Raw genomic sequence first — 70419 nt, forward strand, 5'->3', positions numbered from 1 at the left:
AAAATTCGTCATCATTAATTTTGTTTCGTTGTTACTAGTCGTCAGCTACTGCCGACTTGTTTTGCTTTTTATTCCTCGGAAACCATTAGTGATCCAACTAAACCAATCTAAATTTGGCAGCCCTAAAATATAAAGTCACGGCCGGACATCGTACGAAATTATAGACTGTTTGGTCTGCTGGATTTTCCAAACAAAGTGTTTTAAAATAATACAGCTATAAACTTGATAGAGGAATATATGTCAAATAATGAGATAACATTAGGGTAACTTTTCAATTTCAAAGAAAGCTGTGAGTCCAGGTTCCTCTTCAAGCTACGCCTCGTCACATCTTGTACTTCAGTCACTTTTACCTCATAAGTAAATCGAAGAAACGCCAACGCGATGAAATCAAACGCTCTTTGGACAAATTTACATCAAGCCGGGAAAAAGAAGGAGAGTATTTGAATATGAAAAGACCTTAAAACAGACAAGCCACAGTGACATCGACGACGACTCCTCGGAACATTTTTAATCTAGAGAGTCTCTAGAATCTTGCTCAGCTGCGAGAAGAAATTAAACCGAATTTGATTACATAACATGCTGCGACTTATAGTACATTTTGATGGGACGGTGTAAAAATATTATATTCATTTCATGGTCTAGCTAGCACTTTTTTTTAGCATCTTTTCTGTGTATAAACTAATCGTGTCGCGACTATGTAAAGTTATAGTGTTAACAAATGAAAAAAAAAAAACAATGATAAAGCAATGGGTAGTAGATACTAGCCAGAAGCGAAATCTTTGAATGAACAGGATTTCTTTCTGTCGCAAAGAAAAGAGCAACAAGACAAAGAACAATATGAACATCGCGTAGTTTAGAGACCAAAATAAAAGGAAAATATCTGTGAGGAAGAGAATGAGAGGCTTTTTTTCCCCACCCGCCAAAGGGCATTTAAATTCACCTAAAATGTATCATGTGATTTGTATCATTTTCCTGCTATCAAAATTTAGTTTCTACACCGAAAAATCCACTTTCCCCCTGTAATCTTTCTAATTAAAATATGACAACTTTTCTTGCCTTTTTGTTGGTTTTCCTAACCTCTCAGCCAATCACAGAGCCCCCAACAACGGCACGTGCATTTGACGTGCCTCTTTCGTCTGACAAGGGTAACCACGTTCGTCTGTGATTGGTTTAGCATTGAGAAAGCCAACAAAGAGATGCAAAGACAAAGCTACTTTGCGTTAAAACAAATTCAACAGCAAATACTCTAAAATTTCATCGTTGCACGAAATATATAATAGCCTACTTATGATTCTACAACAGGTACTGTCGTATTGTTAATCGCTGTTGTTATACCAAGCAAGAAATATTAAATCTCCTAACTATTTCCGTACATTTCTTTTAATTTTAGATTTGAAAATTTAGCGTTACATGAAGATGGGCTCCCTTAGATGATGATTTTGTGTATTTCTATCACCTATCTGCTTGATAATGTATTAAGATCGGGAGAAACTAGACGTTAAAAACACGCTCTTCGTTAAAAATTGTTCAATTATCTCAGTTTTATTTATTTAGTTCTCGAAGTGTGTTGACAACCTAACAATACATACAAGCATTTTCAATGGACAAACAGAGTGCGTTCACAACAATTGTAAATGAAAAACACCACATACGTCCATTTTAGAGATTTTTAATTTGTTTCTGCGACGCCTATTGTAAAGTAGAGAATGCCTCCGCACGCAACATTAAACGCCCACTTTTCAAGCTACAAACAATAAGTGTTGTGTCCGACGTTGGATAATCAGCAAAGTTTAGCAACAAAAACATATTGAAATATTGAGCTGCTTTCGTTTACTAAGTGCATGAAATTGAGTGAAACGTAACATCTAACTTGTACGTTCAATGCTTTCGGAACAAAGTCGATCAACGAGTCATGTCAGTCGAGTTGATTTCGTGTATATGTGATCGGGTTTGGAGTTTCTTCCGAAATCCAGTATTGCTAGCTATAGCGAACAAGACTAAAATTAATTAAGACGCCAACGATCTACTAAGGAGTGATGGTGAAAAGCATTTATCAAACAATGAAAAAAACGCAGATTTTCACTTAATACATTTCTTTGGTGTTATAAGCTGTAACTCGCGGATTAAGACAACGTTTGACCGCTTTATCCCCTTTATGGAAAGTTACAGATCTTTACCTGTTTTTACTGACTGAAGAAAACCGTTTCACATATGCAAATGAGCTGATTAGTTGAAGTTTTGTTTCCTGGGCAGCTTTTTGTGAGAATTTTCAATTAATTAGCCAGTCACGTGACACATCAACGAGATCGTGCGAAGAGCACGGAAGTTAAAACTAGAGCCAGGCTCTGCGCTGAGGGATTTTTTTCTTGAAAAAAGGTTTTTTTCACTTAGTTATTTCTGTATTAATCAGATTGAAATTCAAATCAGCTTACGTCTGTTTTGTAACAGAATCTCCCTTGCAAGGTACTTTATTAAAATGATAAAAAGGCATACAGCATAACAAAAGTATCAATTCAGTTAAATGGACCTAAGAAATACATTTTGAAAATGAGGTCTGGTTAGATTCAAATATCGTTTTGATGTTTTCGCTTCAGCTTGAGTAACAAATAAACCAATGATGTCTTTTGTTTGTTTCCTTAAGAGTGCTCTAAACGCATGTTAAAAGGTCCAATTTGTGTCATAATAAAAATGTGGCACATTTTACCAAGTTAAAGGACTCAAAATAATAGAAAACCATGATTGCTTCAAAGTAGGCTTTCTGTTATTTTGACTGTTAAAATTGTTGTAATATTTGTGGTAAGTTTCCCGCACTTTTCAGAGTTTTCCCCACATTTTTAGCTTCCAAAACAAACAGTGTTTCCCTGTTTCGTTTTTCGGTCTTCGGATTTGGAAGTTTTTTTTTCTCGAGTTTAACCTGCAGTTTAAATAAAACTGTAAACCCCTTGGAGCTGTTTATTAATCAAATGAGAATTAACTCAAAACGGACTCACAAAAAGAACAATGAAATCTATTTATTTAGCCTTGTATCTCATTATCCATGCAGATATATGCTTTTTTTTGAGAACACAACTCCTTTTTTTGAGAAAGCACATATTTTTAAAAAAACCTAGCTACCATTAAAAGGCAGTTTGGGTTTTTAACTTTATCAGATGTTTTCAATGGACGCCCCTTGTGTGAGACATGATTGCATGTTTTGCATGAATAATCTGTGAATCTTCCAGCTCCCATCACCTGAAAAGGTGTCACATTCATACTCCTTACTTTGGACCTTATCTTTCGCTTTCCATGTGGCCCATTGTTTTCGTGTAGTTTTCACATAATCGCCAGATGGCAGCTAATAAAATTAGCTTCTCGCAAACCACAACAATATTCTGTATTCACGCCAACAGGATCGAAACCTACTCGAACTTCAACCCTGTTAGGTTGAAGGCAGGGCCGGCGGAGCCTCTGTAGGCCTTCCTCGACCTGTTCCAGTTGATTTCATTCTTTTTTTTAGAGTAAATCGTTAATTTCCAAGCCTTTAAAGCACACAATACTTCGCCAGCCAAGAATCATTGATATGGTAAAACACACACGTAGGTGACATGTTCAGCGTTTGTGTGATCCTTGAACACATCAGGTACGAATAAAGACCTGACAACTCGCACAACTCTTGAATAAGGCCAACGTGTATGGCGCAGGAAATCATTAGTCTCTCGCCAATGAGCCGCTAATTAGAGACTAAAGTCTGTAATCACTCACACAGCCTAGATGTGCCGTCACAGCATTGTATGAAGTTTCTATAATCAATTAAGCCAGGTGGAGGCTGACAAATGTTACTGGGGAAGCCTCCTGGACTTGCAGTTACCTTTGTCCCACCTTAAAAGCATCCTATACACAAGCATTGTGAACTAACTGCTGGACAAGGTCACGGGAAAGCCCTTTTTGGCCAAGTTTTAAACCGCAAAAAAATACGAAAAAAACACTCGCCTCCTACTGCTATATAAATGGAACCCAAGGCTTTCGCGCATGCGCATAATACACCATTTCTCGTCGATGTGTTTACACTTTTATAGAAAGAAGATTTGCCAGCTCTGTCAAAATTGAGATAAAACATCCCGAACGTGTCTCTGTCTCTATCTTCTCTTCACGCATCAGACATGGAGTCTCCGGCCTGTCTTAAGTTTTAAAACATGCAAATTTAACAATCAAGGGTTATTTTACAAAACTAGACGAAATAGCCAGTCCTCTCGCGAGTATAGGATTTCCAATAATCGCTGCAAATCGCGTCATTTTTGAGAGAGTACATGTCAAAAAAACATGTTGTAAATGTGACACTCGATGATTTCGTCTTGGGGAGGCGCTATGGAGAGTCAAATGTAGCTAATTTTCGCTTTGTGGCTCGGCTTGTTAGCAAAACTCCATTTTCTAAAGACCCTTTGCATCTTTGTTATCTAACGTGGAGACTTAATCACTGGCAGTACACGTGGTTTTTTACAAGAATTTTTATTGTGAATGCCATTATGTTCCCTGATTTACTTGTCTTCAAAGTCGCAAAATGAAGGGTTTGAATTTTTTTTTTTTTTTTACCTGAGGCGTGCCTAACGCCAACCATTGTTTACCGATGATCCCATTCTTTACCACGTGCGATCAGCTAATCGCACAAAACTAGCTCAGCATTTACAAGTAAACACCACAACCCAGCAAGTCCCCCGAGCTCAAGAACACCCTAACATCACAAACGCACAATTATTTGCGCCTCGCTTAACCACCAACAGGTAAGAGGGCGGTTAAGTTGTTAAATTTTTAAACTTTAAAACAAAAATGCTAACAGGTAGTAAAGCGGTGAAGGTTTATTATGACAAGTACCTTTTTGCCCACTTAACGCTCGCTAGAAACTGTTTTATGTGTTTTCGCTGAAATTCACTTTCGTGTCAGAAGTTCATGAGACCGTCAATGCATTTTCGTTAAGCTATCTCCTTCGCAGCCCGTCCAAGTGTTTTTGTTTATTTATCACAAGTATCTGTCATGTTGTCTTCTTGTAGGTCTTTGAGAGTTTTTTTCGGCTATGAGCACCCAGGAATCAAGAAGGGGTCATTTTCAAACGCAGTCGCAAGCAAAAAAATTCGGCTCCACGACTTCAAAGGGTTTTATCAAGCCGGCAGGACCAAAGGTTACAAACACGAAATCGTTCAATGTGGATATGGAGGAGACGAGCTCGGAACTGTTGAGCAACAGCACAGAGAATGACACAAGAGGGCAAAAATGGACGAAAAATACCAGTGGCTGGCAAACACAGGGTAGAACTCGACCGACCGGTGTTAGAACAACGCGACAAATCAGGCGGAACGAGAGGGAACGAGGAAGGAAGGCTAGACTGAATGCAGCTTTTCAAGTTTTACGTTCGGTCGTTCCAAGCAATGTGAACTCTTCCGGAGGGGTCAGTGAGAGAAAGATGACTCAAGTTGAAATCCTACGGCTAGCGAAAAACTATATTTCAAATCTTACCGAGCTACTCAAGGAGGATCATGATAATAAGTACGCTCTTGGAACTTTCAATGCTTAAATGCTTTCATTGTCATCGAATGGGACTCTCTCGTGACATGGTAATTTCGGGGTTTTTACATTGACATGGATACACCAATGATAGCCAGTGTTTGAAGGTCTCGAAAACACAACAAACGGGCAAAGATCTTCATGATTTGTTTTAGAATTTATCACATGAAGCTTGGAATAGCGCGCTTAGGACATTTTGATGTTTATTCCCTCGAGATCTAATTTGCATGTCGCTTCGCTCAGTTGTATCTTTTTGTAAAAAGTGACAATAGGTTAACATCGTTAAGAGTGATTTCGCAAAAGAGGTGTGTGAGATGTTTCACGGACCAGTGAGATTTCACGGTATTAGAGCCGCTAACCATCATTTAGCAAACTGAGTTCGCACTGGAGTGTTAAACATGGGCTGTTTGCAAAACGCTCTATGTTGATGTGAAATGGCAACGAGCCGCTACAAAAGATTGTGTTGGCTGTATAATCAATAAAATGTAAACATACACCAACAAAGATGAAGTCGTCCACAATAGTGGTAAAGGACTTAATGCAATGGACTTTTGTTTCATTCAGCTCAAGTAAAATTACCTTTTAAAACGGGAGAAACAAAATGCCATAACCTGTAGCTACGAGAAGAGGTTTTCGTGTCGGCCAGCCGTTTGTTACGCCTTCGCTGCTTTTATGCATGCTTAAAAAATGATTTATAATACCCAACATTTAGACAAAGGATCATAAAAATAGGGTATGACCCAATGGCAACATGTTCTCAATTTTGTTTTTTGAAAGTTATGGCTTTGCATGTTAAGTATTCTTTGATGATCGATGGCTGTTTAAAATGACAAATGCGATCTAAAATTCCTCCCATTGACGTCACTGAAGAAGACGTTTTAACACCGCAGCGGGGCAAACTCGTTGAGAAGTTTTCACTGTTTGAAGATTTCGCCACACAAGCTTTTAACAGAAAAAACAGCGGGATGTATGGAATAAACACAAAATGGGATAATGGTTAAACGTTGAATGCAATTGACAGATCAATCTATGAATCGTATAAAACTGCGTTGTTTTTTTTTTTAAAAATCAATTGTCTAGAACCAAATGTCTTTCAGTCATTCAGTTCATCTTATAATTAATTAACACTTTCATTAGTTCTACGCTCGAAATATCAAGTAGGGTAACAATGTATTTCTTTAACGTTTCTTCTAAGGATTTAATAGTGCACTGGGGGAACAATATCTTCTAGTTTCTAATTTTATTATTTTGTCACCTGTGTTCTTGACAAGGTCAGACAGTGTTAGATCGAGACTACTCTAACTACGCTGAAAAACAAGTTAATGAAACTCAGGTAACGGAGAAACCATTTGACTTTTATTTCTCAACAACATTCGAGGGAAATTTTGTCATTTTTCTTATCATTTACTAAACGCAATCCTCGGTGCAAAAATTCAGCCAATGAGATGATGAAAATACTGGCCAATCAGATGCGAGCCAAAGCAAATATTTTGACCGCCATGCGACTTTTTCCCGCGCTTATTTGGCGCCGGTTACAGAATTGGCTTGTGTTAGCGCCGTGTGGTTATCAAGTGTTGAACACAATACGATAACGTTATTTATAAAATTTAAAGTGATGCTTTAAAGTGATTAAGTGATACCTGGAGTTTAAAAACGCAATGATAAGAGGTATTAAAACTTTCTAAAGTGGAAAGTTGGATGAGCGCGTGAAAGAATCGTTATTCTAGTTTCCTGGTTTTTATTTTAGTAGTCGGTAGAAATCCCTTGTACACCACGAGGAATGTCGAAAAAAGCAGAGACTTTTTGTTACAAATTCAATAGCAAGTCGAAGCTTTGTGAAATTAAAGTTCTTCTACTTGTACCATCTCCAGTAATTTATTTCCCGAATAACGTAGATTTCCAAAAGTAACGCCGGCCCACGCGAAATTAGTACCGGCCTTTTGTAGATTACCACTCGACTACAATAAAAAACCGCACTACACTTGAAATAACGTTTCAAGCAGTACTATAGGTTAATGTAAAACGCGATCATTACTTTCGCACTTCAGTACCAACATTTAGGGCTTTTGTTTGTTTGTTTGTACAGTCTGCTTTGCTTATGCGAGGTAGTTAGTAACATATATAAATGGAACTGCTAGCTTCGTGTTAGCCATGTTACGCGTCCCCTTAGCTTGAAACGACCATGAATTACCGTGCAAACGTTTTTTAACCATCCGAAAGTAACGGCTACCCGAAAGCAGCGGCCCCTTTTGCCTGCTTAATCCGAAAGTAACAGCCCTCGTTACTACGGTGCAGCATTGACTGCGTTTACGCGAAAATTTTTCACCGCGGCGAAGGGTCTCTGGTAGTACCAGTCTAAAGCAAGCGAGAATAGTGCTTCCCGATTCTATGGAATTCATACTAAAATAAAGTTACCGAAGAAAAATAAAAATATCAAACTAATGCGAGCTTTTGGAGCCGTCACGGCGCCTTTCTCAAGCGATAACGACTTCAAATGTCATTGACTTGGTCTCTGATGACCGAAGTCAGGTGACAAAATGTCTCGTTATTGGGGCCGGTTTCTCGAAAGCTTCGTCGGAAACATTTCGGGCCGGCAAAGCCATTTTTCAGAATTTTAATCTGTATCTAAAACAAAAAGGAGGTGTATAAGCCTGAAATTTCTTGTATGAATGGAACCTCTGTTTAGAGTAGGAATATGTGAATAAAACAGCTCTGTAGTCATAAGGTTTGAGATTTTGCTGTGGCTTTCCAGGGGCGACTAAAAACATTTTGGGACCTTCGAGAAACGGGCCACAAGACCGGAAGTTTAATTGAAGGTTAGGGCCTGGCACTGGATTTCAATCGCCTCCCTTCTTCTTCTCCTAAATTTTACCTTGAACTGTTAAATGGTAGAGTAATCATTCGTGAAAGTGTGGTACTTTAAGAATCTGTTTTTAAGAAGCATTAAAACATGGCTCGAACTGATTTAAGTCCAAAATAAGTTAATGCAAAAGGAACGTTTCGTTGTGATTAACATAATTTAATAATTACTCTTCAATTAACACAAACTAAAATCGAATGGAAATAAAGAAAAACTAGGCAAATCAGTCTAATATAGTCCCGGGGGGGGGGGGAGACACTCCCTTATGTGGGCTATGTGGGTATGTGCGGCCCCAAAGGCAGTATGGTTTTTCAGCCGTTTTGGTCATAAATAGGGTATCGAAGTTTTGGTCAAGTCATAAATAGGGTAGGGAAAATCGCAGATTTTAGTCATAAATAGGGTAAGGGTTTTGGGAAGGGGGCCGCACACCACCCAGTTTTTCTCTTAGTATGCTCCCAGGAATAGAACTGTAAGTTACACTCGCAATGAATTCATGCAGTTAGTTTTGTTTTCCCGAGAATCCCGAGAAACATGAGATTCGAGGGAAAGCTAACTGTTGTCCAATGCAAGGGACCAGTAACTAAGTGTTTTGCATAGCTTGAATGCTTGAGTTAAGTATAAAGTAACAAGGCAAGAAGAAATCAAAGTCACCTCTGGTTAGTGACAGAGCGGGAGACACTTCGATATAGCCATTGCCACCTGATCATAAATCTACCAATAAGAGCGCGCATTAGAATCAACTTAACTTCAGCTATTTAGCAAAAACCTTTATACCATGCCATAGAAAATACAGCCAATCAGAATACAGGAAAGCCGCTGTATAATCGACAGTATTACATCCGACCTTCGAATCTAGAACCATACGTATGTCTCATTGATTGCTGTATTTTCTATGGCATGGAATAAAATAGCTGAAAGGTTCGTGTGTACATCCGAGAAAACACAAATGACTCGTGGAATATTCCATGACATACCATGAGAGAGTGTTGCATAATTCGTATTTATTGACTTTATTGTGTGCCAAATTTGTTTCCCTGAGTGTTACGGATTTTACAATATGCACCGCTAAAAAGGACAAGTTTCGTTCGACGAATTGCTTTGCAAAACTCTGCAAAAAGGAAGGCAGCTTGTTGTTTTGTGGAATTTTTTCCTTCGTGTTTGGCGGACAATTTCCAATCAAGTTAATTTCTACGAAGCAACCTTAAAAAAGAAAATGAAACCTTAACTTTGGCCAGTAGATTTACCGAGAATGGCTCGCATCAATTTTTCAGGAGAGTTTTAACGTTTTAGGACTCACAAAGTGACCAGCTCCCGGTTGGCTTGATAGGTCAGTTGGTGGAGCACTGCACCGGTATCGCACAGGTCATGGGTTTGAATGTCGTTGAATCCTGAATAATTTTTTCAGGCTTATTTTTGCAACTGCCTAAGTTGTGTACACCGATAACTGCTATATATATATATATATATATATATATATATATATATATATATATATATATATATATATATATATATATTTTTTTTTTTTTTTTTTTTTTTTTTTTTTTTTTTAAGTTTCCACATCGAGTTTTCAATTTATTTTGCCCGCGAGTAAATGAAAGGATCAAATCAGGTATTGCACGTTTTCTAACAAGGATATCCCTAGTATGTAGAAAGCTTTGACTTATCACAATGCCAAAGAGAATAGCTGCTCATAAAATTACTTCGTGCCAAGCGAGGATCAACCCTTGAGCGACTCTTGTCCATTGCCTAGTTCCTAGGTCTCGATACTTCTCCGCGGTCAATCCAGTTTGGGTCACGTGGTCCAGCCGTTCGTCTCAGGTAAGGCCCCGTTTACACTAAGCTGGAGAAATTTGAAAATGCAGCTTTATTTCTACGGTTAGGCCTACCGTCCACACTAATCTGTCACGAAAACGGAGCGTTTCGACTAAAACGGCTTTAAACGGGAGGAATTTGAAAACGCGGGCTTTGCGTTTAATGTGGACGGACAACATTTTGAAAACGGAGCTTTACGAAAATGATGACGTCTCAATAATCACGTGATTTCCCTGTTTGAGTTTTCCTCAAACACAAATCCAAAATGACCGGTGATTGTTGCGTTTTCAAAATTCTCCGGCGTATTGTGTACGGAAAACATTTGATGCGTTTTCAGAGTGAAAACGCCGTTTTCAAATTTACGTAGTGCGTAACGGGCCTATAAGTCACCGAAATAAATTGACCGCGAAGGCCCTCCAGAAACTAACCCGAAATCCGTAGGCGTTTGTCTCCGTTCCCTAAACCAATCAGATTGCTTACTTCTAGTTCGTTTTTCGTTAATTTGTATTTTTCGTTCATGTTATCATTTCAACGTCGAATAGTGTTAAAAGCTGCTCTCTTCATCCGCAGTCCAACACGCAAAATCATGATTGTACACAGCAGTGGGTACAAAGTTTATTTACAATAGTTTACAGAAGGCTTGAATAGACTATGTTTGATGAAAATTCAAATTATTATAAAAACAGACCAGCTTTGCTTTTGCTGCAGTCATTCGTTCAAATGAACCGACAATGTCATAATGCACACAGCTTTGAACCAATCACAACACGTGTGCAGCACTATCTTGGTATATGACTTTCGTGCTCAAATTCTCGATGAGAGGAGGAACTTCAGTTTCACAAGATATGAAAGGTTTCGATGTCTATTCTTGAATTTTTCTTTCAGTTTTAAAATAATGGATATGTAAAATATTCATATACGTGGGATTTTCTCTGTGTAAGAAAAAACAAAAGTATCACAGATTTAATCATATGTTCAAAAACTTTCCCTTCCGCAAGCTTAACCAGGTTTCTCTTTCGACGTACACTGTACAGAATCTCCAACCCAACAGTTTCTTCTATTGTCATCCAAGTTCTATGTCTCATGCTCCTCAAGTAATCTCAATTCAACACGAGAGGGGTAAGGCAGTTTTTTTCTCCGTTGGCTTCTCCACTAAGGTTATCATTCGTCCACTTTTACAAACACTTTGGGTCGGGAGAAAATTTTGATAGCACTTTCTATTTCGGAAAGTTTCCTTTCAAGTTCGGCTTTTGTTGTCTTTACACGCAGTGTGTCAACTCTTACAGGAAGTGCGTTTAATTGGGCAAGAAGCTCTGTCTGATCTGGAAGAAAAAGAAACAAAAACAATAAAATTGGAAAGGAATTATAATTGTCAATTAAAAGCTTGGCGCCTGGGATTGAGGTTGGGTGTGAGGCAGACATTACTCGATTCTTGACACAAGCTAGTGGAAAACATTTTTTGAGTTCTCCTACATGTCACAGGAGCTTAACCCAAGACCTTCAACAGATCAATCAAACGTTCTAACACTTTATTAAATTACAGGAATCTATTGGGAACCAAATTGTAGGTCATACATGTATAACTACTTTAAATCATTTTTACGGTGTTCCAAAATGTGTTAAAAGTAGAAGAAAATCTCAGATAACAGGGGTAGTTTAGTGCAGAAGTTAAGACTAGAAAAGATTTGGAAGAATTTCCAAATGTTTGCACCATGGGTGGAAAACGGACCAAGGGTTTCATTAAGGGCGTGGTACTGGGCAAATTGCCTGGCTGTGAGGTTGATTTTGCCTACCTGGTTTGACAATGCAGAGGAACGTTTTCCTTATAAAGAAGTTCATTTCAAAACGTTTTGACACCCTGTAAAAATAGGCACCCAAAGGGTACACGTGTGGGATACGTGGATCCAGAATGCAATGCAATCTTTGCAACTCATTTGCATTAACGGACACGAGCCGATGACAATAGTGTGGGATATCTGATACCACACCAAAAGCTGTTACTTTTCTACTAAAAATGTTGAAAAATGATAGATTCAAAGGCTAGAAAAGTCTACATTTTACAATTTTGTTGTTGTCAGAACCAAACACTCGATATAGCACTCATACTTGTCAGCAAAAACTTATGCGACTTACTCTTTTGAAGGCTAGCCAACGTCTGTAGTCGTTCTTCCCTTGGCATTAGCGTGTGTCCAGGGGGGACACTGGGATCTGGCATGTTAGCAATTCTTATCGCTTCTTCTTCCTTCCATTGTTGTTGACGAGCTTTAAGGCTGAAAGTAATCATATTCAAGGCATTGAGCATGGCTGTCTTCTTTGAAACTCAAATTCCTAATTCTTCTGAACGAATCACATACACAAGTTTCTATTTGAGTTTTGAGAAGTAAGTAGTACAACAGGATAGTTCTTCAATCATTACTAACAAGTTCCAAACTAGTGAGAAGCACGCTGACCTGATGGTTATTGCACTGGATTGAGCCATTCAGGTTTTAGTGCTGGCTTACGTCGAGGTATTTTATTCTTGGGAAGACAATTTACTCTAGCAATGTCTCTTAGGACAATGTGTCAGAATGGTGGGGAGACCTGTGATGACCTAGCATCCCATCCAGGCATCCTAGCTAGTCTTTTACCAACTGCTACATTTAGCACTTTTCCTTTCACCTCCAAGAATTGGGTGGAACAACAAGAATCACCACGCAGTAACACATGTGACTGAAGAGGCTGCAAGAGTGAGCCAAGCCAAACTCGCAGGTTATCTATTGCTAGAATGCACCATGACATACAGGATGCCATCTTGAATTTATATAAGAACAAATTCTCAAACCTAATTTTAACAAAGTGTTGTAACCATGTAAAGATAATTTAGATTTTGAGCCTGTATACTCACTACTTGGGTACTTTTCCTCTTTGATAACGTTTCTCCTCTTCCTGCTTCTTGGCTGCTAACTTCTCGGCTGCAACCACTGAGGGTGGGCGTGGTCTGAGAGGTGAGGGAGCACGGCGAACATTTTGACCAATATGATTGACATTTTTCACTTGCGGTTTGTGCTGCAATAATAAAGGACAATAATCAGTGAGAACCTGTTATAACAGACATACAAGTCTACATCAAAACTCTAGCAGCTCACAGAACCATATACCCACATAACAGTCATACCTGTTATCAGTTACAATGTAAAACACTTAACTGAATCTCTACTTTCTTTAGGCAGGGCATTTGTCCACAATTTTTTATGAAAACAGTGGTGAACAACAACTTAAGATCTGCCATTTTCTAAGTATTCCATGAACCGTACAAACCCTGCTGTATAAGCTGTAACAACAATCACAACATCAGCAAGCTTTATTTCCCCTTGTTCTCACATACCGGTATATAGTTTTACAAAATTAATACTTTATATTAATAGAATTAGGGGCAATGGCTTCCTGAAATAACTAGTGAGTTAAAAAGACCAGGCAGCCTAGGTTTTAATACAAATTTAGGTCAAAACACACACATACAACACAGAAAAAATATTGAGCACTAAATAAATACTGTTCCCCTGTGAATCTCTCACTGCAGAGTACACTGGATGGAATTTTGCATCCTCAGCAACTGATGCTCACCTCTTTAGCAATAGTTGCCTTAGGAACAGTCAACTTCATCTCACGTGGAATAACAGGCTCACATGATGTGGGTCGGTCCTTGACTGGAGGACCATTTCTTGAACCAGCTCGAAGAAATGTTGCAGAGTTCGATCTCTGTAGAGGGGGAGGAGGAGCCTATATATACAATAGTGACAAAGGAAAAAAAACTGACTTAAAATATGAAGGCATACATAATGTACATGTATACCATAGAATTCCAATAACCTCCACTCCCCTTCCTCCTGTAGCCTTTCGATCGGAAAAATATAATAATCAAAGCATAAAATGAGACTTCTATCAGGTGTAAAAATCCACAGAATCATCTCCTTCCTTCTGAAAAGAAAATCAAAAAATCCTTCTGTTGAACTCACATCCTTACATCCTGAGTAGAAAACATTCCAAGTAGAACTTGATTTGCTGGGGTGTAAATTAAGGAGGCAAAGAAAAATGTCAGTGCCCCATATTTACATAATTAGTTTTTGTTGTTGTTGTATGTGGCAAAATTGTTTTCTAATCCTCATTTTGCAAAACACAAGTTACAATTTTTCTTTTCTTAACTTGGGCAATCTTAGAAACAAAAGGATTAACCAGACAACAAAATTTTACAAACCTTGATTTCGTGTGCCACTTTCGAGTCAACATGATCAAATTTTCCTGGCTTATAAACCGCTTTCACTGGTTCATTAGTGCCAGATTCTCGTTGCTTTTCTCGATTTGCCTTCTGGATTTCCTTAATCCGATGCACATTTTCCTTTGCAAAATTCTTGGATTGTGCCGAGGCTACAAAGAGACATTGTAATGAATCAGCTCAGGAAAGACAGACTTTATGTTATCCTTTCACAAAGCCTCTCCCAACATAGGTGTGCTTTATTTGGATTGTTCAGTACAGTGATCATGCGATCAGGAAATTATGTGAAACAAGTATTACTCTCACAATACTGAAACATTAAAACTAACCTTACCCCCTACAGCTTTGCCTGATCAGGTCTTACATATAACTACAAATCTCCCATTCGCACTCTGTCACGTTAATTCTAGTATGAGCATGAGTTCGTCTACGGTACCAAGTAATTTGATAGCATGACCAATTTAATATTAGCTCAGTAATTGACCAGTCTCTTGCTTATTAATCATTTAGTTAATCTGAGATACAAACACACAAATGAGTGTGAAGTCCAAGATAAAATTTAACTTAAATCAAGTAACAGTCCATATAAGAAGGAAAACACCACGTGGCAAGGAATGCAAATAGGTGCTAACTTTTGTGCAACTTTGCTATTGTTGTATTGTACTTCTGACTGGTTCAATCAGCAAAATCTAACAAAACTTCAGAAAGCTGTACATATGCTTATCCACAACTGATCAACTATCTTCCTTTCAACAAAAGTTCTTCTGAGTCTAAATACCACAGCAATCCTATGTAGGGAACATTGGAAAATTGGAAACTTTTATTGTTTTTGTTTATGACTGTTGTGATTGGTTGAAATGTTTCAACACAAAGGAAACTACCTTTCAAAATAGAGTTTAAATACATTTTATTTCATAAACCTGCTTTCCATCAGTTGATACATTCTCCGTATGAAAGCACAACCGTTTCAATGTGGGGAAAGCATATTGCCGCAGAACAATAGAAAATGTGACAGTTCTAATCTGGATCATTACTTAAGGTCATTCCCCAGTATTACATTGCGCATCCCTACTGCGCATAATTTCAAGCGTGATTAGCATGTGCGCATTAAAAAATGGTGGCTTTTTCTTTACGGCTGGATCTCGTATAGAGGTAAATCGTCATTTTCTCGCAAAAGAGTATGGTGACCTATCATTTTTTTCTGTTGTTTTGAATTGAGTAATAGATTTCTCTGTGTAAAATAAATATGGACAATTCTCAGTGTAGAACAAAACCATTCGTCGGAAACGTAAATTTAGCAAGCAATCGTGACTACAATCATGGTGCTATTATAAGGATTTATTGGGTATAAACAAGGTGCTGTTGCTCCTAAACGAACATGGGGATCCCTCATTTTTATTTCAAAATTTAAGTTCCTATACTATAACCAATCAATAGGCAAAGTTTCACAAAAATCTCAGTGCAGATTCTGTTTCAGTGGAATGACCTTAATAGCGTCAAAAACCTTTTTGACATCTCACGAGATGTGAGCATATTCATGGCTTCAAATGTAAACACTCCATTGAGAATGATCAGCAAGTGTCGTTTACAAACACACCGATCTTCACTTTACTGTCAGAAGACGAGATATTCTTCTGGGATTTACATGGGCAAGGGTCTGAAAGTGTTTTTACGCTGAAACTGTACGTTCTAAGTGCATTGTAAGCTAATATGAGCTTAACTATGACTTACAGGGTCTTGATCCGATAGAGTATGGTCTTCCTTGAGGATTAAACAACTGCGCCAGAGTTCCCTGGTTCTTGATTGCATTAGAAAGCGCTTCGGGCTTCACTCGTGCTTTCGGTAGCCTTTCTGCATAGACTGGACTGTATCTATCAGCGCTAGAAGGCCTTCGTGTATCAAATCCAGGGTCTGTAGGTATCGTCCAAGTCGAAAGCATTTTCTAGTTCACGACTTGAGATTTCCTTTAGTATCAATCGATTGACGACAGATCGCGAAATTTTATCCCTGGATTTTCATGGGTCATAGTTCCGTTTGGTTCTGAACGTTTTACGATGCAAGTCCACGAAGAATTTCACCAAGATTTTCTCGGGTTTTCAACAACAAAAGCTTACTTCCTACATGTATTTTCCGTTGGTATGCTAAACAACTAAAGCATGTCCCACAAGGCAACGGAGGCATGTTGCCATGTAACCGCTGTACACAGAAATCGCTCGCTTGAATTACCCAGTTCGTACCCAGGAAACGGATCACCCAGGATCTGCTCGTGCATTTAAATCCAAGATGGCGGCTTGACTAGCCCGCGTAACAGACGTTTCCTTTCCTTTCCAGGCGGAGAGATCGAACAAGCGAGCGAGCAAACGGGCGAGCTAAGGAACACGCCTGGGGTGAGAAAAGAAATGGGGAGAAGTGGGGAGGGGTTTCACCCCCTCCCCCTGCTCCTTAGTTTTTGCACTCGCTCTCGCGTGCTTTTTTGGAAACGGCTTGACCGGCTTTCATTTTTTTACGATTTTGTGGTTTTTTGCACGATATGTAATAAAAAGTTGCCGAAAAAAATAAATTTCCCACAACAGGGTAGGGCTACAAAATCTGAGAGAATACAAACAAACGTTAACATGGTTAAGGTCAGTGTTTCGCCATTTATCTTGCATTTGCGCGCCGTCTGGAGCCCTAGAAAATAAATCCCTGCGATAAAAAGGTAGGGCTATATACCCTCCCCCTCCGCAGTCCCTGCCCAAAAATTTTCTCCGCTAAAAATTTACTACACTGGCAAAAACATATAATGGTAATTGAATTGAGTGCAGTGCAATTTGTACAGGTAATCATACGGTTTCGAGTTCAATTTGGAATTAACTCACAAGTGAAAATTAATTCTAAATTGAACGAGGAAATCCGTATGATTACTTATTACGTCTGAAAATCATACGCGTGATTTGAAAATCGAACGAGCGTGCAGCGCGAGATTCGATTTGAAATCACAAGTATAATTTTAGGTCAAAATTGTACTCCACTTTATTACATTCGCTTTGAAATCGCACAATTTCATAGCCGAAATACAAGAATTTCGTTAGTACCAAAATTTGCCAAACAATAGCTTTTTTGTCTTTCAGTCTCCTGGAATGTGATTCTTTAGTTTGAAAAAGCCTTGAAATCTGATTGGTTGTTTCGTTTTCGTATTCCATTCTCATTGGTCAGGAAAAAGATTCAATTTAGAGCAAAAAATAGTGCAATTCGTGAATAAATCACCCTGCTGAGAGCCATTTAAAGGCTAGAGGGGATTATTTCAGGCTCAGAGTTAGTTATAGCTAGCCCGGGCTAGCTAGTTATTGTCGCTGAGAGTTAGTATAGTCTGCAGTTTACACTTATCGACAGAAAGAAATACAGATGCCGCTAGCTTAGAAAAAAGTTTTTGGTTAACTAACTTTTCTATCCAAAGATTTATTCTGCCTATGACGAAAAGGGTCCAAAACACAGAGCAAATGCGGTTGTTGATTTAGTTTTTATAAAGAGTTTATTTCTTAAGTTATCAATTTTACAATTTGCGAATAACTGTCCTCCAAGCTGCAATTTTATTACTAGCTAATATTTCCACTAGACTTATTTTTCGTCCCAGCCTCATATTAGACCTACGTTTATATCAAAAGACCTGACAAACTAAAACGAACTCGCAAAAGGCGGAACAAATGTGGAAATCACGTCTGAAATTATTTATCATCATTCGTTGGGGTCAAGGCTGCATTTGCGGCGGAATTCTTGTCCACGAATATGTAACCACTTATTGGCAACTGAAAAAGAACATCAAAGAAAAACATTGTGCTGTTAAATATGCTGTAAAGTGTTTTAAAAACAATCAGTGAAAGTTCTAGCACAGCGTGTCCCTTACTTCTGTTTTCCCGCGCTTTACACTGGTCATGTGTCTAGCTTCGAGCGGTGATTGGCTTACTGCATTACTTACGTGCTGCAGTGGGTCACCTAGTCTCCGTGACAGCCTCCTTTTGGGGTCCACCAACTAGGAAATGGGGAGGGAGGTGGAGGGAACATTGTGTGACCACCCAGAAAGACAGCTTTGAAGGAGACTATGGGTCACCGAGATATCATAACTTGGCAGAGAGGTCTTGTATTAATAATTACGCAATGAGTCCGAGTTCTCTGACAGCAAATAGTCAAGGAGGGCCAGAAGAGTTGACTACGAAGGGCAACCAAACAATTTACCATTTAAATGTGGGAAGGATGGGGTGGGACGGGACGGGACGGGAAAAGGGCCCTAGGGACGAGGTTGAACGAGGGGAAGTAGACAGATTTTTTTAATGAACGCTATAAAGGTCAACAGATAATAATCATAAACCTACAAAATTTAGTTATTTTCTAAGCCATAAATCAAGAAAAATTGTCTCTTTCAATGGATATACATGCGAAATAATTCGAGGATGAAAAATTCGCAGATTTCAAATAGAACACGTCGATTGACTTTCCAGTAGCCAGAAAATAATTGCATTTAACGCGGAATTAACCTTTGTCAGTTTTAGATCTGGCTTGCCTTAGCTTAGCTTGACCTCTTAAAATATTTTAATTTCGTTTTGTTTCCTATTGGCTGATCAAACTTTGGAGGAAGTAGGCACCAATCCCATTTACAGACTCACCCCATTTATTTCCGCAGAGGACTGGGCATGCCGCATGCTCTGTTTCGTAATCTCCTTTCCCTGATCTCTTGAGGTTATACCAGAACGCTGCATCACCCTGTAAACACGTCAGGAAATGATGTTAAAAGCTAGTATAATGGAATCAAGAAAGTGGAACAAAACAGGTCTGACAAAACCGGTCTGACAGGCTTTCAAAGTTTCTTACCATCGACGGACTCACAAAAGTTTTCGCTTTCGTAAATACTGTGTAACCTCCCCTGTTGACGTCATTAAGCTATAGAACCAAGCAGAAAAGTAGATTTTTATGTCAGTTAGCATCTTTCGAGATCCAACAACTTTTTCTCATTCTTAGAAAAAGAAAGTAAATTACTTTACTTTTTATTTAATTTGCTATTTTTTTTTTAATGTGAACCGACGGCTAGGTCTGTGATGGGGTTGTTCTAAAGCCAACTGAAACTTAAAAATTCAGCAAGCGAAACAGACGTACGAGTCTAACAGCTCTTAATAGAAACGAAACAAAAAAAATTGAAATATTTTGACAAATTATGAGTCTTGCCCTATGAATAATGGTTCTAAGATTCAGGTTTGTTTCTGGGTAGAATATAGAATTACTTTCAGAATGTAAAGTTTTTTTTTCCTTACATAAATAAGAACTGTGGCGACTCGGTTTCCATTCGGAGAGACATCTAAGGGTGAGCCTGGGTCCTAACAGACGAAACAAACAATTAGTCGGTACACAATAATATACTCTTGACTGGCGATCTAGTGATCTCAGAAGGTAATGTTTTGCTAAAGAACACTATACATTGACTCTAGCACTGCCCAGACCTGGGCAATTTAATCTTGAGTGTAGCGCTTTAGCTATGACATAAGACTACCGTGACTCTCGCGAAAGGAACTGGATACTAAAATAAAGCAGTTTTCAATAGGCCATATTCGTATTCCCGGTATTGGACTGGAACTAGCTTGCAACTCAGGCTAATGTGGGGAGTCTTTTCAAATGCAAATGCATGAATCTCTTTGTAAGATATTCCCCCCCCCCCTCCTGAGCCTCCATTCCAAGCTAGTTCCAGTACGATACCGAGGATACGAATATATTCAATTGAGTGTCGTTAAGCTAAGACCCAAGCTCTGATCATTCTGGCTAATTACAAAGGACGCAGACAATCCAGTGAACCAATGAAAACTTGAAGCAAATACATGTAGGTGACGCGAAGCGCGGGAAAATGTGGGCTAGCGAGTCACGATTAGTTTTAGTTTTACTTCTAATCGAAAGTTATCAACTTAATCTTGCGAAGTCGGGATTCACCGCTCAATATTTGGACGAGAGTCAATTAAAATTTTCTCTTTTCAGTGTGTTGTTAAAGAGTATATTATTATACAAAGGCTACTTACTCCAAAATCGAGGTGAAATTCATACTGACCAGCCATTCCATAGTTTGCGATCTGGTTGGTAGAAAAAACTTTTGTTTAGAGCATTGAGCATGGAAACCGAAGAAGTACATACATGTTAAAGGTGAATCAGTCCTCTCTATGTACCTTGTAAAATTAGCAAAATTAGTCAAATTTTATCGTCGTCTTTTCTAATTGGTTAAATTCTAGGTTATTACTGTTTTCATGAGTAAATCTCAGCGCCTGTAAAATAAATGACATATCTTGTATGTTAAGTTCTGAATAAAAGATATCTGTATTGATTCTTTACCTGCAATGGTTCTGCAGTACTCATTTCCAGTCCTGTCACGGCCCCAATCCGACGGTTCACCCTTGCAACGACCTCGTCATCCTCGTTTTCAAGCCAAGCGCTGTATTTTGGAACCATTTTTTCAGTAAATCACATAGTCATATGGCTCAAATTTTATAATAAAACAGCACGCAATTTGTACGAGCAGTCAATCACCGTTTGCTTCATACCAGCGGTCAAACGCATCGTATGCGCATTTCCTGCTGTCATTCCCACCTAAACCATTCTCGTCCCTAGAGTCTCTGTTTCTTTAACGACATTTTAGAACGAGTAACACTGGGAACGAGAATGCCCCAAAACGGTCACTGTTAGAGATATCTCGAATTTGTAAAATACTCCATTTACAGGTCAAAACTCAAGAAATTTACTGAAAACTTACGCTTTGTGCACCAAATCTGCGCAGCAGATTTATTTCAATTGTTATCCATAGCGTCGTATTTTCATTTTCCTTTGTATTTCCGGTACGTTTTCTGACAGACATTCTTGCCGTTTTGTTTCAATCAATTTCAAGATGGCAAAGACAGACGTATCAAATGTTTTCACTCCACACTACCCCGGAGGAATTTAAAAACGCAACAATCACCGGTCATTTTGGATTTGTGTTTGAGGAAACCTCGGTCAGGAAAATCACATGATTACCGTCATTATATCGTGACGTCATCGTTTTCGAAAAGCTCCGTTTTCTAAATGTTTTCCGTTCACACTAAAAAGCAAAGCCGCTGTTTCCAAATTCCTTCAGTTTGAAGAAAAGTCTCGTTTTCGTGACAGATTAGTGTGGACGTGTGAACGGTAGGCCTAACCGTAGAATTAAGGCGCGTTTTCGAATTCCTGCGGTGTAGGGACAGGGCCTAAATTGTTGCGTTTGAACGTTGCGCGCCTGTTTATATTATAAAGGATTAAATGGACATAATTGCGTTGTAACATATCAATGTCAAAGAAATAAGTAATGAATGTAGTGGTTATCAGAAAACTTATTCACTCACTCTCTCATAGCCTGCGCAGCAAGCGTCCCCGTATACAAGACGAACCGGAAATCGAGCCTCGCGAAAAATGGGGCGAGAATTGCTCTTGCCCCATTTTTGGCGCGGCTTGAATGCGAAAAAGGTCTTTCGCGCGGCGCAATGAAAAAGAACGCCTAATTAATCGCAGATTAGACCCGATTTCGCTCGGCTGGCTATACGCAGGACAACTCTCTCACCTCCTCACTCTCTTATTTCTTAAAGTGCACTGATACAGATTAAAACAGTCACCTTTTGCTTACTCTATAATGTGCGTTTTCCAGCACTCCGGTTTTTTTGTTAAACACAGTTGCTCTTCTTAGCTGTCAAATCAAGCCAAAACAAAGCGTCAGCTACTGGAAATCAAATGATAAATTAAGCAGCATTATAAAGGGTAAACCTTTAAGTAGAGTTTTCCAGATAGGAAGCCAATTTCCATGAGATCTGTGAGAGAGGTGGGTATCTTAAGTAGAACACAGGACTATCCTTGAAGAGATCCCGGGCTGACAAAGGGATTTTGCACGTAGGGCGTGAGATTTACCCCAGGGACGGAAGAAACGCCCCTTCCTCCATCGTTTTAACCGTAGTATTACCACGGTTGAAGTAGCTGAAGTTCCCATTTTGTTCTGCCCTATACTCATGATTGATAACCACAGTTATTTTGCCCTTATGCTAGTTACGCAGCATATATTTCAAGAAAATTTTAGATTGTTGTTCCAAACCATGCGTAGTTCATGTGTTATGTTTGTTGCCGCTGTTTGCATTTTATTTCTTGTTAAATTGAAATGGTCAAAGAACAAGAGTGTTTATGATAGATTTCATGGCTTGTAGAATAATAGGTCTACTCCTTGTCTCGTGTGAACCCCCTAACAAAACGCCATAATCTACCAAGCAATAGAACAGTTTCACTCACGTGGCCAGCAGCCATACAAATTTATTGAAACAAAGAATGTGCCTACCTAAGAAAAGAGTTCAACTCCCATAGTATTGGTTTGGAACATCAATATGGCCGCCGTTTTATTGTTCTTGTACACAAATATGGCTGCCGTGACGTCATGTATGTGAAAACGCTCTTTACTTTCCCAATCTTGTTCCCAGGCTCTGTCTTCTTTGCCTCTCTTAGGAGGCAAACGAGAGAGAGCCTGGGAACGAGGTTGATACTTTCCCTACAGTTCGTATTTCAGCATACCCTGGGCGTGGCGACTTCCTTGATTCTGTTAGCCTCCGCTGTGCTCAGAAGGTTTCTAAAGATGATAAGACGGGGTCGACGCCAAACCATTTCTACTTTAACAGGTCTGATCATAAGCAAAGGGTTCTTCTTCCCGTGATACCAACAAATCAGATTTCCTTGCGGAGTACTCTAAGTCAGAAATGGAAAGGAAAAAACAGTTACGAGCTCAGTTAGTGAAATGTTCTGAAATTCACTGCTTCGCCATACTCGGCGAACATTACAAAGGATGGAAATTTTCTTTTGAGCAACTTCCAGTCGTCACCGAACAAAATTTCTTGCCACATGTTATGGAATTCGCTGCTTTTGTATTTTCAAAACATTTTTGCTCGGCAATATCTACCTAAGGGAGGTCCACTTTTTACAGATATCGACCTACGGGAGGTATTTCGCCAGCTCGTAAAATGTCGGTCCGACGTTTTTCCATGCAAATTTTCCCGAAAGTAATCCGTTTTTATCTTCTCCAATTTTGCCGATTCATGTCCCTTTTTGGCTGTCAGGTCTCTGTTTCGTTTGGGTTTTTCTACCGTTTTAAGCCCTATTGTGATATTTCAGTTAATTCTGAAGCAAATTCATCCACTCAAAAACTGCTTAAAATTGCTTGACCTAATCTCTTTAAGCATTTCCCATTCTCCTATCACAGACTGCGATAATAAGAAGCAGTTGGGTTTGCTGTGGCTATTCGAAGTTGGTTTACAGATGTCATTCCAATTATAGAAGCCATTACTGCAGAACAAATGGAAAGAAGAGAGAGGACTGGTACCTTGCTCGTATCGCCCCTGCACAGGCTCGCGTATTCTCCACTTGTAAAAGTTGTCGTGGTAATTTCTTCTTCTTTCGCCTTTATTTGCTCATGGGTGTCACGTGTGTTTTGTTCAGCAGCTCTTCTGTAGTGCATAACATTCTCTTTTGCCTGGGTGCTGTTGGGAGCTGTTTAAAAACATGTGAACAGTTTTTATTTCTGAAAAAACGAAGACTATAGGCCGCAAGCGCACTTTAAAGTGGAATAAAGAAATAAATAAAATATCTTACCCAGTTGCACTATTTCCAAGGTAAGATTAAGAGCTCGCTCGGGGTTTCCTTTCTATATATAAAAAGATAGAAGACAAAATCAGTCAAGTCAATATTATTTTTCAAACCCTCGATTTTTCGAACCTCTCGAAAACTCGAATCAAAAGACGTTCCCCTGCCCTAGGTCGAACACTTTAATTTTATCCCCAATTTCTCGAACCACCCTAATTTCACACCAATTTTCGTTTCAGTATTAATGATACCTAGGATGGCGCAGTAGTGAGAGCACTCGCCTCCCACCAATGTGGCCCGCGTTCGATTCCGGCCCCTGGTGCCATACGTGGGTTGAGTTTGTTGTTGGTTCTCGCCTTACTCCGAGGGTTTTTCTCCGGGTTCTCCGGTTCTTCGCCCTCCGAAAAAACTAACATCTGCAAATTCCAATTCGACCAAGAAAGAGGCCCTGCATGAAAACCAGCTTAGGCTGATGTGTCTTCCTCTCTAAATATTGTAATTTATTTATTTATGAGTGCGTCACTTTCTCATTGCCAACGAAAAACACTCAAAATTTTTAATTTCTAAATAATAATTCGTTAATGAGTTCTCTGCTGTCTGTTACACATTTAAGTCCAATTTATTCGCAGCTGTTTCTTGAATTGTTTTACAAGCTCCTGGAAATAATTGCTATAAATCCTCGAACAAAACAAATCTCTACAGCCGTTCTGAAATGCACATAACCAAATTACACGTTTTAAGTTGCGCAGTGTCCACACTACGCCGGAGGAATTTAAAAAAGCAGCTTTATTCCTACGGTTGGGCCTACCGTCCACACTAATCCGTCACCAAAACGGAGCTTTTCGAAAACGCTCTTCAAACCGAGGGAATATATGATAGTGCCAGCTTTTCATTTTCGTGTGGACGGAACTGGACATTTCGAAAACGGAGCTTTTCGCAAACGATGACGTCATAATAACCGTGTGATTTCCCTGCCCTCGTTTTTTGCGGTGTGGACGGAAACATTTGATGCGTTCTCAGAGTGAAGCCTCCGTTTTCAAATTCTCACTCGGGTATAATGTGGACGGGGCCCTTAATTTTTTGTTTGCGTAACGTTTAATTGAGAGTCAAAGCAGCAAAGTCTGATTTTCTTACTATATATTCGATCCAAGCCAAGTACTCTAACACTTCTGTGCGATTAGCTACTCCGTCGTGTCTTCCTTGTCGTATCAGATCATCCGCCATGTTCAGCCAGGCCCTGGCCAGTCCATATCTCCCAGACTGATATGCTACTGTCCCCATATCAAAACAGTCTTCAGCCAATAGCTTTGGAGCCGGTCCACATCCTAAGCAGGCATTATATTATTATTTTTTTAACCTACATGTATACTCAAAACACATCTTGATCACAAACGTTCAACAGTGTAAAGATTTGAATTTGTACAATACGACCCAGTAAATGACAGGGACACATATAAACGAAGTTAGGATGAATAATAATGGACAGCAATGAATGGTATTATAATATACGGACGAATTATGAAGACAGCTACGAAATTATATGCTTTTCGTAACAAAATAATAATAATAATAATAATAATAATAATAATAATAATAACAATATTTAACTGTTGGCAACGTTTTTTAAATGACTTTTCCGTTCATCGGTCAAAAATTAAGAGACAAGTCTGGAGTATTCAGCAATTTATAATTAACAGACCAATAACATATCCAAGTATTTTCGCTTTTGAGAATAGACAGTCTCTCTTCAATCTTTGTACCATTTTACCTTCAACTAAAATACATTGTTTTCTTTAAGGGTTCGATGCTCCTTTCTCTTGCTACATGCACAAACTATTTAATATAACTATTGATACCATGCCATAGAAAATACAGCCAATCAGAATACAAGAAAGCCGATGTATATTCAACGGTATTATTAGTTCGTGTGAGTATATGATCTATCTATAGAACGCGACTTTCCCACTCCAGCCCTGTCGAGCTCATTTCCTCTCAGTTAGAGGACGTTCTGCCTAAACTCGTTCCCAGATCTCTCGTCGGCGCCCACAACAGACCTGGGTACGTTCTGCCATTTCTTTCCACATCAGAACCATTTTTATGGGCAAAAAAGAGTGTTTTCAATTACTCATGATCACTGACAAATGTCGTTTTGTTTTTGGTTTCCTTTGCTCACCTGGAATATCATTATTCACCATGTCAGGAGTAGATATGTCGTATGTGTCTTGGAGCCGAAAGAGTGCGGCCATGGCTCCTATCAAGTCCTCATTGGAGGTTGGAAACTGCCATTTGTTTGACTTCAATAGATCTTTTAAATCTACGGAAACAGAAGACAAGATTCAAACAAAAACATTTGGTTCGCTCAAACTTACTTCCGAAGACTCTTACGTTTATTCAAGACTTCCGTCGATATCCAATGACGACCGAAGCCTTCCGAAGATTACTGACGATTACCCGAAGACTTGTAAAGATTTGCAGGACGTTTGAAGATATTTAGACAGAAAGTGGTTGGAAAGAGACCGGAAAGTTAACACATTTTTTTGATGGCCTCTCGAAAATTGCGGAATCAGTCATCCAATATCTTTATCAGCAGACTAAGTAATCGCATATTTTCTTACAATATATATTTTCTTAACAATATATTATGCTGTAATTTAAGTTTATAAACTTTTAATCTGGTAATGAATCTTTTGTATAAACGTAGGACTAACAGACCGAATTATGAGCATAAATGTGTCAACTGTCGTTCCCAATAGGCCAAGTTCGATAATTCTAACATGGCTTCGAGGTTAGGACAAACCTCTATATTTGGTGTTGTTTTCTTTGTATCCAAGTCTCTTTTAGAAATTGAGAGACAAAAGAAATTTTAAAAATTTACAATTTTGACCCGAAAGCCTCGGAGCCACGTTAGAATATTGATATATTCGCTCCGATCCGTTTCTCCAGACCAGGGACAGGGAAGTGCAAGGGATCTGGGAACGAGTTTTGTCGTAGACATCTTAAAACATCCTGAGCTTGTCGAATCCTCCATTAAAAAAAAATGTGCAACTTGAAATCACTCTTGCTACTCAAATTTCTAGACGGCACAACTATAATCATAGTCACATTAGCCTGAGAAAGATGACGTATTTCCGGCTTTCGATTGTCTCCGCAGAAAATATTTTCGGCGGAGACTTGAGGCTGGACAGCCGGAAATAAGTCTGAGGTCGCAGCCATAGTCACATGGGCCAATGCCTATTTTTCCCGCGCTTTCCGGCGGCGTGTTGCGTGTTTTCGCTGTGATTTCTGATTGGTCCAATGCATGATTGACGTTTGCTGTAAACAACTAAACTTCCAAGGTGACTTTGATATCGGTTTTGCAGCAGTCATTAGGCCCGATCAATCGGTTTTAAAAGTGCATTGTTGACCTCGAGTGGAGATTATATTGACGAGGTTGATGCATTTAGTGTAATTCGTAGAAAATACGACATGAAATATTATCTAAACTTCAAAGGAAAAACCCTAGAATATAACTGGATTATTTTTTTTTTATATTGATACTCAATTGTCCATACTTTTGTTTTCAGCGTTGCAATGTTATTAGAATTTACAGGACTGATAAGTGTTGCAAACGTTCAACTCGTGAAAAGCCATTTTACAATCTTTATGAAATATAAGATTGAAAATCGAGAAATGAATACAAATCTTGAAAAACCTAGCAGCGTGTAATAAAACAAGTATAGAAATCTAGCGATCATTAACGATGTTAATGAACGAAATAACGAAACTTACCGTTCGAATAATCCTTGTCCAAAAATTTGCCAAGCTCGCTCCATCCGTTCGCAAATCTTTTGATAAGAGCATAAGTTGTGGTCGGATTTTCTAGAGATTTCAATCCCTCTATCTTCACCCGATTCGTCGCTTCTTTGACGCTATCAGCAAACTGCTTGATCTGTTGCAATCTTTTCTTTTCTAACTCGACAAATTTCTCGAGGCTTTCTCCAAGTTTCATTTCCAAGTTTACAACTTGTGTCATCTCTGCGATAGACGTGTAACTATCTCCTTTAGCGAAGAATTTTCGACGAAAACTTCGACAGAAAGCCAGGAAGAGAATTACACACAGCCATCGAGTGCCCATTTTGTCACCAGCAAGGTCTTACTGATTCAGGCTCGATACATGTGACCGATGAGTTTGCGCTAGCGAATTCTGAGAGGGGAAGTTTTCAAACTATTAATAATTAATCGTGAACATTTCTATACTATACTTGAAAGCAGATGGGATCTGCGCTATGTTTAGAATATAATTCTTCGATGGTTTTTAAATGGAAAGTAGTCAATACCAAGATGTAAAGTAAGAATTGGTCGCTGAAATATATTTTCCAGAATATATCACTGATTCTTTTAAACAGTGTTTGGTCGAGCCATGTGAGTGTAGTTGCGGTGAAGTTCTCAAATAGATTTTTTTTTCTGTGGCGCAAGTTGTTTACGGGTGTTACACTGGTTTTTCTATTGTTTCAAAGACAGGCCGTGGTACTGATTCTCTTGTTAGACCCCTAGTAAACTTTAAGCGAAACGTTCAGGCAGTTGTGTAAAGACAACATCGGAAGAATTGATTTAACTAATGGATTTATCCAGCTAAGCTAATTTTGTGTGGCAAACTTTATTTTCAATACCAGCTGGACCGGAACTGATCGAAAAGGCTCTTCAAAGGCCAGCTGATACCAGCTGAAGGCCAAGTGCTTCAAAATCGTAGCTAGGGTGAAGAGGGATGTTGCGATATGATGTCTGCCAATCTTAATGAAACTGTCTTACGTGTCTTCCCTTTTTCTCAAACTATCATCCTTCAGAAAGGCAAATATTACCATCAGATCAAAACACTTACAGGTTAGACATACAGATATATATTATAATGACATTGCTTTGGCCTTTTCTTAAATACAGGCTGTCTCTTTTAGAATGTAAGTGGCTATTTTGGCCTTTTTTTGGAATATAGGCTATTTCGCCTTCAGTTTTAGAATATAGGCTAGCCGTATTTGTTTTTAGAATATGGGCTATTTTGGCCATTGTTTAGAATATTGATTGTTTTGCTTTTTGGGATATAGGCCTAGCTTTTTTTAAAAAACAAAAGTTGTTTGGCTTTTTTTAGAATAAAAGGCTGGAACTCGAGTATAAAGCCTGGTTCACACTTGTGAGATAAGCTCAGGCATAAGCACGAGGATGTTCACACCAGTATTTTCCTGTGCTTAGGCTTGTGCTTATGCCTTCGTTTATCCGACAAGTGTGAATCAGGCTCAAGGCTTCTCGCAGGAAGGTGGGGAAGGGGAAGGCTTGATGCTTAGTTCAGTGCAGTCTGTATTTATTTATTAAAACCAAACTGGATACTGATAGCAGCTTCGAGGTTATAGCAGTTTTACTGAGAATATCTACCCCGGGCGGGGGGAGGTCTGCAAATGTTTGTTGAGGCTGTGAAGCTGGGGCTGTGAAGCGACTTACCCTACATCAGACCATGTTCAAATAAAAACACACACAAAAAAACATAAAAACACGCACCAATGTAAAATCTTCCATTGTACCTGAAGAAGGCTGGTTTGGCCAGCCGAAATATAGTACACCTGCAAAAAATCATTCTACGTTGTATCGGTTTTTGCTTTTGTATTCTTCATGTTCAAATGCATTTTGTGTGAATTATTCCTTCCTAGTCTAGAGTAAATTTTTTTGTGCCACTGAATCAGTTTCCCGGTATCGAGCTTATAACTTATTGTAGACCAAATCTCTCCCATGGCAGACCTCACAGCAACACATCCCAGCGGTACCCACTCCGAGGGTTCGAGGGAAAACTAGGTAGAGTGTTATATGACGTAGTAAGTGCAACGAGCTCCGCTCTCCACGAGTAATACGTGTCACTGCTTTGCTGAGACGCTTTCCAAAAAATATTTGAAGTATTTTATTTCCACTACTTCAACGTGCAGTTTGCCATGTTTCCTTCCAGCTTCAATGAAATGAATAATTGATTGTTTTCATGAATGAATCGATTCATCCACTTTTTGGCAGGTTTTCCATTCCTGTGTCACGCTAGTTGTAAGAATTACTTCTGTGCCTTAGGACCAAGCGACATTTCCACGAGGGCTTTCGCTCTTCAAAACACCATTATTCTAGCTTAAGCACTAATTTGCAATTGTAATGAGGAGGAGACAACAAAATGGCGTTGGTTTAGACGTCATTATGAAAATTAGCAATGTTTGTTTGTTTTTTTATGAGATGAATATTCAAATTCTCAATAGTACATGTCTTCCTTGTCTAGGACCTCACAGAACTTCGTTCATTTTACTTGCGTGTGGCGCGGGTCTGCAAAATGGCAGAGATGTTCTGCGCTAGATTTTCCCTATTAACACTGACTTTTTACCTGATTTTGAGTAGAACTCAAGGTGAAGTGTTCACGGCCTTAATCGATCTAGAGAACCTAGTGTACAGAGAACGTGAATTGAGGTTCACTTTAGAAGAGTATGTCAATTTAGAGGAACAGAGGCTGACCAAACTCAAGAAGTTTCTCGCTAAAGTGAACGCCGCGCATAAGGTTGTGGGAGAGGATGTATCAAGATATTTAGGACATCCCGTAAACTCTTATCTCGAAATTAGGAGGATGTACAAGGAATGGCCCGAAGCAGAAAGACTAGTTCAGCTAGACAATTCTGAGGGTAAGTTTAGTTTTTCAGGGAGATTTTCATATAAGTTTGCTTGCATTTTATCGAGGTGATGAATTCAATAACAACTCGTTTTAATTTGTCTCGCCGATTAATTTCTCTCAGTTATAAAATTGGAGAGCAGCTACCCACGTAAGCTTGTTTGCCTTAAATTATATCGATATTGTTATGGAGATCTGATTTAATTTTATTTTAATTCACGTTTGTGATGAAGACTTCAATTTAAGCTATTATATGCAATCAATTTTACACTCTCGAGAGTGCGTAATCTTACGACTAAAGACTAATACGAGAAAATTTTTGAACACCATGCTTATTTATTCCCTTAGTATTAATTTTGGCTGACGTGTCAGTCACTGATTTAATCCAATTCTAATTGACATAGCTTGATGAGTTGTCAGTTATTGTCTTAATTTATGCATGAACATTTTTTAATGACGGTTTTCCCGTTAGAACTGCATCTTGGTAATATTCTTGAGATTAGGCTATTTTACTCAATTTGAAACTGGAATATTATAGAATCTGTAGAATCTGGTACTTAAACAGAAAATTATTCAATCCCCTACGATGATACTCAGATACACAGGGGCCGGGCTCCAGGCAAATTGACCGGCTGTGAGAATGATTTTGCCTGCCTGATTTGACTATCTAAAGGAAACTTTTCTTACACAGACGTTCAGTTCAAAACGGTTTGCCTGCCTGTGAAAGGCAGTTGCCCTCTTGCTGAAAATGTTTATGAAACCCCTGATACACAGATCAAAACTAGCTAGAACTGACCAATCACTGTTGACAGACCATCGACAGTCAGCCAACACATCAAAACTGACCAATCAGTTCCAACAGACAAGACTTATCATTGACTGACAAACTAAAGTCTTTGTACACTTTATCTAGATATGGGGTCTGCTCAGATTGGAGCAAATTTTGTGATCATCCAAAGTCATTTTCAGGATTACCTTTGTATGGATGATTGTAATAAAACTTACATAAATTTGAACTGCAACCTTCCCTAGCTTATGATTTACATTTTATTTTTTCTCATAAGTAATGCAATAATACTTCACAATTTTATTGCGAGGAGAATTAAGTTCGCAGATCATCATATCACATGCTTTTGTCTGGCAGCTGTGAGTGATGCTATTACCAAGCATAAAGAAGCATTTCCAGGAAAAGAAGACTTTGACGGAGCAATCACGGCACTTCTGCGACTTCAGGACACATACCAACTTCAACCTTCGTCATTTGCTCTTGGAAAATTACCTGGGTCAGTGCAGTCACCTAAAATGACAGTGGGTGAAGTTTATGATGTGGGACGACATGCATATCTCAACAGTGACATGTTTTACACGAAGACCTGGATGGAGGAAGCTTTGAAACAGTACAACAAACAGAATGAGACTGAAGATGTCCGTCTGTTTGATGTGTATGATCACTTGGCATTTTCTGAGTACAAAGTGAGGAACATTGAACTATACTTATTTACTTTGTAGCTGTAAAATGTTTCCTTGTTTACCATAAACTTGTAAAAACAAACGTAAAGAGTTAGTGGAACTAGTATCTATGGTTGCTATCTATTCCTTATAATGTTTATATCTGGTTTTATGTCGACATCCCTCATGATCAAGAATCAAGCATTTAAATCTTAAACCTTAACCATCCTAAGAACTTTTTCATAGGATTTCTGCTGTGGCAATTAAGGGCAGCTATTTTCCTACATGTAAATGTCAGGTTTCAAAATTCTCCACATTTGTCTTTATATTAACATAATAGGTGTTAGACAGTGGCATGAAGATATGAATTATATTTTCCAGTTGTAAAACACAATACTTTACGAACAGGTGCAGCAAGTGAGTAAAATATTGCTTTTAACATGAGAAAATATGTCTAATTCATATCTTCAAGCCACTGTAATTTTCTTTTTATTACATAGACAAAGTGACTGTTTGCACAAGCAAATTCATGAAAAAGTGGGAAGTGACATCATCAATATCCTTACTAGTGGGGACATATATAATATTCGGCACTTGGTTCCTGGATACATGTAGTTTAGTATGAATTTTATGAGTGTATTTTCTAGTAGACATGTCTCTATAATACTAAGATTATGGTACTTAAAAATGATCTCCAGTCCGTACTGTGCAGTCTCAGCACCCTAATGTTTATAAACATGAAAATTCTCACTCGATGGAATGCAAATCGAAGTTATTCGTTATGAACCACATACCTTATCTTTGAGGCCTTTCAAATTCTTTTTCCAACTGTTTCATTGATTTTTACAGCTGTTAAGTTGTTTCGTCAAGTGATATCATGTAAGTAGTTGCAAAAAGTTCACATTTTGTGATGTCATACATGAAACAAAACAAAAAATGTAAACATACTCTTGCGAGTGTGCAGTACCAACTGGAAATCATCTTTAATAGTAGATAAAAATGAATAAATTAAGTAAGTAATAAATAAAGGTAGTTAATACCTCAAGTCAGTTAATCAGCTTCAGTTGATTATCAAGTAACAACCTAAACAGAGATATACATCTGTGTTTTGCATGAGGCTAAGTGCATACATGTACTATCTTAGCTGTGGCATGATCAAAAAATATATCATTTCCTGACTGGTTCTTTTGTTTACATTGCAGCGGGGCAACTTTAGAAAAGCATTGGAGTACTCTAACAAGATGGTAGAAATTGGTAAGTAAAAAAATTAAGGTTGTTTGTATATGTTCTGTTGGTCATTGACACATTATTTAAAACAATTTCAATGTAAAATGGACAATTCACGAATGGCATAAATTTTTCTCATCTGATACTTTTTTAGTAGTTTCTTGCATGACCTTGCACATCAGTGATACAAAATGAAACCGGCAAAGCCTGTTGAAAGCAAAGAACAGGAAAGAATAGAGTGCAGAACCCTTTTCTTGAATCCTATTCCAAGGCTTTTTGAGAAGTCTTTCATCAGCTGAAGAATTTTTTTTTTCCCTTTACTGATAATGCTTCATGTTTTACTATACAGTTGAGCCCTGCAATCTTGATTAAGGGAAACAAAAAATAGTTCGAGATGTTGGGGGTTTGAGATAGTAAGTGACTAAAAGTACATATAACCAAGGGAAAATGATTTGAGTTTGAGTAAGCGGGAGGTTCAACCAACTTAGTTAGAGATTGCAAGTTTCTTTTAAGGTTTGTTCTGCAATAGAGTCATGGCAGATTCTGTTACAAATACCCATTACCAAATTCCCTGAACATTGCAATTTGCTCACTCCCTCCAAAAAAACACTCAACAACTTCATCTTAGAGTACTAGGAGCATTTAATTTTTGTGCAGGAGTGGAGATAAAGACTGCATACAAGCCAAGTGGCCCATCACGCCAGCTGTTATCCTAGTTTCTGTAGAATGAAGTGACTAGGATTATTTCTATTCCTTCCTGGATGGGATGCTGGTCCATCGCAGTGTTACCCCTGGCAGCATTAAATTTGCTGGTACCCATTTATACACCTGGGTGGAAAGAGGCACTGTGAGAGTTAAGCGTCTTTCCCAAGAACACAACGCAATGTCGTCGGCCAGGGCTCAAACCCAGACCGCTTGCTCAGGAGTTGAGCACACTAACCATGAGGCCAACGCGTCTCCTTCGAGAGTAGAGATACTCGGTCATAATTTAAATAAACAAAAATGCAGCCAAATCCCTTCTAAGGGGGCGAGTAGGGAGTCATGGTCAAATACAAGACTCAAAAGTGGCAGATTTACATTTCCCGTGCTGATTTCTAACTTAGATTTTCTATTTTGTAGATCCCACACATGAAAGAGCTCAAGGAAATGTTGAATACTTTGGGGAAGAAGTTAAGATGTACAAGCAGACTGGTCGCAGAGGTGATACTGGAATTATCACTGATATGAAAGTGAAACCAAGGAGTGAGCGAGCTGACTGGCATCAAACATCTTCGTTCCAAAACTACGAAAGGCTGTGCAGAGGGGAAGTCAGAAATTTGGTGAGTAGATTGCACAATTGGTACCCAAGTTTGAGTGTGAGCTGAGCTTAATTTCAATTCAGGTTGGTCCAAATCCTAGTTTCTTTTAATTTACGTTTCACAATATTAATTACCCCTTCAACTTAAATGACAGTTTCATAACTACAGTCGAACCTCTATTAGTGGCCACCGATGAAGCAGCCACCCTTTACTAAGCAGCCAGTTATCAAAGTCCCAAAATTATTGTCAGTAAAATACTGTAAATAAAACCCCTATTAACTGGCCACCTCTATTAAGTGGCCACGGCCACCTTTTGTTCATCCCAAAGAAGGTTTTTCCATTGTCTTTACCCCTATTTAACGGCCACCCAAAATTTGCTACAGGTAAATTAACTTTGTTTTGGAAAAGGCAATGGTAGAAAAGAGTCTGAAAGAGAAGGTGATGAGTGATAAAAACATTCAAACACATGTTTATCATAATTGTCTTGAAGTGACTCCATGTTCACTAAGAAATTAACCGAAAATAGGCAAACCCCTATTAAGCAGCCAACCCCTATTAAGTGGCCACCTCCCATTTCCCCTAGGGTGGCCGCTTAGTAGGGATTCGACTGTATTTCCTCTTGTCCATGTGTCTGTTCAATCACATGTCATATCATTTTGTTGTAAATTTTTTTACAGACTGCATGGGAGCAGAGTAAAATGACGTGTTGGTACCACAGTGCTACACCAAGATTAAAAATCAGGCCTGCAAAATTTGAACGAGTGTTTGTCAAACCCGAGATACTTATTATGCGGAACATTTTATCAGAGTCAGAGATGAACAAAATAAAGGAACTAGCTGCACCAAGGGTAATGTAACTCTTTCTTGTTCTTGTCTATAAAACTCCCATAACATAAGGCCCTATCCACACTACACGAGAGGAATTTGAAAACGGAGGTTTCACTCTGGAAACCCATCAGATGTTTTCGTCCACACTACACAAATGCAACAATAACCAGTCATTCTGGATTCGTGGTTCAGGAAAACTTGGGCAGGGAAATCACATTTATTATCACGATGACATCATTTTTGAAAAGCTCTGTTTTCAAAATGTTTTCTGTCATTACGAAAATGAAAAATCAGCGTTTTTAAATTTCTCCGGTTTGAAGAGTGTTGTCAAAAAGGTCCGTTTTTGTGATGGATTAGTGTGGATGGTATAGGCCTAACTGTAGAAAGAAAGCTCCATTTTCAAATTTCTCTAGCATAGTGTGGACAGGGTCAAGCTCTGAAAATTATGTGTTTACTGTCCCCCTTTCATCATTTATACCTGAAAGTGGGTGTAGTTTCACCTGGATACATGCATATGTCTTTTTCCATTTTTAAGTTTTTGTGAGATTTATTTTCATAAATTATGGAAAAGTAAAATGTCATCGGCAAGTTGACATTTTTTCCTATCTGCTGTTGCTGCTGCTGCGTTATGAACCACAAGAATTGCTTCATTGTTTTGTCTGGTTTTCGACACTTTAGCTTGTTAAACCAGGGTTGCTGACAGCCTTAATTTCTTAATTAAGCTTTGCATGCCATACCCTCTGATTAAAAAATGAATTGGAAAAAATGCACTTCAATGAAAAAAGTCATGTACTCTACACACTATTGTTTTGAATCCAGCAAAAAGTCTGCATACGAGCAAAGTGGCCCATCAGGCCAGAGCTTATCCCAATTTCTGTAGCATGAAGTGAGTCACTAGGAGTATTTCTACTCCCCCCTGGATGGGATGCTAGTCCATCACAGGGTTACCCCCAGCATTAAGTTCGCCAGTACCCATTTATACACCTGGGTGGAGAGAGGCTCTGTGAGAGTAAAGTGTCTTGCCCAAGAACACAATAAAATGTCCCCGACAAATTGTGTATTTAAGCAAACCTCAAAACTGTAGTTTCCAATACATCAAACGTACAATGTTAGCCAGGTACAACATACATCTCAAGTCAAAAACGTTCCAAAACACAGCACATTTGGAGCTTTATAGCATCTCTGAGACTAGACAACCGGAAAATCTGCAGGAGTTGATGAATATGTTGTCGTCTTATTAATGTTTTGGCATATTATTTGGTAAATAAGTTGTTAAAAATTGAAGGCTCTCGTGCAAAAAGGGTGTATATAACTTTTTGGGCCGATTTTGCTAAATTATGCATCATTGGGCTAATTTGCTTCACTATAGTTGGCAAAATCATGTTTTCTATGACCTGAAAAAAAGCTTAACTTTTTAGGAGATTGTTTGCCTCAGGAAATAGGAGGGAACAGCAACAGTACCATATAAATTATCAATGAAAAGCCACTCAATTTGCCTAGTGCCTGGCCCTTAATGAAACTGCTGGTGGTTGTTCGAACTTGTATAGGCCATTTACCAAGACATATTTAACAATTCATTGCTAAAAGATTTGAATTGAGCTTTGCACATGACAAAGTTTTAATTAGCTTGCAAAAATAATTTTGGTGACTTCTGTCATGAACAAGAAGAATAATACAACCATGTTCACATGTCAACATTTGGAGATTGAACCAACCAAATTCGTGTGTCTCCCACTAAGCATGCTGATTGGGTACTAATATGCGTTATTGACCTTCTTATAATCAGCTTCGTCGAGCCACAGTAAGAAGTCCAACAACAGGACTGTTAGAACATGCAAATTATAGAGTTAGTAAAAGGTAATGAGCCATTGCTTGTATCAGTCACTGCAGTTAATCTTATGTTTCATGACTACACACAACGAGTCAACATTTGTTACTTTGTGATCATCAAGAAAATTAATAATATTAAGATATTAATTGAAAATTAATGATTTATTAACATTCCTATTAGAAATTGTGAAAATATATGAAACATTATCCAAGGCAGATGTGGCTCAAAATTCTGCTTCATATGTGGCTGACTTTGCTTTTCACATAATTTGTGTTATTATGTAATATTGAGTAATATTTATGCAACATTGCATAATTATGCAACTTTGTGTAATTATTCAACATTGTGAAATTATGCAACAAAGCCCAATGGCTATTTAAGCTATCACACCAAGCTGATCTTTTGTGACTTCAGGACTGTCATTTAACTGTCAATCAAATGGTTTTATGTATTCAGCAAGCCTGATGTGAGACTATTTGATTTTGTAGAAATCAACTCTTTACATGTGCAACTCTCTGACAGAGTCAAATAAATATGATTCTAACTTTTATGTCTGTGAATGAAACTTCAACCCAGGGTACAAGTGTTCAAATGAAACCTCATGAGGAATGCTTTTTGTGCTACTAATTGTGATGCTGTACAAGGTGGTTCTAGCTTCTAAGTCTGTGGATGAAACCCTAATGTGTGACCATTCAAATGAAAGCTATTGAGCAGAAACATGTTTTACAGGTTTAACAGACATCAAATTATGTAAATATTATAGCATTTTGTAAAGCTTAGCTCTAGTTTTTGTCACAATAAATACTCCTCTTTTTCTATATTGAGCAGTACTTTCATGTGGTACTGTTTATTATGCTGCACAAGGTGGTTCTAACTTTTAAAGCGTGTGGATGAAACCCTAATTTGTGACCATTCAAATGAATGCTATTGAGCAGTACTTTCATGTAGTAATAACTGAGTGTTTATTATGCTGTACAAGGTGGCTCTAACTTTGAGGTCTGTTGATGAAACCCTAGTGTGTGACCATTCAAATGCAAGCTACTGAGTAGTACTTTCATGTTGTGCTATTTATTATGCTGTGAATGGTGGTTTCTTTTATTGTTTTCATTAATGCAAAGGCTAACTAAAGCTCTTAACTTGGTAACCTTTTCCTTCAGGTTCATGTGACAATTAACGCATAATAGTAACAGCTTGGTTTTCTTTGCATGTTGTTGTCTAATTATATAGCTTGCACGTGCTACAGTAACTCTTGATGATGGAACTTTAGAGACAAGTGAACATAGAGTTAGCAAAAGGTTTGTGAACACAGAGTCTTGTCAAAATTAGGTTTAAACATAAAAAGCCAGCCCACCGTGACATAGTCTATGCAGCCGTTATTTGAGTTGTCACGCAACACTCCACCACTGACACAGCTGTTAGTGGGAAAGGAACGTTGTGTGACAACCATGACAAGCACCATTACAAGTAAAAAAAAAAAATTTTTTTCCATAAAAGACCAAAAATAGTTCGCTTTCCTGGAGATATCGCTTAAGGCTCGTGTGGATTTAACTGTCTTTCTTTAAAAATTGTCCACTATTTTCATATAAAAGAAGTCAGGCCATCTTAAGAAGAATGGCATTAGGGAAGATAAAAGACCAAAGATAGTTCACTTTCTTTGAAATATCCTGTGAGGCTTATGTGGATTTAACTGGCTTTCTTGCAGGCAGAAATGGCCGTATGTTATGTTCATTCACCAAACGAAAACAAAAAATAATATACATATTTGAAAACATTAACAACCTCAAATAGAATTGCTCATACCATGATGCTAGAACCAATGAAATCTCTTGAATAATGTTTATCATACATTTTGCCTATTATTTTTGTTCTCACTGGCTCACAGTGTATAGCTTGTTCATGATGACATCGAATTGTGATGCAATATCTGTGGACATTAACATTTAAAACATGATGGCACAGGCGTCACCCCGACTTAAACCTTAATTAGATGCTGTGCGACTATTTCTCGAGAGCTAGTCCTGTTGAATAATGGCAAACATAACAGAGAAAAAACGTGATGACATGAAAATTGCGATACAAAAACGACTAATAATTTTCCAGGTCACCATGAAGAAAGCATGATTTTCAAAAATGAGCCGCAACATATTCATGCAGTTTTAGTATAATTAAGACGCACAGGGTGTTGGGAGGAAGCTTACAATCTAGACTCTGTGTACCAGAAATTTTGAGCGTGAGATACGGAATGGCATGGGTACAGTGGGAGGTGCAGTATGTTGGAAGGTACTGGGATGTGAGATTAACAACAGCATATCATTTGCTTCCAGTCATTGCACACAGTCCTTAAGACGGATTTTATTATTTTTTTTTTTATAACCACTATGTTATTTTACTTGATCATTGCCGTAATTCAAGCCAAACAACCAATAACCTTTACGTCGAAAAGGTAATCAAATAAGTTCTGATAAGAGAACATTGAATTATTGTTACTGCCCTTCAATTTCTCCCAAGGTACTTCCTAAAAGTATTTGTTGACTTAGTGGTACATCTCTTTTTTTCTGTACCCTTTCTGCATCTTTAACAACCAGGCTTATTTCCTTAGGTCTGTGACAAACTTATCTTTCTGATACAATATCCTTCCCCCCCCCCCCCCACAACCTCCTAACCCAACCCCGAACAACAGAAAAATGTTACAGCGCTTCTTTCGCTTTGCGAGGTCAAACCTATTTTATTAACTAATTAGATCATAAGTTCGAGGTTTCTAAGTCTTTCAGGTGATAATTTTTGATTACTTCTCTACGTTGTAAGTAGAACAACATGCGTTACAGAAAGATCTCACACGGTAACTTGCAATAGTGCATGTACGCAGATCGGTTTTGTCAGCAATTTCGAGTTTTAATGTCACTTAATGGTAGCCGTTCGTCTTTTCCTCTTCTAAGGATTTTTATTATTGAGTAGTATTTCTTAATCTTCTCCAAAACTTCAGAAAAACGAGAAAATATCAACAATTTGTAGACAAGATCTCAAGAGTCACTGGTTGCGCATTTATGGCTTATAGTGAACGATTGCTCCACCAATCAGGCTGCAGCATTTGGTAAAATGGTAGAATTCTACTAATTAGTGTTATTCACAAACGTTTCCAAACAGCTTCGTCGTGCGACAATCCAACATCCTGTCACGGGGAATCTTGAACATGCGTCCTACCGTATAAGCAAAAGGTTGGTTACTGCTGTTTTTATCGGGTTCATTCATATTTGGTGATTGCTTGGAGCAGAGATTCTAGTGATGGTTTTTTACAGGCTAGAATGTGGAGGCTGTTTTCATCCTATGGCCCCGATTGCCTCAGTCGTTTAAAGAACCTGCGGGGATAATCTTTTTTAAAACCAGTGATTATTGGTAATCCAAAGAAATAACCGTAAATTTTTTTGACGATTTAAACTAAATCTGGTAACAACAACGACGACTTTATTTGCTAAATTCAGATAATGCCAGGTAATGTCTAACTGTAAACAAGGTTCTAATAATTCTCAACTGACGGACTGTCTGACTGACGGATGGACTGACGGACGAAGGTAGGGAGGGAAAGACAGACGGATGGATTGACTGACTAACTGACAGACTGACTGACTGACTGACTGACCGGGACCTTACTGACTGACTGAATGACTGGCTGACTGACAGACAGACAGACAGGTGATGAAAGAAACTAGCCAACAAACCAACTGTTGATCGACTGACTGACTGACTGACTGATGGACTGACGGACGGACGGACTGACGACTCACAGACTGACCTACAGACAGACAGACTAGCAGCGTAAGAAACTAGCCAACGAACCAACTGTTGATCGACTGACTGACTGACTGACTGATGGACGGACAGACGGACAGACTGACGACTCACCGACTGACCTACAGACAGACAGACTAGCAGCGTAAGAAACTAGCCAACGAACCAACTGTTGATCGACTGACTGACTGACTGACTGACTGATGGACGGACGGACGGACAGACTGACGACTCACCGACTGACCTACAGACAGACAGACTAGCAGCGTAAGAAACTAGCCAACAAACCAACTGTTGATCAACTGACTGACTGACTGACTGACTGACTGATGGACGGACGGACGGACGGACTGACGACTCACCGACTGACCTACAGACAGACAGACTAGCAGCGTAAGAAACTAGCCAACAAACCAACTGTTGATCGACTGACTGACTGACTGACTGATGGACTGACGGACGGACGGACTGACGACTCACCGACTGACCTACAGACAGACAGACTAGCAGCGTAAGAAACTAGCCAACGAACCAACTGTTGATCGACTGACTGACTGACTGACTGATGGACGGACGGACGGACGGACTGACGACTCACCGACTGACCTACAGACAGACAGACTAGCAGCATAAGAAACTAGCCAACGAACCAACTGTTGATCGACTGACTGACTGACTGACTGATGGACGGACGGATGGACGGACTGACAACTCACCGACTGACCTACAGACAGACAGACTAGCAGCGTAAGAAACTAGCCAACAAACCAACTGTCAATCGATCGAGGGAAAGAATCAACTAACCAACCAAAGAACTGCGCTATCCATCTACGTAATTATTAATGATTTAAACTATCGATCAAATATGAATGAGCCTTTGTTGATAACAGCTGTAACATCTTCCTATGCTCGGTTTGTAATGGCTGACAACATAGAAAGACAGTTGAATTCACACTAATTGACTTGATTTTACGTTGCTCTGATATTTGATATAACGCGTTATACTGTAGACCTAACTGAATAATTATGTTTAAAGCGATTCTATATGATTTTCCAGACTTAGCGCTAAATTCTCAGATATAATGAAGCGAAATATATTACAGCCAATCTTGAACTAATAAAATATAAACTTACATGATAAACATTATCATAACGTATTGTAGATTTGAAGATTCTTCATTTAAACATAGGATCATGAAGACTGAATATAAGGCTAAAATAAGACATTCTATTTCTGTATTTCAAAAAAAAATTGCACTTCATATATTTAAGTAACGGTGATTGTGGCAAAGATGAGAACATCAGGGTCTGCAAAACGTTATCTGGGCCATGACACAATGTTCCTCGAGCGTGACAATCGTGACAGCCGCGCCGTTATGTTACCCTCGAGAAGCGTGACGCCATAAATAACAGTAGTGACGAGCGTCTGATAGAAACATCTTCAATTTAATATCGAAAATGTCCATCGAGATAAAACCATTCCTTTTAATTAATGAGAAAGAGAATTAATACATTTTAACTTGATCAACAATAATCAATAGATAATAATTGTAAACTTTCAAAGTTAAAATAACGTTTGAATTGACACTTAAATGACAGTGCTGTAAAGTGTTCTGCAGCTTATTGATTGGTTTTCCATCCGGGAAATTAGTACTGATTTTATTACGGACCCGTATGTGAGAATTTCTTGAACCCGCAATTATTTGATTTCTCGGTTGTTTTCTTTTGTTAATTTATTTAATTTATTACGTTGTTTACTGTCTGTTGTGTACTTTTCTGAATTTTTATATTTTGTTTGTTTGTTTGGCTTTTTTGTTTTGTTTGTTTTTGTTTATTTGTTTACTTGTTTACTTCCTGTAAGTGGCTGGCTGAAGGACGAGGACCACGAACTCATCAGACGAGTGAGTCTGCGCATTGAAGATGTAACAGGCTTGACTATGGACACTGCTGAGGAACTACAGGTGTGTACTGTCAAGGGAGGGGTAGGAAAAATATTACCACTGCTGAAAAAGGGCGATCAATTTGATTGCTAACTGGTCTCTATTTGATCGTTACAATTTATGATTGGAAACTTCTAATCCTCCAAACTGCTCAGTAATGTTCAAAACATTTTAGAACTTAGGAAACTGAATGGTTAATTGAGTAATTTCAAGGATGTTTGAATGGGTAGGAGGGAGGGGGGCTGAGTAGAGAGGGTGCCTTTAATAGGCCATTTCCTCGTTGCTTTTTGCCTCTCTTTCAAAACGAGTCCTCTTGCAAAACCTTTCTTACCAAATGAGTTTGATTGGCATGAAAATGAACTTATAGATGAAACCCATTTTCAAAACAGTGGTTTCACACAACAATGGTTTTAACACAGAGGCAAAGGGCAACTCGGAAATGGCCTATTTCGCAAAACACCAACCATGTCTGGCTGTTTACTGGGTCATGCCAAGAGAGGCTGAAGGGTAACAGAGTGAATCCCCCGTTAAAGGCCTTATTCCCAAGGGAACCCCTGTCAAGTTATTTTTAGATCACTAACCTGTTTCGGAAATCCCGGGGGGGTCTATAAACAGCCAATTATGGGATGAGTTTTGCTCACGTGGATAGTCAGCTCAATCGGCTTTACGCGCTTTTCATGCTCCGCGCAACGTGTGTGATAATATTATCCACAGGGGAACTGGGTACCATGTCTAAAAATAACTTGAGAGGGAATGATTATTGATTCTCTTTACTCTTCATAATCTCTGGCTCATTTACATAATTTAATATTCCAGTTTCGACTTTGCTTACATATGTGTTTTAATTTTTTTTCTTGTAGATTGTGAACTATGGAATTGCTGGTCATTACGAACCACACTATGACTTTGCCCGAGTAAGAAAAATATTAAAGGCTTCCGTGAACAATTTGCATGAGGATAACGTGTGCACTCGTGTGCCCTCTGCAGCTTGTTAATTGTACAGTATGTTAACTCTGGTGCTGGGGTAGTCGTTACAGTAGGGCCCGGTTCGTACGTATTGAGCAGGCGTAAGTTTGGTCCTGCCAAAGAAAAAGAAAAAACGTGGCCTTTCTCGTCCCCAGTCCTACCTGGCAGGAACGCTCATTGGCTCGATAATCATGTTGCTGATATGCTAGGTGCGATCTGCTCAGACGACTTCTTTGCAAGGACAAGTTGCAGTTTTAACCTGAGTTCTAACCTGAACATATTGTTACACATACTGCTGTATTGTCAGCCTTCTCCTTCTCGTTTGATTGACAATTTTTCGCAACAACCCTTCGTCGTTTAGTATCTTCGTCCGCCTTATTGGATACTCTACGTTTAAGACATTTTCCGTTGACTGACATACGCGACACTGCAAAAATGTTGTGTATATAACTGCGATGATCACTCATGTCTTCATACGCGACAGTATTAATTTTGAATTAACCGCGACACAAGCGCGACGTATGAACCGAGCCTTAGCTACTCCCCTAGACCTGTGGCACCACTCGGCCACAATGTCTTCCATAACTATTTGTGTGCCTGTGTTTTTCTGTTATAGGGCAATGAAGATAGGTTCACGTCACTAGGTACCGGCAATAGGATTGCTACGTTTTTGGCTTACGTAAGTCAGTGCAAAATTCCCTTTTTTAAATTAAAATATGAAACAGATTAAGTAAAATTTGAATTGGATATAGAAGTGAAATCAATCCTTATGCAGTCGTAGAAGCTGTTTATACATTCTAGAATGATCTACACTTAAAAAGGTAAAAACTGTGCGTTAAGAAGAACTTATAACGGCCAAACCAATATTTTACTTCAATATAATCAATTAAGGGCCTCGACAGACTTTAGACTTTAGCTTTAGATAATAGTTCCTGTCGATAACTATTAGTGCTCGATAGAGGTTTTTCATACAGTAGAGGCAATACTATGTGTGGGAACCGAGAAAAAGAGTATCCCTGCATGTATCAGAGTTTATGGTTTGACATTGCTGGAAGCAAACTTTAGTGAAGGCTTGGCTGTCGAAAGGTGTGTCACGGAATAAGAAAACCTCTTTTCTGAGAATTGTTCGTTACGACAACTTAAACTAAAAGAAGTTGTTGAGAACTTATTATTTTGCAATCATCTGTGGTAGAGTATTGAAACATAGTTTGTCCAGCATATAACAACTTTCAGTTAGAGGAGTTACGTCACGGTGTGCACATCTTGAAAAGTTCGTCGTTTGTAATCCGTGTTAATCTTCTCCACCCTTAACCATTCTTGTTCCTTTATGGTTTATTATTATCTCTTTGGTGTTTGTCTATCTTAGTAAACTACTATTTTCAGGTTTCCTTCAATTTAAAAGTAGTTTTGTTCGTGGTCAAAATAACTCAAAATACCGTGACTGAGCTCTTTCGAGTGTCCTTGGTCCCGATTGTTCAGTGATTTTAACTCATTGTTTTCGTGTTTTCAGATGAGTGATGTCGAAGCAGGCGGTGGCACAGTGTTCACTCAAGTTGGCACAACTTTATTTCCTAGCAAGGTAAGAGAGAAATTTGTTTAGATTGTCACGCAGTGCTCCCCATTGCGTGACGAAGTCGCGTTAAGCCTACAATAAATCACATTAGCTTTTAAGAAGAAGCTACTTTTTCATCTTTATCAATAAGACCATAAATAAAAGCCTTTCAAAAACTATGTTTAGGGCAACTGTGTCAGCCGCAATAGTCATAAATAAGCTATCGAATGTTTGGTCTGGTCATAAATAGGGTAGGGAAAATCGCAGATTTTGGTCATAAATGAGGTAAGGGTTTTGAAAAGCGGGCCGCACATCCCCACCCAATTTTTCTGGGAGTACCCCCCACCCCCACCCGGGATCCCGACGGAGTCCAGGGCAGTCGGAGTCCCCCAAGATGGTATTGTGTTCGTTTCAAGTTTGGAACTTCTGGCGACACTGAATCAGTACCGAATCGTACTGAAATCACAACTGGTTTCCACCCACGATTTGAAGTTGTAATACTAGCGCGAAATAATTCTCAGTGAAAATCCCGACAAACATTTCATTACGCCTGTAGAAATGTGACTGAAAGAGCTTCGATCGACCTTGAAACCTGCTTTAGATAGTCTCCATCCTCTAGTTCTTCTATAAATTCGTCGAGAGCACTAGCAAAATGTTAACCAGTAGAGATTGGACAGGCGCGAACTCCGGGAATGGGTGTTGGGGCGCGCCCGTCTGTGCTTTGCCATTATAACTGTAAAATAAACGGTGAACGGACTAGCTTTAAATGGCGCCAGAAGTTTAAAAATACTAGCATCATAAACTTCTGATACCGCTGATATTTTGCTTTTAACCATGAAACAACAGGGAGACGCTGCGTTCTGGTGGAACCTGAAGCGCAGTGGAGACGGTGATGATAGCACAAGACATGCTGGCTGCCCAGTATTGGTCGGCAGTAAATGGGGTAAGATAAGTAAATATGTATTTATTTGTGATATTAACCTCTTACTAACTGAACGCCAGGGCCGCACGGGAATATTGGCCCGAGCTCGTTGCAGTCCCAACCGAGCGCAGCGAGGTCCGTACAAAAACATCCGAGGGCATATATTTACCCGTGCGGCTCGAGCAAGCTAGTTTAGTAAGCAGGTTGTTATATGGCAGTCGGCCCTTGAATTTTCCGCTTTTCAAAAAGTGAGAAATACACGGCCTATTCCCTTCGTATATCAAAATCTGACCAAAAAGAACCAATCAGAACCCTCGGATTTAACTCAAGACTACCTTGCCACATAATAAATGGCGTTACTGACCAGGTGCGACGCCAAGAAATAAAACTATTCACCGTGTCCTACTTTGTTCGTGTGAACCGAGACGAAATCGCGGACGAAAACAATAAACAACGCAATAGTTACAACGTTTGAATCGAACAGTCATGACAAATGAGGGTTTCTTTTCTTACTCAGAAAAGGTTATTGAAATAGTCTTCAAGCGAGTTGTCCGGTCAAGTACAAACGAAGCCAGACGCTCTCTAGAACTGACCAATCGCTGTTAACACCCGTGTTACAGCCAATACTATCACGGCTAAACTGACTGATCAGTTTCAACGTACCAGAATTATAACACCATGGACTGACAAACACTATTCAATCCGCTAGGATTCCTGAAACGTAAATCAAAATAAAAGTCATCTTCAGAAGAACTATAAACTTTGTAAAAGGTCAAGTTCTTAGAGGGTCTTGTATCTGATGAAAGCAAAACCTCAGAAGGATTTGTTTTTTTTTTTTTATTTTGTAATATCGTATGTTCATGTTTTTCAGTGGCCAACAAGTGGATTCATGAACGCGGCCAGGAATTCAGAAGACGCTGTGGTCTTTCTCGACACGAGTAATACTGCTGACTGGAACAGCGGGCTCAAAATAACTTTTTTAAAATACCAAGATAACTAAATGGCGGTCGGTTATATAAATACCTATATTTCTACTGATATAATATTTCGGAGGCATTTTTCGCGCCTTGAGTAGATTTTGTCTGTCACTAAAAATGGCCAACGTGTGATATCGCATATTAGCCTTCAGCACAGTTGTAAACCGCTTTCTGAAGCAAGTCGAGTTATTTCGCTTATCCTTTAAGCTTCTTAGAAATTCACTTTTCAACCATTTTGGTTACACGAACGATTTAAATTTTTTTTGGGGGGGGGGGGGGGGATGTTATAAAGCGCGCCGCATTTTGCCACATGACAGGAATTAAAGTTTTCCATAATTTCGATTTTAATTGGCCAAGAACTAAAAAAGCCGACATAAAGATCTAACAACAAGAAATTCAAACCTGTCTTGAGTGGCATTCGCCAGTCAGGCATTGACTAATCACGTTTAAGACCAACAGAAATGGTGAGTTGACAGCGCGCGGCATTTCCCGCGCCTGCCCCATGTCTTATCCAGAACCCACATCTCCCAGTTCGTCAGCGTTGAACAGAGTGAGATCTGGGCACGAAATAGGCCCTGGCGTGATTGGTTTTTTAGTCATTCGGCGTCTGCTTGGTTGATCGCGGTCTCTGTAGTGACTGGCTCTGTGATTACTTGGTTCTAGTTTTTCCGCAGTTTCGAGTCACCTCTTGCCCCTAAAAATTGAAAATGAGTACAGGAAAAAACGTGCTGTTTTCGTAATAAGGTAGAAAATATCTTTGCGCTGTCAAAGCCAGGCAACTCTACTAGTGTGTTAGAAATTATACCGATCTTTGTTAGTAACCTTAGAGCGCTTTTCCTTTGAGTGTCGAAAGTTATTCTTATTTGCTTTGGTTTTGCATTACAACGCTTTGTGATTGGTTTAAAAATATCGCGCTACTTTCTCGTCCAATCGGAAGTAAAACCAGAATCGCGATTCGCCCATAACGTCTTCCCGCGCTTTTTATCAGCGGCTTGTATTTAGTTCGAGTTCTGATTGGTTCGCTTGATTGTCTGTGTGCTTTGTGATTGGCCAGAGTGATCACTGGGTTTGGGTTTTAAACACTCAATTCAAACCCGCTCTAGCAGAATAAGCAATTTTAACACTAGTGCCAAGGAAAGGGGAAAAAGGTGAATTCACGCGTTGCTTTGTGCTCGCCCAGGAACGAAGAACTAGAGATAGTGACTGTAGCTGAGGCATGAAACTGAGTAATGAAGAAATAATCGTAAATTGATAACAATACATAGAAAATAATAATAGAATTTTATATTGGAATTTTGTAATGCTAGATGAAAAGTAATCCATTCTTGTTCAAGTATTTTTCCGAGGGTTCCCTCTCAGGCCAATGACGAACTTTTACGAAATGGAAATAAAGTTTATATATTCCTTATTCTTGTGTCTCCTCTTTTTTTGTACATCCGGATGTTTCCGCCGCAAAGGATTGGAACCGACGCGGGTTACAGTTCCGGTGCAGGAACTTCGTCCTCTCTGCATGCGTTCCCTCGGAGATTTCCAGCGGTTCCCCGTGTATTCTCCTCTTCCACTGTACTACACATGGAATCCACGAGGGGTAACACAAGATATTTCTCAACATTTATAAGTTGGTGATATCCTCTCATGCTATGGGTAAATTGTTAAGTAAACGGAAGACAAGTGTTAAACTTTTGGTAGCATTAGGAATGCAACTCAATGTGGCCTGATCTGACCCATGTTGGTATATGTGAAGTCAAAAGTTGATCACATCATACCAAAAGACGATCAACGTAAGAGAGTTAATCCTTCCTTATACCCAAGGTAACACCTCGAGTTATTTTTATACATGGTACCCAGTTCTTCCGCGGATGCTACTTACGCGTTGCGTTGACGTTTTCATCGAGGTTTTTTTTTTTTTTTTGATATTTCTATATTAAAGAAGACAAAGGAGCAACTTCGCTGTTTTAATACATTTCGGAACTTAAAGACAGATGCACCCTGCCCACACATCATCAGCAGCACAACATGGTGTTATGACACCAGTAGTGTGAGCCCTGCCCAGACGTTAAAAACTGAACGTACGGCAGAGAAATGAACAGCCAAAGTGGGCAACCGAACTAACATGGGGAGAAATTTTCAGTAAATTCAGAGATTTTTTTCTTAACTCTGTCAAAGAAGAAGGTTTCAGTTATACATCAACAGGTGGAAAACAGTGTTGATTTAATTACTGAACGACCAGCAAGCAGAGCCTTTTCTTACCGTATAAATAAAATAAATAAATAAAAAATAAAAGAGTCTGCTTGCAGGCGGTTACTGAAAATTCCTTTTCGTCGGGCCAAGGCCCAACCGTTTAAGAAAGACTGGTGGCCCTGGGACTCAAATTGAATATTTGCATTGCAAATATCTTTTACACTTTTTCTTCGCTACCTTTGCACGAGGTTCTTTAGAAGTTTCTGCCTACAAACCTTTGCCTAATGCCGTGTCTACATGAGAGGAAATGTTCCCAAACGTGTCCCAGACACAAACTTTTGCTTGTGGAACAAACTGGAGGGAAATTCGCTCACTTATTCAAGAGCCAGAAACAGCAAGCGACCTCAAGATGAAAAGTGTTGTCTTTGACCGTCCACGGTATGTACACGTATTGAAAAATTTATGTTCTATTACTACTTTTGATTACTTAAATGGGTGAAAAGACTTTTACATGCTTCGAGATATTAATTTAGCCAAAGTAAATCGATATCTCGTGGATTACATCTTTTGCACCTATCAATGTAAATCCCGCGGGAGGGGTGGGTGGGGAGGAGTGCGGGTAAGAGGCGGGGATTTATTTTCAGTGAACGAATTCCCCAGGGTGGGGAAACAAACGTTAATCAAGAGTGTAAAAAAAAACCCACTCTGGGGAAAAATAAAACATGAATGAACACTGGAAAAAGGGGTGTCTCTAAAACGGAGACCTCTAAAACGAAGACCCTAAGACCCTAAGACCCCAAAAACTCTAAAACGAAGACCCCCTAATTTTCTAAGCATTTTTACCTTTAGTGAAGTTCTGCTCCTTCTTTATGCGACCCGTGTTGATATATGTGAAGTGAAAAGTTGTTCATATCATACCAAAAGAAGATCAATGTAAGAGAGTTAATCCTTCCTTATACACTGTACCTAAGGTAACACCTCTTGAGTTATTTTTATACATGGTGCCCAGTTCTTCCGCGGATGCTACTTGCACGTTGCGTTGACGTTTTCATGGAGGTTTTTTTTCTGATATTTCAATATTACAGAAGACAAGGGAGCAACTTTGTTGTGTTTTATTACATTTTGGAACTTTAAGACAGATGTACCCTGCCCAGACATCATCATCAGCACAACATGGTGTTGGTTTCTGCCCGGACAATAAAAACTGAATGAACGGCAGAGAAATGGACAGCCAAAGAGGGCAACCGAACTAACTGATGGGGAGAAATTTCTTTTCTCCTGAGGTTCAAAAAATGTTGACCTTCATAAACTGAACTGGCCTTGAGAAGCCCAGGTTCAAATAATTATGAATTCTCCCTTCTTATTGTGATATACTGGGGATGAGTTGTGAAATTTATATACTGCACAATATTTCCTAGTTGCTGAGTTGCTCCACTCTCATCACTTGTCTACTTTATAAAGTATTTAATTAATTTGTCTGGAGAAAATTATTGACAACTGACAGATGGATCCAAAATGTTACTAATAAATCATGATTTGGTCTGAACTCCATACTGACAACTGACAGAAGATTCCAAATTTTAACTGACAAAATCTTGTTTTGATCCCAATGTCCTTACTGAAGTACTGACGATTGACAGATGATTCCAAATTTTATCTGACTAGTACAGTCATGTTTCTATCACAGCATCCTTAGTGACCACTGACAGATGATTCCAAATTTTAACTGACAAATCGTGTTTTGATCTCAAAATCCTTACTGACAACTGACAGATGGGTCTAAAATTGATCCATATTTACCACTAACAGAGAGAATGAAATTTTAAGTGACCATTCTTATTTCATTTGCCACACCCTTACTGGGACCTGTCACATGGCTTGAAGGTAACAGGAAAGTGACAGGCAAGTCGTGTTTTGATCTCGACATTGTTGTCAACATTATTGTCAGACGTCTTGAAACTTTAACTGACAAATACTGTCTTGATTACTACATCCTGACAGATTACTCCAAATTTTTAAGTTAATTCTTCAGAATTGCATATTTTCGCACCCGTACTGTGCACAATTTTCGCATCATCAGCACTCACAAGCGCTTGCACATACACAGCATCATGCTAATCTCGACAGCGAAATAAATGCTGGTTTTTTTTTTCTCAAATGAACATGGTGACCTTTTTCATTACAGAATTTCGGTGTACAAATTATCTTCTTTAAGTTAAATTTTTTTAAAAACAGAATTGTTTGCCACCAGATAGTTTGTTTTACTAGGTTGGCAGGGTAAAAGTAAATTGAGAGAGTACATTTATTGTAAATATTGTACTAGATGCAAAAGGAAAGCTTTTCAATAGTTATTGTTGCTGAGGCTAATCTTGGCCCGGGCTACTGTTTAAGTAACAAAAACAACAACAGCAAAAAAAGGTAATGAACCAAGTAGTTTCACGTTGTTTTTATTCATTTACCACCAGCATTTCTATTGTTAGATTCAAAGCCTGTGCTATAGTCTACTAACTAGTCTCCAACAGTGGCGGATCCAGGCCTTGAGCTAAGGAGGGGGGGTAGTTTTGTTTTGCTTGTTTTGCCAGCTTTTCTTCCCTCTGTGATTTCTTCTTTTTTTTACCCAAAATAAGGGGGGGCAGCCCAGCCCCCCGTGCCCCTCCCCTGGATCCACCACTGTCCAAATTCAACTAAACATCTTTCCTCTCTATTTAAAGAGCCACAAAATTCAGGATGTAAATCAAAGCCATTATTAATTTAGTAGTTGCTGCAAATTAATGCTGAGGTTTTCTGATCCATTATCTTACAAAATCAGTTCATTGTCAAGCAAACAGGTGATGACAATTAAAAAGAACATCAATACAGGAATTTTTTAACTAAGTTATATGGGATAGGATGAAGAAAGCTTCGTGTAGTTGCAAAGAGAGTGCAAATATAATACAAAGCTCAGTGTGATGTACATCAAACATTTTTTTTTTTTTTGCTTTCTTTCAGGATTTCTCAGTGACCAGACGATTTAGGGAAGATAAAGGCGAGGGCGAAGGCAAAGGCAAGACCAGACAAGACACCAGATGCAATATTAAGAAGTTAGGACACTAAAGAGAGACACACATGAAGCACAGAAAGGACCAAAGTAAGACAGATTGAGAGATTTTGTTCAAACTAACAAGTAGGGCGTATAAGAAAAGTCTTTTTCGAAGACTAAATGTTAGATTAGCGATGTTTTCCTCACAATTAAATAGAACACGAAGGCTATCAATAAAAAAAATGAACTCGCCCGAAAAATGAGTTACAGTTAGGTTTTTCGGTAAATGTTTCGTGAGCTTTGCTGTACAAAATTTTAATGCAGTTTTAATGCTTTTGCCTTAAAGTTTGTTCACGATACGAGAGCTTGGTGGATTGTGTGACTGATGCGTACGTGACTCTTGAACATCAGTGGTGTTGCGTTGCATTAGCGGCCGTTGAGAATATGTTAACAAGGCTTTGTGTGGGAATTTCATTACACGGCATTGCAACAGGAGATTTAACTGTTAATTTAGCAAATGAAGATTGTGAAGTCCTTTTGATATTTTGTGGGCTTGTTTAGATAAACGGCAAGGCAGCTGGGTACCAAAAGAAACTTTATTTTCCTTATTTTTTGAGTTACCAGTTAAAATACGGCAACATTTCCTGAATTTGAACAATTCCCTTGCAAAACGTTATTGGCATATTCTCAACGGTCGTTATTGTAACGCAACACTACTGTTGTTCTATAGTCTTGTACGTTTCTATCATATGATTCACTGAGTTCTCCTATCGTGAGCTTCGTAAGTCTTTCATTTTCCATGAGGAGCAAATTTTTATAGTTAGCCCTCGTATTTAGAATCACAACTTTTTGCTAGTTTTCTTTGACGGACCAATTTCAGAATGGATTGCCTTGTCTTGTTTTTCCAAAATGACTCATGAAACCAAAAGTGATTTTAAAAAGTTTTCTCGAAACCAGAATTTATGAAAAATTTCGCTGCTGATTTTTTGTCGAGTTATTTCAAGCGTATTCCGTCGAGTTAGTTTTGTACAAAATCAGTTTCTCTTGTTTATTAAATGCTTTCTAAACATTGTCTTGACTGCCTAAATTTACTCTTAGGGTAACCCATGTCAAAATTTTAAATTTTCCCGCCAAAAAACTTAAATACGCATGCGCCAATTTTTTAAAACAAATTTCTGTTTCAACCCATGTTTAAATATTTTTATTTTCACGCCAAAAAACTTGGAGCGCCTAAAAAACGTATGCGCCGTTTTTTTCTTTTATTTTTTTCTGATATTTTTTAAACTGTATTATATCATTACACTTAACTTCTATTCAGTAAAGTCCTATATTATTCACCCAATAAAAGTAATATACACAAAAACGCAAACTTGTTTTGTCTTCTTTCGTTTCTTTTATTGACGTCAAATAACTTTAATTAAAATAATGACAAATCAATAAGTCTGAAGTATTTTTTAATTAGTTTATTGAAATTTGATTAAATTAATTAGAAAGGTGTCATCAAAAAATGTTCCCTATATATACTAAGACTTTTGGCGGGAAAATTGGAAAAAATTTGCACAGCGTTTCCCCTGACAACTTCTTTCACAAAAATTTTAAGGAGGTACCTCCTTGAATTTTTCCCGCCAAAAAAAATCAACATATACCTTCTTGAACACAAACTAACGAAAATTTTGATTTCTGTCATTCAGGTTTTTCAAAACACCAAGATTTTGAATGCTGTAAATATTTGTTTGTGTTCAAGATGGTATATTCCACGATGATATCTCGTTAAATAGTCAGCCGTAAAACGAAATGCAGTAAGAAATCTATTTACAAAAATAAGAAGAGCAAGTTAAAATTTCTACAACTGCAACATTTCTACACAACATTGGGAAGGTGAGAAAATTTCTAAATCGAAATATTTAAGAAAGTTCATAGAGCTGGGAAACTTGCTCTCCAACCATTAACTAAAGCGATTCTAAATTGTCGCCACCTTCTCATTGTTGTGCAGAAACGTTGCAGTTGTAGACATTTTAACTGGCTCGTCTTCTTTCTGTATATAGATTTCTAGCTGCCTGTCGTTCACAGCTCAACTATATAACGTGATATCATCATGTAATATATTTCAAGAAGATAGCAAAGGCAAGCCATGAACCTGATTACTCCTACAAAATATTAAAAAAAAACCGCGAAAACTTCAATTTAGTCCCAGCGTTAGAATAATTTTAGAACTTCCGTCACCTTTAGCCGAGATCAAAAAGCAAAACCCGACGAATTATAAGCCAGTTGAAATAAAATATATTCATGGCTTGCTTCGTTATCTTCTAGAAATTACTTCCAGCGAGGTGTTAAAGATTAATGTCTGGTTATCAAGCTTCAAAACGTATCGCTATATTTTATGTCCTATGGCTTCTGTTAAAATTTTCTGTAATACGAATGTGCTATTTGCGAACGAAAGCAGTAACAGAGAAGAATCAGACAATTGGAATTTCAGCTTTGATAAAGCAAAAGAGCTAATAGTAAATGTTTGGTGACTTTTTGTCTGTAGCAAACGACAGCGATAAAATTTTCAAGGAGTCAGACAATTGGAGTTAGTGTTGAAAATCAAAGATGTAATAGTGTATAATTTTGGTAAAAATGTCCATCATTTGCGGAAGAAAGCAATATCATTTTAGAACACTCAAACAATTGGAGCTACAAATTTTTGAAAAGCATTTTGGAAAGAGTTGCTTGATACCAGACATAACTCATTAAAGCCTCGCTGGAAGTTAAACAAGAGGATATATTTGGTTTTTGATTGATCTCTTTGCGCTTATTCCCCTTCCGAAGAGAGAAAATGTAAACCGAACGTTTTCCGTACAGAAATGTATAAAAGAATATCTGCCGATAAATTAATCTAGTATTTTCAGAATACAATGATCATCCAGAAACCCAATATCCTCTTCTAGAATTATTTATTTGCAAGGTGGCTCTGCATGTCAATACACATTAAACGTCAAAAAGATGTTCGCGTTTTTACTATAGCGCATAAAAAACGTAAACAAACGAAGAAAGCGTTAAATAATTGGTTGTGATCATGTCATAAATATTGAAAGCTGAATTAACTTGAATGAAGTTACAAACTCGTTCACGATTCCTAGAAAGAGTAAGTTGAAATGCTTCATAATAAATTTCAAATAACGAAGAAACGATAGAAATTGTTGAACTGAACGCTGTTAATTAACTTCAATACACGCTGCAGCATTTTCAGATCATTTGGGTCATTAATTAATTTTGAGCAACGAATTTGCTCTTTTAACATACACACAATTCACATCAGATGAATTAATCTAATCACCATGACATATCGGAAAAAAAAGGAAAAAATTATAAACGTTCAAGTCTATTCGACTGCAAATCGAAGAATCGATCGAGGCACTTCTTTTATTTCGTATTTAAAAATGCAAAGATTTGAAAAGTGGAAATAATTCTCCGACAACATAACGTTTGATAGCTCAACTGAAACAATTTTCCACTCGGCTACCAGGAATTTAATGTTGTTTTGAGCAAGGGTATTGCCCTTCAGCAGACAATTCACATGATAAATTGAAACTAGACGTTCGTAAAACTGCATAATTAATTCGATTTTGGAGAAGAAGACATTTGGAAATGTTCAGCGTTGACTTATTTGTCCAGTTTATATCAAAACAGAATTTGTTATGACTGACATGATCACGTAACCAATAGTTATTATCACGGTGTTTTCGTTTTCAACATGCAGCGCCACCTTAAAAAAATACTCTACAAACGTTATCGCCTAGTAACATGTTTTCAAACTTGGGAGTGATGAGCAATTGTACAACGATTTGGACTTTTCAAAAAATAAAGCAAAAAAATTCTCGACTTTAACAAATACACGTAGTGAAGCATGCAAATACCAAACCGATAAAGTATGATTTAATCACGTTCATGATCGCTCGAGCAAAGAAATAAAACTTCCCATTATGTGAAAACATGTACTAAATGATAGCTCGAAAGCGGTTGAAACCTCTCCGTCAGAAATGGCAGAGTCCATTAACAATCACTACCGAATTTAAATTTTTTCACGTCCAGATGTCATTCCGATCCATCGCAAATATTTCAGCCGAGAAAAAGAAAAAGAAAACTTTTGACCAACAAAACGATTTTGAACACGATTATATCTTTTCTAGCTTAAAGACTGCCATATCGGAGAGATTTCAGTTTAACCAAATTCTCAAATGCCATTCTCAACTTTTTCTTCATCGTCACTGCGTGAATCCTTTTGCCTCTCCTTATGTTTTCCTGATTTTCCTGTCTTCAGTCGTTTACTCCCTGAAAATAGAACAGATAAAAATTGCGTAAGGAACAATCCAAAGTGTGGAAACCAAAGAATAAACGAGTAAAGAATTCACAGTGAATTGTTAAACAAGAGTGCGCGTTGACAAGTACAAGACAAAGTTTGACAAAGAAACGTCACTTTAACGAAGAAAGCCAAACTCACATCGAAAACAAACCGCTGAGAACTTAAGCGTCGCGTATGGTTCCTGAACTAGCTTCTAATGTTCTTTTTACTACGTTACCGTGTAAAGCCATACGGTTGTTCTAAAGTTCAACACGAAATGTAAACCGTGTCCGGCGAGCGCATATGGTTGAAATATTGCTTGCGAAGGTGGAGTACAAAGAAATTGATACTAATCATCAGCAGAAATGGGTGTCAACCGACCTCTCTTCCCCAAACGTCGACCTCATTTCTTCCTCAAAGTAAGAATTCGCTTCTCGTGTAGAAGGAACTACGAATTACACATCTTACTCCGACGGCAAGCATCTCAAAATGACAAACAAGCACCTCGGATCAGCAATAGTCATCATGAATATGCAAAATAAGATTACACCAATCAGCTAACAAATATGTCACAATTTTTAACAAACCACACCTTTTGCACGCTTTCTTGTGCTATAACTTTGCATTTCCTCTGTTTTTATGGAGCTCACGTGAACCCGGACGGACTGTACAAACAGAAATGGGCATTTTCAACACATTATTAACCTTTTTTCCGTTCAACGTCGTACCTCAGATAGCACGATACAATTAACTAAAGTTCAGGAAAGTGGGCAAAAAGCAGTGTTGTCTAAGTCATTAGGGAGTTTCAGAAACCACGACGGCGACACCGAGGTCAACGTCGATTAAAAAATGAATTTATATTTTAGCTACGAATCTCGCGATACTCTTAAGTCATTTACTTTGTTTATCACTGCCAAAACTTTCACGAAACCGAATCTGGGACACAGCGATAAACTTGAAATAAAAATTTAAAAAATTAGCCGTCGTGGTTCACGTTCTCCAGACAACGCAGACTTTGGTCATTTCACGTTGTTGTTTTGCCGAGGACGGTAAAGAAATGTACCAAGAATTATAACGCACGTGCACAGCCATTGTTCTCCCAATTAAATCTTTTGTTTAGCGACGCTCCCGTTGCCGTTACCGTCGTGGTTTTTCTTAATCTCACTATTATCAAAGCAGAGTCTCCACGAAACAATCCTCCTTCAAAATGAAGCCATAGCTAGTTGTGTTTCGTCTTTGGCGGGAAATCCAAGATTTGTCCACGTGACATTATCAGTCCTTTACGTAACTAGAGCCAGTCCCACGCGTAAAGAGTCGCGTGCTTGCGGGAAAATTGCACACAATTTTGATCAAAAAGAAAGCTTCTGCTTTCCCCATCACTGTACCGTTACATGGAAGGAACTTGCCGGAAACCCAAGTGGAAATGTAAAGGGAGGGGCAGGGGGGTTGCGATGAAGGTTGCGATCGTGCGATGAAGACTTTCATAGACAATCAGTGCAATCAGTGTATAATCCCCTAATAATCCCTGATAAGTTTTAGAAGAATCAATTTTGAAAATGCAGAATAGACTGTTCGCAGTCTCTCTATTTTTCAACGCACGCGAAGGAAAAAGCGAGCACGAGGGGCTTGTGGACGGGAAGCAAGCCAAAATCCCCACCCCCTACACCGTCGTGTCTCCCGTTTTGCGCTGGCGTCCAGTTTTATCGCGATTCTATCCGTGCGTTCAACGATCGAATTAAAAATACGAGAAAATAGAGGGTTGTGAACAGTCAAAATGCAGAGTTGAGCAAAACTTTTTCCGAAGTGAAATTGTCTGGAATCAGGGTTGAAAGAATTTTGACCAAAGCAAACAAAGCGTGAAGACATATATAGCTCACAAAGAGAGAACCGGACTGAGCAAGAAACAGATAACGAACATAGTACAGAGAGCGTATTGTTTAGTTGTCTTCAATTGCTGCCCATAAAACCAGCCAGTTTCGAAATATTACACAGTCTCCGGTCGCCATATTCGGAAATGGGACTTCACATTGTCAACTGTTAGACTATTGTTCAAGATAGGTGTCGACACTGGTATTGACAGCAGCGTGCACAATTTCCTCTAAATGTTTGGCGTCAACATATTATGTTGCTCATGTTGCAAGCACGTTGCATGGAAATCGTAGCCATCGCGTTTAAAAGTTGAAGCGAGAAAAATGCAAATAGCTTGTTTTTGATTTGATGGATAATTGGCCAGAAGGCTAGAAAAACCGGTATAACAATTATTTTCAAATTTCGTCGGGTTCACAATGTTTCGGTGAAAAGACAATGTCTTCAAACTTTGATTGGCCAAATTTTCTACCACGAGTTTTTTTGTCTTTGAGCCAATCAAAACTTGCGAAAACTACAGCCTTTGTGAACTCTTTAAATAAAATAACGAGACAAAAAATTGCATTAATTAAAAGCAGGTGAAATATCATATCATCAGCCTAAACACAACTATTAGCTTAAAAAGTTACACACAGACATAAGAAACCGAAAAACACATCCAGAATGAAAATGAACCATTCGTCGATGGAAAACGGCCCTGATTCCGCTCCGGTACCAGTTTCCCGCGGTGTTCTTATTGCTGACATCTCACTCTTGGTTATTGGTTTTTTGGCGGGAACTTTTGGTAACGGACGCGCCTGCCTCCTTCTTCGAAGACGTCGCGATTTGCGCAGAACTCCACACTTCTTGTTCGCTAATCTGTCGGTGATTGGTTTCTTATCCTCGCTAGTTTCCATCTTTGGTTGGTTAGTTATGATCGCGATGAGTCAAGTCTTATATCTGAATGTTCCAAGCGTGTTATGTTTTATTATAGTCCCGTTTGTCACCGCCTGTATCATAATCAATGCAATGACACTTTCGCTAATGGCAATTGATCGACAAGACTGCGTTTTGCGTCCCTTTCATCGGCGCATCACTCCACACAATGTCAAAACGGTTCTTCTTGTCTCATGGCTGGTAACTTTAGTTTTCACTTCGGTTTTTGCTTTTTCTGAAGCATTTACGACCGATTCCGTGTGTCGAAATTTTGATCCGTATACTCTTCTTGGAAAATTATCCACCAGGAATAGTTTTGTAATCTACTTTGTTATGGTTGCCATGTTTCTAAACGTGATTACGTTTTTCATCATTGTGGTAACCTTTAGTCGCATCGTAACAAAGATGCGATCTTCTTCAGTTCTGCATTCAGAATCTTTTCGGAACTGCAGGGAGCGCAAACTAACCAAACTTACTTTCAGATCATGCGCTGTGTATATTATCTGTTTTTTACCCTTTTTGGCTTGCAACTTGCTGGTTCGATTTGGTGGATTTTATGGCACTGAAATAAATGCAGCGCGTGTATTAACAGTAACAATTGCCAAATTTACGTATGTTCTTAATCCGTTTTTGCACCATGAGATGTTGAAAGTGCAGAGACCTGCGAATCCCATTTTCCTTATGGTTGCCCCTCACAAAGATTGCAGAAAGCGTGCCAGAGTCAGTCGACCAGCATGCAGTGCGGACCATGTCATTGCTGGTGTCCCTGTAACTTAAACAGCAAACTCAATAGCGAGTGTAACGAGCCACAGACCTCACATTCAAACAGCCTTGAACATAAGGGACCGTTCATTTTTTATGAGGGAGGGGGGGCTGGTGGGATTTGGGAAGCACCATTTAAAAATCGCATGACCCCCCTCAGCTTACCAATTTTTTCACATGCCCCCCCCCCTTATAGCGGTCATTTTTTGGGATGACCCCCCCCCCCACAAAAAAAAATTGAACAAACAATATTTAGATTTCAACTTTTTTAATATTTCTCTATTATCCCCCTACTTCACGTTATTGTGCTCACTATGAAGACAATATTGACAATCCCTCTACTACAGAGAGCTGTTGTTTAAAAAACAAATCAAAAGAAAGAGAAGTCAATTTCGGATCTCCTAGTTATGGCTCGCCCTGAGCGTGTGGCATTTAGCCTCTCATTGGCATCTTTCTCATCCGAATTGATGAATGCAAGAATGACATCACTTGAGTCATCTTCTCCCCCAGAGTCAATGGCATCACCGTCATACTCATCATTGTCACTTTCATCCGTTTCACTGCTGTCAGCACTTGCCCTGTTGTCATTTTTGCATTTCTCAGTGTTGGCTGGCCAGCTCTGAGAGGACTCTTATGCTGCAAACATGAATGTCTTACAATTGCGTTTACTTTCTCACTCTTGCTGCTTTTCAAATGCTGCTTCAGCCCCAGGTGGTTCAAGTACTTGTTTAGTTCTCGAACACGTAGCTTTTTAAGCTTGGTTAGATCTTCGCACAACTCAGTCCAAGGATAATCCTCATATGATTTATCTTTTGCGTCCCTACTTAACTTTGCCTTTTCTTCTGTTCTCTTTTTCCTTTTAAATTCCAGCACTTCAAGATGCTGAAGATAATCCACCACAAACTTTGATTTGACAATAAACTTATCTGCAAATAGAGCAACGCTCTCTGGGTCAGATAAAACCAGCCTGCCACTTCCATGCTCTTTCTTCGCTTGGACCCTTGGCTGCCAGTCATCTGGATCACACCCTTCTTTTGGGGTCTTCTGGTAGGAGAGGTAGGGGTATTCCGGTAGGCAGGAATGGTCAGGAACTGGTTTAGGGTATCTTTAATTTCTATGGGTGGTCCAGTCCATTCACAACAAAAAGAACAAATTTCTCCTACCTTTTCTTGACAGGACAACTTTAGAAACTCCTTGTTGTTCTCCCCCTCCTCATAGTGCTCATTCATAAACTTCTCAATCTTACGGAAGTAACAGTGGCCTGGAACAGAGTCTTTCCTTGCTCCTGCATTGTGATACTGAACCAAGTACGAAGTGTTGTGAAAAAACTGGAAATCTGTTGATGTGATGTGTGAAACACATTCTTACATTTAATTTACAGATGTCTTTATTTGGAAGGTTTTTACCTCTACTCTAGTGATAGGCATGTATAAATGTTGCCCTGTGCAGGTAAAACAGAAAGCTGTTGAAGTACAAGAAGATGAGCCGGTAAGTGTTAATTTCTTGTCAGTGTTCCAATTTTTATCTGGACATTAAAAACGCATGTATGCTTCACTTTTATAATGAGAAACTTCTGTATTTTCCTATTGTAAAGATAGCACCTAAAACTGTTTGAACATTTTTAAAATAGTATGTGTCTTTTAATATATCGTTTGACTTAGGTCTACATTTCACTACACGAATACAACATTAAATGGTTACACGAACCATGATCATTCGATAATATCAGTTCAATATAATAAATAAAAAAATCGTCTTTCCTTTTCTGGTAGGTCACTAGTTCCTCCTCTGCTGATGATACAACCATACCTCAGGGTCTCCGGAAAACAAGCCTTGGCTATATTGTTAATCCAATCGGGAAAAGAGCGCATTACTACATGAGCATCATGAAAGAGGCTCATTCCAAAATGCGCAATAATGGCGAAAGCGACGAGTCATTTAAGAAAAGGTTTACAGCTGAACGATCCAGGCAGTTTGACATCTTACAAGCGAAAGAAGCAATCTTTCTAAGTGCGGATGGCTGTTCAGAAAGGGCGAGTGAGTTTTCCATGCCAGGGTACCAGTTGAAGCCCAGTGATGGAAGAAAACTGAACTTCTCCATCAAAGAGCACAGAGCAATGGTGGAAAAGTTGAATGCCATATTGAAAGATGTAAAGGAACACGATTCCACACTCTTTCAGTCCAATGGGCTTGCTTTAAAGCAGGGCGAAGAATTTGCCCACAGTTTTAATGTAAAACAGATCAAATGTATAGAAGCTAAGTTGACGAAGGTCACCCAGGACATGGAAGCACTAGAAAATAAGAAGAGCAATTATAACAGCATATTCAAGGGCATACTCAAACAGCAAATCAACAAAAGGAGAACGAAAACAGAAAACCGCAGAAAGTCAAATGAAAGAAAAAGGAAGCGGACTGAAAACAACGTCCAACGAGTTTATGGAATCTGTGTTGGAAACCCGCTAGGAAATGATCTTACACAATGCCTTGTGTACCCTCCTAGAACGGCCGTCCCGGAAGAGTGTATTAAAGTTGAGGATGTTGCCACGTCGTTATTTAGAAGAGATGGGCCATACATCGCACAGCTCTTGGAAGGGAATTATTTTACCAATGCTGCAAGAAGCAGTATCACCACCAATCTTGAGCAGGAAGTCAGAGATTATGTTTACACCTTCATGTACCCTGAAGAGTACACTCTGACGGAAAGCATTGCTGCTTCTTGTAGCATTGGTGAAAGAGACTCCCATAGCAGCACAAGCGGCGACGAAGAACTCGACGACAGCGAAGATGGAGATGAGTGGCAGTGAAAGTTGCATTCGAAAATAACAGTGTTAAATACTTCTTTTCAGTAGCTACAAATGCTTTTTGTCGCCAAACGTTTTTTTAAAGCAGAAGGAAAGTTTGTAATAAATTTGTATCCTGCCTTCTATGTTTATTCTGTAGCAATTTTTTTGATATTCAAACATTATTCCATTTTAAAGTTTTACTAAAATATTTCACGTGACCCCCCCCTTTTTCCCTTATTTTTTTAGGATGGCCCCCCCTCGAAAGCCATTTTTTTTCGCATGGCCCCCCCCCCCAATCCCACCAGCCCCCCCTACCTTATAAAAAATGAACGGTCCCTAAACTGTAAAAGCAGTTTCACAGTATTAGAAATCTTTCAGTTACGTGAATAAATGAAAATCAATTCATTTGAGCGTGTTATTTTGTCACGAGAGTTTCCGTGAAGCTGATGCAAGCTTTCTCAAATGCTTCAGTTTTCAAAAAGGGCAAGCTGGCCGTGATAATCCGTCGTTCCTTTTCAGCGATATTTTCATTATTACCTTGTGATTGCATTTTGTTTTTATTTTATTTTATTCAATTTATTTTGCAATGAAATTCGGCTCAAAAGATAATCGTTTTCAATCGATTTCCTGCAGACCTTTATTTCAAGATGTATGAAATAATCTCCCAGATACATAATGTGAATTAAGGCGTCATTTTACCGTTTCGTTATACTCATTACTCGTTATAACAACAATGAGGCTGAAATTTTAGAACTTTTACGCACATGCTTTAATTAAGAACATAATTAGGGCGGACATTTTGTTAAGAACATTTTTTTGTGTGGTGTGGATGGAAAATAAAATACAGTAAAATCACCTATACGGAAAAGAAGTGACTTAGAAAAAAAATCACCTAATGTTATAATTAAATGAACTATATTTTACAACTGAAAAGTATGGTGCGTAATGTAACACGGCACAGAAACCATACAGTTCTATTTGATACACTCTTTTTTTATAAGGATATATTTTATGAGGATATCGAGGTTGAAATTTGCGAAATATTAAGAATATTTTAAGATTAAACCTGAGGTTGAGGCTGAGATTTTGAAAAGAATATAATGTTGTGAGTTGAAAATTTGTAAATAAAATACAATTAAACGCTTTTATCTGAGCTGTATAAAATTCTTCCTTTCTTTAGACAACAAAACTAGCCAAAAAGCAACAAAAGCAGCACTAGCCGTGTGTTCGATGGTAAAGAACATTTCTGCAAGAAGTTATATTCATTGTACTGCGATTATGGGTTGAGTAAGGCGGGACGAAAGTTTGGTCACCAGGGACCTGTTTCTCAAAAGCCCCGGAAACCATTTCGGACCCGGAAAGCCATCTTAAGTTAATCTGTATCTAAAAACAGAGAAGTGTATGCGCCTGAAACTTCTTATATGAAGAGAACCTCTTCATATTAAGGATACACAAATAAAACAGCTCTGTAATCATAAGGTTTGAGATTTTGCTATGGCTTTTCGGGTGCGAAAACTTTTCGGGACCTTCGAGAAAAGGGCCCCTTGTTTTAACGTAAAAATCGTGTTGTTGTCACGCGCAACTGGCTCCGTATCCATTGGCAACTTGTCGGCCTTTGACATCATTGGCAGCAAAGCGCGCGAAATTGTAGGTGACGCGACAGGCGACGCACGGCTGCTGATATTGTGACCAATGGAGTCGAGGTAAGTTGCCCGTGACAGCACCGTAATTTTAAGGCCAAAACTTTTTAACCAAAGTTCCCTCGTACCTTACTCAACTGATAATCGTAGTATCAGTCATATTAATGCCCGCAGGCTGGCTCTACAATAGGCCATTTCCGGTTCACTTGCCTTTTGCCTCTGTGTCAAAACGAGTCTCCACCATCCAAGCACCAAATACATTCGAAAACAGAAATGTCATATGCTATGATCTAAGAATATCAGCAAGAATATTTTCAGCCTAAAATCGGCAGAAAAATAATAATATTCAGCAAAGCCGGGAAAAACAATATTCCAATAAAAAAAAGAGCTGCGAGTGTTCAATTCCTAGTCTCATCCGTTTTATTTAACTGAAACTTGTACTCTAGGAATCTAAGAATGTAAACAAGAATATTTTCTGCCTAAAGTCGACAGAAAAATAAGAAAATCCATATTGGCATGAAAACTATATATTGCAAGCTCATATGTTTGAACTGCGGAGAAAGATGAACATGGTTCAGTTTGTAGAACACTGCACCAAGCCAACTGGGAGCTTGTCAAGTTGTGAGTTCGTAATATACCCGTAGATGGTGAAGAATGCGGTATCGCAGAGGTCATGGGTTCGAATCCCGTTCAGGCCTGAGATTTTTTCAGGCTTTCATTTCACAACTGATGATCAATCATGTCTACAAAGATATACATTCTTATATATTAAAAAAAAAAAAAAAAACGTGTCACCGCTGCGATCCTCAGTGGTCGTGTTTCAGTTTGGCTTACGGTCCCTGAAAAAGTTGAATGAGAATCAACCTTTTTTGCAGACGCAACCCACATTTTATTTTACGTACGTAACTAGGTCAGTTAAGATGACGCCTAGTAACGCACGTAAAATAACGCGACAACGAAAATCTCGCTTTACTGTCAGATAAAAAGAGAGACAGGCCATATTTAGAGACTGCTTCTCGTCAAGAGTCGGGCGCGCGAGTCAGTTCTGATATTCTTGAACTTTAGTGTTCCCGAAAGTAACGTGGAAACAGTCGATTTATCGTCAGATTTTGGTATTGTTCGAATCAGGTACATCTAAAGGAGCTACGTGACGCCTTGCGCATCTTGGAAAATTAAGCCTTAATTTTTCAAGTTCATCGTTTGTAATCCGTGTTAATCTTCTCCATCCTTTACAAACCTTGTTCCTTTATGGCTTATTATTGTCTCTGATTTTTTTTCTATCCTAGCGTACTACTATTTTTAGGTTTCCTTCAACTTAGGGACCGTTCATTTTTTATGAGGGACGGGGGACTGGTGGGATTTGGGAAGCACCATTTAAAAATCGCATGACCCCCCCTCAGCTTACCAATTTTTTCACATGGCCCCCCCTTATAGCGGTCATTTTTTGGGATGACCCCCCCTCCCACAAAAAAATTTGAACAAACAATATTTAGATTTCAACTTTTTTAACATTTCTCTATCATCCCTCTACTTCACGTTATTGTGCTCACTATGAAGACAACATTTACAATCCCTCTACTACAGGGAGCTGTTGTTTAAAAAACAAATCAAAAGAAAGAGAAGTCAATTTCGGATCTCCTAGTTATGGCTCGCCCTGAGCGTGTGGCATTTGGCCTCTCATTGGCATCTTTCTCATCTGAATTGATGAATGCAAGAATGACGTCACTTGAGTCATCTTCTCCCCCAGAGTCAATGGCATCACTGTCATACTCATCATTGTCACTTTCAGCCGTTTCACTGCTGTCAGCACTTGCCCTGTTGTTATTTTGTGTCAATGTCCTTGCATTTCTCAGTGTTGGTTGGCCAGCTCTGATAAGACTCTTCTGCTACAAGCATGAATATCTTACAATTGCCTTTACTTTTTCACTCTTGCTGCTTTTCAAATGCTGCTTCAGCCCGTGGTGGTTCAAGTACTTGTTTAGTTCTGGAATACGTAGCTTTTTAAGCTTGGTTAGATCTTCGCACAACTCAGTCCAAGGACAATCCTCATATGATTTATCTTTTGCGTCCTTAGTTAACTTTGCCTTTTCTTCTGCTCTCTTTTTCCTTTTAAATTCCAGCACTTCAAGATGCTGAAGATAATCCACCACAAACTTTGATTTGACAATAAACTTACCTGCAAATAGAGCAACGCTCTCTGGGTCAGATAAAAACCAGCCTGCCACTTCCATGCTCTTTCTTCGCTTGGACCCTTGGCTGCCAGTCATCTGGATCACGCCCTTCTTTTGGGGTCTTCTGGTAGGAGAGGTAGCGGTATTCCGGTAGGCAGGAATGGTCAGGAACTGGTTTAGGGTATCTTTCTATAGGTGGTCCAGTCCATTCACAACAAAAAGAACAAATTTTTCCTACCTTTTCTTGACAGGACAACTTTAGAAACTCCCTGTAGTTCTCCCCCTCCTCATAGTGCTCATTCATAAACTTCTCAATCTTACGGAAGTAACAGTGGCCTGGAACAAAGTCTTTCCTTGCGCCTGCATTGTGATACTAAACCAAGTACGAAGTGTTGTAAAAAAAACTGGAAATCTGTTGATGTGTTGTGTGAAACACATTCTTACATTTAATTTACAGATGTCTTTATTTGGAAGGTTTTTACCTCTACTCTAGTGATAGGCATGTATAAATGTTGCCCTGTGCAGGTAAAACAGAAAGCTGTTGAAGTACAAGAAGATGAGCCGGTAAGTGTTAATTTCTTGTCAATGTTCCTATTTTTATCTGGACATTAAAAACGCATGTATGCTTCACTTTTATAATGAGAAACTTCTGTATTTTCCTATTGTAAAGATAGCACCTAAAACTGTTTGAACATTTTTAAAATAGTATGCGTCTTTTAGTATATCGTTTGACTCAGGTCTACATTTCACTACACGAATACAACATTAAATGGTTACACGAACCATGATCATTCAATAATATCAGTTCAATATAATAAATAAAAAAAATCGTCTTTCCTTTTCTGGTAGGTCACTAGTTCCTCCTCTGCTGATGATACAACCATACCTCAGGGTCTCCGGAAAACAAGCCTTGGCTATATTGTTAATCCAATCGGGAAAAGAGCGCATTACTACATGAGCATCATGAAAGAGGCTCATTCCAAAGTGCGCAATAATGACGAAAGCGACGAGTCGTTTAAGAAAAGGTTTGCAGCATAACGATCCAGGCAGTTTGACATCTTACAAGCGAAAGAAGCAATCTTTCTAAGTGTGGTTGGCTGTTCAGAAAGGGCGAGTGAGTTTTCCATGCCAGGGTACCAGTTGAAGCCCAGTGATGGAAGAAAACTGAACTTCTCCATCAAAGAGCACAGAGCAATGGTGGAAAAGTTGAATGTCATATTGAAAGATGTAAAGGAACACGATTCCACACTCTTTCAGTCCAATGGGCTTGCTTTAAAGCAGGGCGAAGAATTTGCCCACAGTTTTAATGTAAAACAGATCAAATGTATAGAAGCTAAGTTGACAAAGGTCACGCAGGACATGGAAGCACTAGAAAATAAGAAGAGCAATTATAACAGCATATTCAAGGGCATACTCAAACAGCAAATCAACAAAAGGAGAAGGAAAAAAGAAAACCGCAGAAAGTCAAATGAAAGAAAGAGGAAGCTGACTGAAAACAACGTCCAACGAGTTTATGGAATCTGTGTTGGAAATCCGCTAGGAAATGATCTTCCACAATGCCTTGTGTACCCTCCTAGAACGGCCGTCCCGGAAGAGTGTATTAAAGTTGAGGATGTTGCCACGTCGTTATTTAGAGGAGATGGGCCATACATCGCACAGCTCTTGGAAGGGAATTATTTTACCAATGCTGCAAGAAGCAGAATCACCACCAACCTTGAGCAGGAAGTCAGAGATTATGTTTACACCTTCATGTACCCTGAAGAGTACACTCTGACGGAAAGCATTGCTGCTTCTTGCAGCATTGGTGAAAGAGACTCCCATAGCAGCACAAGCGGCGACGAAGAACTCGACGACAGCGAAGATGAACATGAGTGCCAGTGAAAGTTGCATTCGAAAATAACAGTGTTAAATACTTCTTTTCAATAGCTACAAATGCTTTTTGTCGCCAAACGTTTTTTTTAAAGCAGAAGGAAAGTTTGTAATAAATTTGTATCCTGCCTTCTATGTTTATTGTATAGCAATTTTTTTGATATTCAAACATTATCCCATTTTAAAGTTTTACTAAAATATTTCATGTGACCCCCCCTTTTTCCCTTATTTTTTTGGGATGGCCCCCCTCGAAAGCCATTTTTTTTCGCATGGCCCTCCCCCCCAAATCCCACCAGCCCCCCCTACCTTATAAAAAATGAACGGTCCCTTAAAGGTCATTTTGTACGTGGCCAAAATAAATGAAAGTACCTTGACGGGGCTCTTAATTGTGCCAGAGACTTTACTTTTGGAACAAAAGGAGCTAGAGTCCCAAGGAGGCAAAACAAATAATAAAATCCCCGAAGTTACAGGACCTATCAAAGTGGACTCGTTAGTAAGCAAACGAGTCTGTCTGCTGTGGATTTTTTCGTTTTCCGGATTGAAACAATACACTGATGACTGTTAGGGAATACTGAACGTTATTTTCATTGATGATATCCCGGGTATTCCGGGATATAAGCCAGTTTATTTTCACGCACCTGGAAGAAATTAAGAAACCATTGACGACTGAATTCTCCGAGGTTCAAATCCGCCAGTTTGCACAAGTGTTATTGATACGGATCAAAAGGCTGGAGGGGTCTATTTACTGGAGTTATTGACTGGATCAAGTGATATTTACCAGTATTGAACCCGGGACTTGTAATATTTACCTGTGATGGCAATAGCGAAAGTTTTTTCTCGTTCACTTTCTTTATCTTTGCTAACGAAATACATGGCAGGTTATCACAGAACAAGGTGTCTTAAAACTTCGGAGGTTTTCAATGGTTTTATATTTAGGATAATGTTTGTCATATACTTTAGCTGTGTCAATAGCCTAAGTCGCGACATTGTTATTCTGTCAGGCAGTAATTAAAAAATATTAAATCATTTTTGACAGCTTTTTCCGTTTCCTAATTGACTCACACGAAATATAACGTGGAACAGGGCAGAGAGATAACCGAAATGATTTTAAAATTTATTAGAATCATGATCATGTTAAGCAATCGATCGGAACGGATGCAATTCGCTACTGTGACATTAAGGCGAGTTTTTTTAAGCTGTCGCTTTTCAAGGGCTTTGCGCCGTTAAAAGGATTATCAGAGGTCAAGAGATCGGCTTTGTACCGAAAATACTCAATGCTGATTTGCAGGCTGGATGACACTTGACGTCTATTAAGGACATCTATCGGAACTTTTTAATGAGGTCTGATTGGTTGGGCGGAGCT

At 38.8% G+C, this 70419-nt stretch overlaps 6 protein-coding genes and 1 long non-coding RNA gene across 9 annotated transcripts; 5 read left to right on the forward strand and 2 right to left on the reverse strand.

Annotated features, from left to right (window-relative positions):
- The first annotated feature begins 4494 nt into the window (after nt 1-4494).
- LOC149105760 (uncharacterized) lies at nt 4495-6039 on the forward strand. The gene has a single exon (XM_089272415.1). It carries the CDS (start codon nt 5048-5050, stop codon nt 5543-5545), a length of 498 nt encoding a protein of 165 aa, XP_089128541.1. The 5' UTR covers nt 4495-5047; the 3' UTR covers nt 5546-6039.
- A 4772-nt stretch (nt 6040-10811) lies between these two features.
- LOC110060511 (enkurin domain-containing protein 1-like) lies at nt 10812-16619 on the reverse strand. Its single transcript, XM_089271592.1, has 6 exons — nt 16194-16619; nt 14445-14614; nt 13814-13969; nt 13095-13255; nt 12344-12480; nt 10812-11532 (listed from the first exon to the last, which is right to left on the reverse strand). Exons 1-6 carry the CDS (start codon nt 16399-16401, stop codon nt 11372-11374), a joined length of 993 nt encoding a protein of 330 aa, XP_089127718.1. The 5' UTR covers nt 16402-16619; the 3' UTR covers nt 10812-11371.
- Nucleotides 16620-17954: 1335 nt separating this feature from the next.
- Nucleotides 17955-28585, reverse strand: LOC110060477 (prolyl 4-hydroxylase subunit alpha-1-like). Its single transcript, XM_020767259.2, has 13 exons — nt 27861-28585; nt 26266-26406; nt 25227-25417; nt 24102-24153; nt 23833-23999; nt 23031-23201; nt 22094-22164; nt 20805-20904; nt 20498-20548; nt 19745-19807; nt 19308-19376; nt 19103-19199; nt 17955-18247 (listed from the first exon to the last, which is right to left on the reverse strand). Exons 1-13 carry the CDS (start codon nt 28204-28206, stop codon nt 18177-18179), a joined length of 1590 nt encoding a protein of 529 aa, XP_020622918.2. The 5' UTR covers nt 28207-28585; the 3' UTR covers nt 17955-18176.
- A 1759-nt stretch (nt 28586-30344) lies between these two features.
- LOC110060480 (prolyl 4-hydroxylase subunit alpha-1-like) lies at nt 30345-48934 on the forward strand. Of its 2 annotated transcripts, none has more exons than XM_089270756.1 (12): nt 30345-30763; nt 31895-32223; nt 33402-33453; nt 34546-34745; nt 35402-35572; nt 37339-37409; nt 43031-43130; nt 43970-44023; nt 44692-44754; nt 45586-45654; nt 46474-46570; nt 47421-48934. In XM_089270756.1, exons 1-12 carry the CDS (start codon nt 30421-30423, stop codon nt 47489-47491), a joined length of 1620 nt encoding a protein of 539 aa, XP_089126882.1. In that variant the 5' UTR covers nt 30345-30420; the 3' UTR covers nt 47492-48934. The 2 variants fall into 2 exon arrangements, with proteins under 2 accessions (XP_089126882.1, XP_089126881.1); XM_089270755.1 differs by lacking the exon at nt 37339-37409 and adding an exon at nt 40528-40598.
- A 417-nt stretch (nt 48935-49351) lies between these two features.
- On the forward strand, nt 49352-54095 carry LOC149105761 (uncharacterized). The gene is made up of 2 exons (XR_016201381.1): nt 49352-50145; nt 52696-54095. It is a non-coding gene; the product is annotated as an uncharacterized LOC149105761 (long non-coding RNA).
- A 7615-nt stretch (nt 54096-61710) lies between these two features.
- LOC149105762 (uncharacterized) lies at nt 61711-63624 on the forward strand. Its single transcript, XM_089271200.1, has 2 exons — nt 61711-62081; nt 62366-63624. Exons 1-2 carry the CDS (start codon nt 62019-62021, stop codon nt 63395-63397), a joined length of 1095 nt encoding a protein of 364 aa, XP_089127326.1. The 5' UTR covers nt 61711-62018; the 3' UTR covers nt 63398-63624.
- A 3770-nt stretch (nt 63625-67394) lies between these two features.
- Nucleotides 67395-69216, forward strand: LOC149105763 (uncharacterized). Of its 2 annotated transcripts, none has more exons than XM_089271796.1 (2): nt 67395-67751; nt 68037-68622. In XM_089271796.1, exons 1-2 carry the CDS (start codon nt 67689-67691, stop codon nt 68223-68225), a joined length of 252 nt encoding a protein of 83 aa, XP_089127922.1. In that variant the 5' UTR covers nt 67395-67688; the 3' UTR covers nt 68226-68622. The 2 variants fall into 2 exon arrangements, with proteins under 2 accessions (XP_089127922.1, XP_089127921.1); XM_089271795.1 differs by having other exon boundaries at nt 67396-67751; nt 68037-69216.
- Nucleotides 69217-70419: the final 1203 nt, after the last annotated feature.

The sequence above is a fragment of the Orbicella faveolata genome, unplaced genomic scaffold, assembly GCF_042242905.1.
Source record: "Orbicella faveolata isolate gen_17 unplaced genomic scaffold, um_ofav_v1 contig_34, whole genome shotgun sequence".
NCBI lineage: Eukaryota > Metazoa > Cnidaria > Anthozoa > Scleractinia > Merulinidae > Orbicella > Orbicella faveolata.

Bases quoted from the DNA above. Each gene is read 5' to 3' on its own strand.
- LOC149105760 (XM_089272415.1), top strand. From the start codon at position 5,048: ATGAGCACCCAGGAATCAAGAAGGGGTCATTTTCAAACGCAGTCGCAA.
- LOC110060511 (XM_089271592.1), bottom strand. From the start codon at position 16,401: ATGCTTTCGACTTGGACGATACCTACAGACCCTGGATTTGATACACGA. The intron at 14,615-16,193 runs GTAAGTCATAGT...GTCTCTTTGTAG, and splicing joins CTCTATCGGATCAAGACCCT to CCTCGGCACAATCCAAGAAT. The intron at 12,481-13,094 runs GTGAGTATACAG...GATTACTTTCAG, and splicing joins AGAGGAAAAGTACCCAAGTA to CCTTAAAGCTCGTCAACAAC.
- LOC110060477 (XM_020767259.2), bottom strand. From the start codon at position 28,206: ATGGGCACTCGATGGCTGTGTGTAATTCTCTTCCTGGCTTTCTGTCGA. The intron at 24,000-24,101 runs GTAAGATATTTT...GTTTTTAAACAG, and splicing joins CTTGGAAATAGTGCAACTGG to CTCCCAACAGCACCCAGGCA. The intron at 20,905-22,093 runs GTGACTGTTTTA...TCCAAAATACAG, and splicing joins CATTATAGAGTAAGCAAAAG to CGCTTGGCTTGAAAACGAGG.
- LOC110060480 (XM_089270756.1), top strand. From the start codon at position 30,421: ATGGCAGAGATGTTCTGCGCTAGATTTTCCCTATTAACACTGACTTTT. The intron at 33,454-34,545 runs GTAAGTAAAAAA...TCTATTTTGTAG, and splicing joins TAACAAGATGGTAGAAATTG to ATCCCACACATGAAAGAGCT. The intron at 44,755-45,585 runs GTAAGTCAGTGC...TCGTGTTTTCAG, and splicing joins TTGCTACGTTTTTGGCTTAC to ATGAGTGATGTCGAAGCAGG.
- LOC149105762 (XM_089271200.1), top strand. From the start codon at position 62,019: ATGTATAAATGTTGCCCTGTGCAGGTAAAACAGAAAGCTGTTGAAGTA. The intron at 62,082-62,365 runs GTAAGTGTTAAT...CTTTTCTGGTAG, and splicing joins AAGTACAAGAAGATGAGCCG to GTCACTAGTTCCTCCTCTGC.
- LOC149105763 (XM_089271795.1), top strand. From the start codon at position 68,313: ATGCCAGGGTACCAGTTGAAGCCCAGTGATGGAAGAAAACTGAACTTC.